This window comes from Erinaceus europaeus, chromosome 8 (genome assembly GCF_950295315.1).
Source record: "Erinaceus europaeus chromosome 8, mEriEur2.1, whole genome shotgun sequence".
In the NCBI taxonomy this organism is placed as follows: Eukaryota; Metazoa; Chordata; class Mammalia; order Eulipotyphla; family Erinaceidae; genus Erinaceus; species Erinaceus europaeus.
Window position 1 is genome coordinate 94,000,929 of NC_080169.1, and position 60,948 is coordinate 94,061,876.

At 37.6% G+C, this 60,948-nt stretch overlaps 1 protein-coding gene across 1 annotated transcript; it reads left to right on the plus strand.

The window, feature by feature from the left end:
- The first annotated feature begins 13,130 nt into the window (after window positions 1–13,130).
- On the plus strand, window positions 13,131–58,904 carry LOC103121171 (hyaluronidase PH-20-like). Its single transcript, XM_007531688.2, has 4 exons — window positions 13,131–14,081; window positions 15,768–15,857; window positions 25,654–26,134; window positions 58,546–58,904. The coding sequence occupies exons 1-4, from the start codon at window positions 13,131–13,133 to the stop codon at window positions 58,902–58,904; spliced, it is 1,881 nt and encodes a 626-aa protein (XP_007531750.2).
- The last annotated feature ends 2,044 nt before the right edge of the window (window positions 58,905–60,948 follow it).

A 60,948-nucleotide genomic window follows, 5' to 3' on the forward strand; every position in this document is an offset into this window, starting at 1 on the left:
TGGATGTACACTTATGTATGCTTACATTTATATGAAATACTTTTGTGTTCAATTTCAGCATCAGTTTATTGAGGAAATGTCAGTGTTTAGGACTGCAGTTATCACAGAGGTATATCCAAATCTGTCATTCTTATCCACTTAAGACTCTAGACACCTAAGTCTCCCATAATACTCTGCCTTTCCTCCTTCTGATTCCCTAGACCTATTTCAACACAGCACAATCCATTTGGGTTTCACCCTGCATCTTTCTTGCATTAGTACTTATGTCCCGCATGTGATTAAGGTTATCTGGAATTGGTCTTTCTCTTTCTTGTTAATACCACAACATGATTACTTCCAGTTCTGTTCATGTTGTATAAAAAAGGGAAGAATTCATCATCATTTCTTACAACTATGTAGTATTCCATTGTGCATAGACAACAATGTCCTTAGCCATTCACCTGTTGTTGGACACTTGGGTTATTTCTAAATTTTGGCTATTGCGGACAGTATTGACATGTTGAACACTGACATGGAGAAATTTCTTTGTACTTTTTTTTTTTTCTTTTTTGAATTAAAAAGGCTGTGATATATGGTAGGTCCATTTTTAAATATTCTTACCTTCCATGACCCACAATATACAGTCACAGTTTAACAGTGTCAGTGCCCACACAGGTCCCTCAAGATCCCTTTAGTTTTGTGTTGTGCCTCCTTGCCTCCATCTCAGCTTCTTTCTTACAGCCCTTTATTGCATCCCAGGTATAACCAGGCTGATTTTTCCCTCTGTAAGATTCAAGTTAAATGGCACCCTTTTGTATTTTGTCCATTTTCCAATTATTCGATATCTTGTGAATAGAAAGTATCAACAATAATAGTAGCAAGAAAACCCAACTTACCCCCCTGCTACTAGAGAACCTGAATTAAGTTTCCTTTTTCCTTCAAATAATTAGAAAAGTATAAAAAATGTTCCTTTATGTAGGGAAACAATACCATGTGGGAAAGTTAAAACACAATAGGAAGCCACATTTGGAACATATAACAAAAGTGATAATTTTCATATTGTGTTCAAAGATTTTAAGCAAAAAAAATGATAATGACCCAACCTGAAATGTACATCAAAACAATGAGTATATATATATATATATATATATATATATATATGTATATATATGGCTTTTGACATGCTGACAAGATAGCAACAGCCAGTGAAATGCCCCCAGGCTTGAGGCCTTTATTTACAAGGCAAAAGCTTAGCAGCCAGCTTCTAACTATTCTGCATAGCAAAGGTTCAGGCTCCACACCTGGCCACTGAATGGGAGGCAAGTAAATAGAAATCTGTCCCCAAGCCTGGGATCTACTGTACTGACACACTCCTTCAGCCCACTTCCCACAGAACCACTTTTCATTGAAATGTATATAGCCTAGGAGGCATTCCTGCCACTCCCCAGTTCTCTCCCATGGGGGTTCTAGACTGACTCCTCCATGGAAGAATCAAAGAGAGACAGTTATATTCCAGGGAGAAGATGAGCATTTACTGGGAGAAAGTAAGGATAGAAAAGGGGAAGAAAGTACACACACACACACACACACACACACACACACACACACACACACACACACACACACAGAAAGAGAGAGAGAGAGAGAGATTATGAGGGAACTTCCTGGTCAGCTTGGCTTTCTAGTTCCTTCAGAGGAAGGAAGGACCCTCAGGGGATGAGCTTCCAGGAAGGGTGGGAGCTGGGGCAGGATGTGCAGACACACATCCTGGGCTTCTAGACCTGATCTGTATCTTCTGGCTCCCTGTAGAGGGCAAGGTGCAGGGTGCAGGGTGCAGGGGAGGGTGCTGCTCTCCCTAAGCTGCCCACCCCCAACACTTAGCTCTCTCCTTGCCTACAAGCCTCCCTCAGGAAGCAGATGGCTCCTTTATACCATCCACCTGTACCCTTCTCTTGGTGACTATTTCTTAACCAGAATTTTCCAATAAACTTTATAAAACCTTTAAAAAAAAAGATGAAATAAGTTATGTTTGTTTGTCCATTTAGAAGTATATTTTCTACTTTCTCCCACTTAAATGAAAGCACACTGTTACAGCCCTGGTGTATCTAGTATCATCTATATCTATGTTTGGCATGTATTAAACATTTCACTTTAAATGTTTGAATAACATTAGTTTCTGGGATATGGATAGTTCATAAATATGACTACAGCATTTCCTTTATTATTATGATAAACATGAAGTAATTACTATCAAATTAAGACACATAGGTTAATTTAAATATTAGTTTACTTCTTATTATTACTTATTACTTATTATTACTTCTTATCATTCGAAGTAAATGTACAAAAAGCAACAACTATGTGAAAACATTAAGTGGTGCAACCATATATAAAATACATGGAAACCAAAGACAGGCAGATGATTTTGGACACAAGCACTGCCTTAGGGTCTAGCAAAATATGTATTTTTGAAAATATTTTAAATGAGTTTTAATTTCCTCTTTTTCACTGAAATTGATTTTAGTAGCTGACTTTGACATTTATCATACCAAACAGGAAGATTTCTTATTTATTTATTTATTTATTTATTTATGAGAAAGATAGGAGGAGAGAGAGAAAGAACCAGATATTACACTGGTACATGTGCTGCTGGGGATTGAACTCAGGGCCTCATGCTTGAGAGTACAGTGCTTTATCCACTGTGCCACCTCCCAGACCACACAAACAACAGAAAGATTTCTATTCAGTTTCACATCTATGAAAATGTTGTTTTAAAAATATATTTTAATTTCCAAGATGATGATGATTCACAAAGTAGAAGCCTTCTAATAGCAAACACTTCAATATTTGCTAGAACTGGGCTTTATTGCTTTAAGGTGGTAGAAAATTTATTGACACCCCCCCCCCCCAATGCTTAGTTCTTCATTTAGAAAATGATCAGGATGATTCTTGTCCTAGAATGTTGCTGTGGCAGCTAAATACCATACTTAACTATTTACTATTTACTAAAAAATTCTCTTCTTAAATAGCTGATGTCTGAGTTTTAGAATTTTGGTTGTAGGTATTTTCCTGTGAAAGGTAAGCCTCCCCAAGATGTCCAGAACAGGCATTTTCTAGTATTGTTTACCTGGGAATATTAATAAAGGCTGGTGGATTCCAGAGAAGTTTGTTCTCAGTCTTAATTACCTTGAAGTGAAAAGACTGGGGGTATCACCCAGATTTAAAGTTATCTCCAGAGTAGGTTCTAGGAAGATTATGCCCCTCCCCCTAGCCCACAGAGAGCCTAAAATACTCAATAGCTCTGAAGTTGTACAAACTTCAGCCCTAATGAACATTGTTGAATGTTTCGTAGCTGATTACCCCAACCTCTTAGAGTACCTGGCTTCCCTGTTTCTTCTCCTGGTTGGTGAGTTTCAAGGATACTCCCATTTTGTCATAAGCTAGTCAGCTTTTTTAGTGGGTCTTCATTCTAGGACTGACCATTTGTTTTCTTCTCTCAGGTGATTATCAGGGGCCATTTTTTCCTCTGTTCTTGGTGAGGAGACAAGCACAACACCTGTTCTCATCTATAAGGTTAAATGTGTTCAGGTTTTATGGAATATTGCAGAGGGACAGAAATAACTATAAATTTCAATGCATCTCTATAATGACATTAGAAGTTTGATATTGTAAATTGATATGTTGAGATAATATCTGTCACATGATATCTATGATGTGCTGGAATTATTGTACAATGAATCTGGAGCCTGCTCTGCCTTTTGAATTCTGATTTCGTTCATATTACAGAAAATTTTCTAGTGTATGTTTTTGGAGATAACTAAGATATATTACAGTAACCTTCAGTACATTCTGAAATGTACTAAGGTCAGGAACTATTTTTTGAATATTGCAACAGTGCCATTATCTTGCTAATATCCTGGTATTGTAGAATGTTGGAGATTCAGAAAGTACTGTGGGGAGGGCTGCTGTGGGAAATATTTCATTTTCATGTGAGATAAAGAGACAGAGACACAGTGAGAAGTCAGAGCACTACTCTCTTTTATTTTATTCAGCGCTGAATACTGAATCCAGCATTCCTATTTATAGTTCTCTCAGCCATGTTCCACCAAAGTTATAACCATGACATTATTAATATTTACCTTATTTCTTGTAGATTTATATTCATCACAAATTATATTTGACATCTTTAATAATTTAATGATACGAAGATGATCTCTAAGTTATGTTCTTGAGTCACTGAGTTGATACACTTATGTAATCATCAAAGAAATTGAGAATACCTGAAGGGTTCTGAGGACAGCATCCTGTTTAACTCATCTATATTATTGACTTTTAGATAGGCTAGTTGTAATTTTTTTTCTCCTGTTGTTTCTTATTTGTTTTTTTTTGCAACCAGGGCTATACCTCATGCCTAAAGTGATGTAGCCACTGCTTCTCATTGTCTTTTTTTCTTTTTTTGGATCGTGACAGAGATAATTCTAGGGAAGGGGGAGATAGAGAGGGAGAGAAAGAGAGACATCTGCACTATGGCTTCACCTCTTGTGAAATACCTTCCCCACCCTCTGGTCCTCCCCACACAGTCAGGGACCAGGGATTTGAATCAGGGTCCTTGCATATGTGGCACTATGTGTACTCTGCTGGGTGTGCCATCACCCTGATCTTTGATATGATTTGCTTAAAAGCAAACTTTGTTTTCCTCTGGAAATAAGACATTTATTAAGGAAAAAAAAATCAACTCAAGAAATGTTTACCCTTCTGTTTGCTTGCTTTTTAGACTCTGGGACCCTCCTTTTCTTACTTCAAAAGTCTTAAACACATCACCTCTTCTATAAAATAATTAATAACTCCAGAGAGACATCTTAGTGATTAAAAATTATGGACATAAATGCTTACTTTATATCCATCTAAAAAGGGATATATCCTAGAAAAATTCTTTTATTAATGTATTTGGCAGCCTACTTTCGTATAAGAAATGATATAAATGAATGAAAAAAAATCAGAAATAAAGTGAACTCTCAAAAAACAAGTCATTCTTTCACAGTGCTCGAGTTTCCTTAATTTGTTAAAAGTGTTTTCCCTCAAGCAGTCTATCCTAGTGGCATCATGACAAGAAGTTAATTGGGATCTGCTCATTTAGATGATAGGTAAACATCTTTATACATTATCTAATCATCTTTTTGAATAGCTCTGATATTCATAATTTTTCCTGGATCGAATATTGTATTTACTTAGGCTCCTCATCATTGGGTACTGAAGTTGATTTCACTATTCTCTCAGTCACAGGTGTCCTGTAGAGAGATGGCAGGTATAGGAAGCAGTGCATATTGGGCATATGTATCGCTAGCTACTTTTGTAATCTTTTTATCTCTTTAATGGAGGATTAGTGGTTTACAATTGACAGTAAAATACAATCATTTGTATATGCATAACATTTCCCAGTTTTACACATATCAATTCAACCCCCACTAGGTCCTTCTCTGCCATCACGATCCAGGACTTAACCAAGCCCACCTTCCCCAGAGTCTTTTACTTTGGGAAATACATCAGCTCCAGTCAAAGTTCTGTTTTGTGTTTTCACTTCTGAGCTTGTTTTTTCAACTTCTGTCTATAAGTAAGATCATCCCATATTCATCCTTTTGTTTCTGACTTATCTTAATATGATTTCTTCAAGCTCTATCCAGAATGGGGTAAAGAAGTTGAATTCAACATTTTTAATAGCTGAGTAATATATAGACCACAGCTTACTCAGCCACTCATCTGTTGTTGGACACCTGGGTTGCTTCCAGGTTTTGGCTATTACAAGTTGTGTTCTTATGAACATATACTTTTGTAATTTTAAATAAGCTTGGGTTAATATTCAGACAAGAAATTGTGGCTGACAGATTTTAACTAGATTGTGTTCCAGTGATAGAATTCCTTTCTATAAAATACTTTTTAAAAGATTGTTTATTAATTAGGAAAATAGGAGGAGAGAGAGAGAAAGAACGAGACGTCACTCTGATTCATATGTTGCCAGGGGTAAAATTCAGGCTCTTAATGCTTGAAAGTCCAGTGCTTTATCCACTCTGCCACATCCTGGATCACTAAAAATAAAGACTTAAACATCTATTTATTTACTTATCTTTTAATTTTATTTGTTATTAATAGTTTATTACAAGATTGTAAGATTACAATCTGTAGTTCCATACCACACCCACCACCAAAGTTTTTTTATCCCCACCCTTCTGTCTCCCAAAGCTAACCATCATCGTTCTTATAAGTCTTACAAATAGTTTGCTTGTATCTGTTTTGTTTGGATTTTTTTTTTTGCAAAAAAACCCCCAAATTTTTTGCAAGTTTATATAAATCAGAGCTCTAGATTCCATATATATGAATGAAACCATCTGGTAGTTGTTTTTCTTCCCTTTACTTATTTTGCTAAGTATAATCACTTCCAGTTCCATCCATGTTATACCAAAGGACACAATATTATCTTTTTTTTATTGCAGACTAGTATTCCCTGGAATATATATCCCATAACTTCTGTAGCCAGTCATCTGTTGATGGACATTTCGGCTGCTTCAACTCTTTGGCTATAGCAAATAATACAGCTATAAACATAGGGATACATATACCCCTTCTAATTAGTGTTTGAGTGTCTATTGGATAAATGTCCAAGAGTGGTATTGCTAGATCCTAAGGTACTTCCATTTTTTATTTATTTAAGGGCTCTGCATACAGTCTTCCAAATGGACTGTAGCAGTTTTCATTCCCACCAAAGATGCAGCAGAGTTCCTTTTTCTCCACAAACTTTGCAACACCTGTCATTTTCTGGTTTGTTGATGTAAGTCATTCTCTCAGGTGTGAGATGGTATCTCAGAGTAGTTCTAATCTGAATTTTTCTTATGATAAGCGAAGTAGAGTATTTCTTCATATGTTTGTGGGACATGTGTATCTATTCTTTAGACAACTAGGTGGTTAGTTCTTTGGTCTACTTTTTTATTGGGTTATTTTTTGCTTCGTTTGTAGATCTATACCAATTCTGTATAGGTGATTGATATCAGTTGATTGTCTGATGTGTGATGTGCAAATATTTTCTTCCTCTTTCCTGGTTGCCTGATTATTCTTGTGTAGTTTGCTTCTGATGTGCAGAAGCTTTTTAGTTTCATGTAATTCCATTTTACTTACTCCTGTTTCTATTTTCCATGCCCAAGGGTGTGAGTCTCCAAATACATCTTAGATGTGAAAGTCCTGCAAATTTTCACAAATTTTTTAAAAATAAATTTTAAGAGTTTCTGGTCCAATATCTAGATCTTTAATAAAATTTTATTTGACCTTGGCGTGTATGGTGTTAGGTTGTGGTCTAGTTTCACTTTTCTACATAGTTGTCCAATTTTCCCAGAACCATCTGTTGAACAGACTTTTTTTTTACCCCATTGAATGGGTTTGGCCCCTTTGTCGTATATTAGGTAATATATATGTGGCTTCATTTCTGGGCTTTCAATTCTGCTCCATTGATTCAAGTATCCATTTTTATTCCAGTAACATGCTGTTTAGATTACTATTGTTTTATAGTATAAACTGAAGTTGGGAAGGGTGATACCTCTATAGTTTTCCTTTTTTCTCAGAAGTACGTTGGCAATTCTTGGTCTTCTTAGGTTCCACACGTATTTTTGGACAAGTTGTGCAATTTGCTTGATACATGCCATTGGAATTTTAATAGGAATTGCATTGAAATTGTAGATTGCTTTTGGTACAATGGCCATTTTAATAATGTTTAGTTTTCCAATCCAGGAACAAAGAATATTCTTCCATTTCTGTGTGTCCTTCTCTATTTCTTTTAGCAATATCATAGTTTTCATCGTCAAAGTCTTTCACCTCTTTCATAAGATTCATCCCAAGGTATTTTATCTTTTTGGATTCTATTTTAAATGGGATTGAGTCTTTTATTTTCTTTTCCTCAGACTCGTTGTATACAGAAATGCCACAGATTTATGTGTATTGATTTTTAACCTGCTACTCTACTTAATTTATTAATTATTCCCAGTAGTTTTTTGGTGGACTCCTTGGGGTTCTCTAGGTATACTATCATGTCTTAAGCAAATAATGATAGCTTAATTTGTTCTTTTCCAATCTGGATGCTTTTGATATCTCTTTCTTGTATGATTGCATTATCAATAACTATGCTGAATAACGCTGGAGACAGTGGAAATCCTAGTCTGGTTCCTGATATTAGGGGGAAATCTTTGAAATTTTCCCCGTTGAGAATGATGTTAGCTGTGGATTTGTTGTAAACGTTCTTATGTTGAGGAATGGTCCTTCCAGTCCCAGTTTCTGGAAAGTCTTTGTCATAAATGTGTGTTGGATCTTGTCAAATGCTTTTTTTGGCAACAATTGATATGACCATGTGATTTTTATCTTTCTTTTTGTTGATATGATGAATTACACTGATTGATTTGTGGATGTTGAACTACCTCTGTTTTCTAGGAATTAATCTCACTTGGTCTTGAGGAGTTATTCTTTTGATATGTTGTTGGGTTTGATTTGCCAAGATCTTGTTCAAGATCTTTGCATCAATGTTCATCAGGGATTAGGTCTATAGTTTTCTTTTCTGGTAGAGACTTTTCCTGCCTTAGGCATCAAAATGATGTTTGCCTCATATAATGTTTTCAGTAGCTCTTGCCTTTTTTCAATTTTATGGAATAGCTTGAGGAATATAGGGGTTAGTTCTTCTTTGAAAGTCTTTTTGAATTTGTTAGTAAAGCCATCTGGGCCTGGGCTTTTATTCTTGGGTAATTTTTTTGATGACAGACTCATTTCTAAACTAGTGGCTTGTTTAAGCTATCTACTTCCTCTTGGGTTAGGCTTCACAGGTAGTATGATTCTAGAAATTCATCCATCTCGTCTATAATTTCCACATGATTCTTGGTATCTCCTCATCTTTGGTTGTAATTTTATCTCTTGTTCCTAATTGTTTTTATCATAGCTTTCTCTCTTCTCTCTCTCTCTCTGTGAGTCTAGACAGTGGCTTATATATTTTATCCTTTCAAATAACAAGTTCTTGGTGTTATTAAACTTTTAAATTGTTGCTCTGGATTCTATTCCATTAATTTCTTCCCTGATTTTAATTATTTGCTTCCTCCTGCTGACTTTTGGGTCTCTTTGTTGCTTCTTTTCTAGTTGGCTAAATTGTGATGTTAGGTAACTTACTTGAGATTTTCACTGTTTGTTAAAATGGAACTGTATTGCTATAAACTTCCTTCTTAGGACAACTTTTGCTGCTTCCCACAGGGTCTGATAGATATTTGGTCTCTTCATTTTCATTGTTCTCCAAGTAATTTTTAATTTCTCTTTTGATTTCTTCAATGACCTAGATATTATTCAGAAGTGTATTGTTTAGTCTTTATAGTTTGGGTGTATTTCTCTGTTTCTTTTTGTGGTTTCTAACCTTACCATCTCATGATCAGAAAGGATCCTTTTTCTTCAATGTTTCTGTATTTATTAAAGCTGGGCGGTAGAGCACCTGGTTGAGAGCACTGTTACAATGCACAAGGAGGGGGGCGGAACCAAGTGGTGATATGGAGTTAATAACTGGTGTGAGCTCCAAAAAGAAGTAGCTTTCAACCTGGGATTCTCTGGAGAGGGTAGGATATCTGGGACATCAGTGGAAAGAGAGAACAAGGGGTGGTCAGGGTGACATCAAAAAATTGTCCTATAACCCACTCTTGGGCTGGCAAACAGAGGCCAAAAAGACTAAGAAAGGAAAATATTTGCTTGACTATTTCTGAACTCACCCTTCCCCCGACCCCAGAACCAACCCCTGGTGCTGGCCAGCTGCTCTTAGTTGGCTTCCTGTGGAGCTATTTTCTTTACCAAGATTCCTGGCCCAGCAGGGGTGTCATTCCAAGCCATCCTTTTCTTTTCTTTTTGAAGGGGGCTGGTGCTCTACTTTAGTGAAAAATACCTGACAGATCAGGGTCTCAACCTTGCCTAGGAAGGACTAGCTAGAGGTTTTATTTTATTTTATTTTATTTTATTTCTTATAATTGGTTGTCTTTTCTTGGTTTAGGAAGGGAACCAGGCATTTGTGCAGCCAATCTGGAGCAGTCCAAGCTGCAGACTGACTGTTAGGGTTTTTTGCCCTATTTTATTTATTGTTACTATTATTATATCTGTGTATCCCTTTTCTCTCCTCTTCAGGTTGACCAAAATTAACTGTTGTTGCTTTTTCCACTGATAGGTAACTGGGTGTGCTATCCACTGTGGGAGGAACTTGTTTTTCTCTCCCTCTTCCCTCCATCCTCCTTTTTCTCTCCTCCTAGCTAATTAAAAGAAAATCTCTTTCCTTTCACCACTCTTTTTTTTTTTTTTCCTTCTTCTTCTTTCATTTGCTTTCTGAATTCACTGACAATCATTTGTGAATTATATTGTGGGAAAAAATCTGACTTGGAGTGGACTCTGTGTGTGTGTGTGTGTGTGTTTATGTGTCATTTCTTCTTTCCTTTCTCCTCTTGCTATCTCTAGACAGTAGATTTGCATAATTGTCTATTCTTGCATTCCCTTTTTTCCTTTCTCTTCTTTCTCTTTTCTTAGACTGGAGATGTTGTTTGGCTAAGTGGTACTGGCTGAACTGCATCAGTATTTGCTTCAGTTGCTATTGTAATTTCTTAGGTTTTTGATTGCATTTATGAAAAGACTTTAGTATAGCGTGGCTTGTACTGAAAACACAACTGAAGAATGACAGAACAGAAATATACAAACCACATCAATAAGAAAAAAAATAAAAAGGTTAAATTAAGAGCAAATAAAACTGCTACCACAATGAGTCAGGACAGGAGCTCAGAAGAAACTACAAATCAATCAGAAGTAACCATAGATAAGAAAAGTATGCAAGCAATAATAACACTAATATTAAACAGAAATGAAGACAACTATGGAGGAAAGGGCTATCAGAAATAAGGAAACAACAGATGAGAACCTCAAGGAAAATACTAGCTAACTTGAGGTAATTTGAGAACTGAAAGCTGAAATAACTGAGCTACAAGGCCAATTAGCAGAACAAACTAATACTGTAACTGAACTGTAAAGGAAACTGAGGGAAGGGAAAGCAGATTAACAGAAGCAGAAAACAGAATTAGCCAGAGGATAAGTTAGAGAAAACTAAAAAAGAGGTAAAAGAGTTAAAAAAAGAGATTGAGAGACACTGAAAACAACAACAGAGACATGGGATGATCTCAAAAGAAGCAACATTAGTATAATTAGCCTACCAAAGGAAGAAAGAGAGGAAGGGGAAATAACCATCTTAGAGGAAATAATAAAAGAAAACTTACCAGACCTAAACTACAACGCACAAGGACCCGTGTTTGAGGCCCCAGGCCCCACCTGCAAGGGGAAAGCTGCAGAAGTGATGAAGCAGTGTTGCAGGTGCCTCTTTGACTCTCTCCCTATCTATCATCTCCCTCTACTATCTTGATTTCTGGCTGTCTCTATCCAATTAATAAATAAAGATAATAATAAAAAGAATGTATATCCTTTTATTTTTTTGAGGGGGAAATGAAAGGTTCTGAATATATTTGTTTAGTTCATCTTGTCTATGACTGCATTTAAAGCCTCTATGTTATTTTTGACTTTTTGTCCTGATGATCTATCCCTTGATGTGAGTGGTGTATTGATGTCTTCAACTAATACTGTGTTGCTGTCATCATCTCCCTTAAGATCAGTAAGTAATTTCTTATATATTTGGGTTCACACATATTGGGGTCATATATTTGATGTTGGTTATGCCTTCCTGTTTGATCCTCTGACCAATATATAGTGTCCATGTCTATCATCTTTCACCTTCTTTTCCTGAAAGACTAATTTATCTGATATTAGAATAGCTCTTCCTGCCTTTTTGTTTGCATTATTGGTTTGGAATACCTTGCTCTAGCCTGGCACCCAGAGTTTGCATTTGTCTTTATTTTGAATGTGTGTTTCCTTGGGATGTAGAATAGATGGGTCTTGCTTTTTAATCCATTTAGTCACTCTGAATCTTTTGACTGGTGAATTTAAGCCACTCACATTTAGGGTTATTATTGAGAAATATTTGTTTACAGCCATTTTGAACTTTGTTTTGAGGTTGCTCTATGTTCTTGTTGACTCTTTTCCTGCTTGTTTCTTTTTATTCTCTCTCTCTTTTTTTTTTTTTTCCCTCCTCCAGGGTTATTGCTGGGCTCGGTGCCTGCACCATGAATCCACCGCTCCTGGAGGCCATTTTTTTTTCCCCCTTTTGTTGCCCTTGTTGTAGCTTCGTTGTGGTTATTATTATTGCCCTTGTTGACGCAATTCGTTGTTGGATAGGACAGAGAGAAATGGAGAGAGGAGGGGAAGACAGAGAAGGGGAGAGAAAGATAGACACCTGCAGACCTGCTTCACCGCCTGTGAAGCGACTCCCCTGCAGGTGGGGAGCCGGGGGCTCGAACCGGGATCCTTATGCCGGTCCTTGTGCTTTGCGCCACCTGCGCTTAACCCACTGCGCTACAGCCCGACTCCCTAAAGCAAATCTTTAAGGAAAATAGGAAAGCTTAAAAATTTGACCTCACACATCTTGCCTATTTCATTTATTTTTCATCCATTATGTGATTACACTTAGAACATCTAGGTAGTGTACCTACTTCTTCATTGCCAAAATTATATTTTCCTTTCACTTCCTCTAGATTTACCATATTATTTTATTTAATTCAACACTTTCAGCACAGTTGGTGTATAAAGATAAAAGTAGCTTCCTTCATCCTTCCAGATTCACTGATGATTTGAGACGATATAACAAATGTTGGCTGCTAATTTTTGTACTAATTTTGAAAGAAAATAATTTTACCAATTGAAATATGTAGGACTTTATAGCTACAGGTATGTTAAACATCATGCACTTAAAGTTGAAGTCTTTTTGTAAAGTTTTTCATCTCTGAGAGAAATGTGGTAATAGCATAAATTTATATTCTATATTCTTTTCTTTCAATTACAGATGAGCATCTGGAAAAAGATTCATGAAACATACAGCAAGACAAATAAATGATATTTAAATGAATCAAGTATATTTATATGTATATTTAGCTGTATATACAACTTGTGATTTTTGAATTCCCCAAAGCATTTAGGAAAAGAAGTGTTATTTGTAGTCTTTACTCTTTGTCATGGGAATACGAAGGTCCAAGCATATCATCTTTATGCACTTTGCTTGTGTCTGTGATACATTTAAGACAGTGTTAGTTTTTCTTCCATTTGCAATGTATCTGACTCAGGATCTCAGAGCACCTCCCATTCTCCCAAATATACCTTACCTCTGGGTCTGGAATGCCCCAACTGAATATTGTACTAAAAACCATAATGTGACAGTAGATACGAGCTACTTCTCTTTGGTAGGAAGCCCCCAGATACATGTCAAAGGACAAAGTATTAGAATATTTTATTCTGATAGACTTGGAAATTATCCTCATATAAGTAAAAACAAGATTTGGCATGGAGGAATTCCCCAGAGTGGAGACATACAAAAGCATTTGGAAAAAGCTAAGACTGACATTTACCTTTACCTTCCGGTAGATGATGTAGGTTTGGCTGTCATTGACTGGCAAGAGTGGAGACCTCTCTGGTCAAGAAACTGGGATATTAAAAATATTTACAGACAGATGTCTATTCAGTTAGTTCAGAACCAAACTTCAGGTCTTAATGCAAGAACCATCAATAATACAGCCAAAATGAATTTTGAAACAGCAGGAAAGAATTTCATGGTAGAAACTATAAAACTGGGGAAAAGGCTTAGGCCAAAACGCTATTGGGGATTTTATCTTTTTCCTGATTGCTACAACTATCATTATACTAAACCCAATTATACTGGACATTGCTTCGACATAGAAAAAAAAAGAAATGATGAACTCAACTGGTTATGGAGTGAAAGCACAGCCCTTTACCCATCCATTTATTTGAGCTCCAAGATAAAATCTTCTCCACTAGCCACTCTTTTTGTCAGAAATCGTATTCAGGAAGCCATTCGAGTTTCTAAAGTGCGTGATGTTAATGACCCATTACCTGTTTTTATATATTCCCGTCCAATTTATACTGACTCACCTGCGCAATACCTTTCTCAGGTAAGAAAAATGAGGTGTCAATGATCTCACTTATTAGTGTAAATTAGTAATTAGGAAAAGGGAGAGAGAACACAAAGTGAAATATGGACTCTGCACCAAAGCAAAGGACTCTGGAGGGGAAGGGGAAGAAAAAAAGTCGGAGGGTTGGGACGCTGGTACATAATGAAACTACGCATGGTAAAGCATTAGCCAACTCAATAAAAAACAAAAAACAAACAAACAAACAAACAAAACCCCCAGAAAAACGAAGAATGAGTGTCATGAAGTTGTGTCCATAATAATACCTAGTGAGTTTCTTTTAATCATTACGTTTAGGAGAATGAAATACCTTTTTTTTTTCCTCTAGTGTTATTGCTGCGGCTCAGTGCCTGCACTATGGAGTCACTGTTCTTAGAGGCTATTTTTCCGTTTTGTTGCCCTTGTTGTTTATGTTGTTGGATAGGACAGAGAGAAATGGAGAGAGGAGGGCAAGACAGAGATGGGGAGAGAAAGACAGACACCTGCACACCTGCTTCCCAGCTTGTGAAGCGATTCCTCTGCAGGTGCCAGGGCCTCTGAGATCCTTACTCTGATCCTTGCACTTTGCGCCATGTGCATTTAATCCACTGTGCTACCGCCCTGCTCTTGAAATATCTTTAATAATCTTTAAGACATTTTATAGGGATACAAAGTGAGAATATATTTCATACATTTTACACAGTGCCTGGATAATGAACCCAGGGATTCACACATGGTAAAGCATATACTCTACTTGTTGAGCCATCTGCTGGGCCTTCTTTTTATTTTATTTTATTTATTTTATCTTATTTATTTATTTGTTTATTGCCTCCATGGTTGAGGCTCGGTGCTTGCACCATGAATCCACTCCACTGCTCCTGGAGGCTATTTTTTCCCCTTTTGTTGCCCTTATTGTTCTATTGTGGTGGTTATTATTATTGTTGTTATTGATGTCATTGTTGTTGGATAGGACAGAGAGAAATGGAGAGCGGAGGGGAAGACGGAGAGGGGGAGAGAAAGATAGACACCTGCAGACCTGCTTCACCGCCTGTGAAGCAACCTCCCTGCAGGTGGGGAGACCCAGGCTCCAACCTGGATTCTTGCCATGTGTGTTTAACCCGCTGGCTAGCGCCGACCCCTTTCTTCCTTCCTTCCTTCCTTCCTTCCTTCCTTCCTTCCTTCCTTCCTTCCTTCCTTCCTTCCTTCCTTCCTTTTTTCTTGCTCTTTCTTTCTTTCTTCCTTTCTTCCTTTCTTTCTTTCTTTCTTTCTTTCTCTCTTCCTTCCTTCCCTCCTTTCTTCTTTCCTTCCTTCCTCTTTCTTTCTTTCCTCCTTCCTTCCTTCCTTCCTTCCTTCCTTCCTTCCTTCCTTCCTCCCTCCTTCCCCTTCTTTCTTCTTTCTTTTTCCTTTCTCTCTTTCCTTTTTTTTTTAAAATAATCATATAGTATTTTCACAACCATGGAGAGTAATTACTCAGACAATGTATTGACTCATTTCACTGTTTCATTCATAGACGTGTCTTGGAAAAAGTATTGGACATTGCATTTTTGATACAGTAGAGAGGGAGTGTATGAAAAATAGAAATAAATTGTTGGTAGATAAATGAATTATTTTTTTGTCTCAGAATAAATATCTTTTGTTTTACTCTTCTATGTACAACAATATTATTTTATTTCTGTTAACCCATTATAGATGGATCTTGTGAGTACACTTGGTGAAAGTGTTGCTCTTGGTGCCTCTGGAAGTATATTGTGGGGAAGCCTCAATTTTAGCCAAAGTAAGGTAAGTTGATTTGGCAGGTGATGAAAGCATTTTCTTTCTATTTTTTCCCCTAAGACTTTGGGGTTATTGTGGGGTTGGATTATAGTAAATACTATTTTTGGCATTTAGTAGTAGTGCTAATAAAACAGATTGAATGAGATTATCTCTCATAAGGTCATATAAGTTTGGAAATATTGTATCCATCTCTAGTGAGAAAAATGAATCAGTGAGAATAATTAAGATTCTCCAGGATAAATGACTTCTAACAGAAAAGTAGGGCCACAATATATTTTCTTAATTTCAAGATTTATTAATTTTAATAAATTAAAAATAATTAATTTATTATTTAAAAATATCTTTGTTTATTGGATAGAGACAGAAACTGAAGGGTAGGGGGACATAGAGAGGGGGAGAGAGAGAGACACCTGCAGCACTGCTTCACTGCTTGCAAAACTTTCCCCTTGAAGATGAGGATTGGGAGCTCAAACCCAGGTCCTTGCACATTGTAACATATGCACTCAACCAGGTGCGCCACAATCTGACCCGACAATCTCAATTTCAATATTAATTCACTAGCTCTGATTTTGGTGTTTTTTTCTTTCTTTCATTTTTTCTTTCTTTCTTTTTTTGTATTTTGTGCTATGTCTTTTCTGACAAGTTACAACTAGTCTAGTCACTCCATCATTTACATTTGTTTTTATTATTTGATACCATTATAACAATATAAATTTTCTGAGGAAATGTTGATTTACAGAATTTTTGTTGTCACATGGGTACATTTTCACATTTCCCAAAGATAGTTATCATTACATTTTACCCTCAATCGAACCATAGTCTTATTCCACCAGAATGACTTAGGTCTCAAACCTCTTCTTATTTATTAAAAAAGATTAAGATTATTTTTATTTATTTATTGGGTAGAGAAAGCCAGAAATTGATAGGGAAGGGGATAATAGAGAGGGAGAGAGACCTGTAGCACTATTTTGCCACTTGCAAAGCTTTCCCCCTGAAGGTGGGGGCCGGGGCACTCAGCCAGGTGTGTCACCACCTGGCCCCCTCTTATTTCTTTTTCTATCATTTTATTGAGGAATTGCTAGTGTGCAGTACAATTGTTGACACATGGATATACTTTCTCATCTCCCTGTGATAGGTGTCTGAAAACCACGCTTATCCCCAGTGCAGGTCCTTTTTCACCATTATGCACTGGAACCCAAAAGCCCCCTCAGCTCCTTCCTTGTTCTCTTTCTCCAGAGTCTTTTACTTTTGTGCAATACACCAGCCCAAGTTTTACTTTGTGTTTTCCCTTTCTGTCCTTGTTTCTTTCTTTTTTTTTTTTTTTTTTCCTCCTCCAGGGTTATTGCTGAGCTCGGTGCCTGCACCATGAATCCACCGCTCCTGGAGGCCATTTTTTTCCCCCCCTTTTGTTGCCCTTGTAGCTTCATTGTGGTTATTATCATTGCCCTTGTTGAAGCAATTCGTTGTTGGATAGGACAGAGAGAAATGGAGAGAGGAGGGGAAGACAGAGAAGGGAGAGAAAGATAGACACCTGCAGACCTGCTTCACCGCCTGTGAAGCGACTCCCCTGCAGGTGGGGAGCCGGGGGCTCGAACTGGGATCCTTAAGCCGGTCCCAGCGCTTTGCACCACATGCGCTTAACCCACTGTGTCACCGCCTGACCCCCCCTTGTTTCTTTTATATATATTTTCCCTTTTGTTGCCCATGTTGTTTTTCATTTTTGTTGTAGTTATTAATGCTATTGATGTCATCATTGTTAGATAGGACAGAGAGAAATGGAGAGAGAAGGGGAAGACAGAGAGGGGGAGAAAAAGACAGACACCTGCAGACCTACTTCACCAGTTGTGAAGTGACCCTCCTGCAGTTGTGAAGTGACCCTCCTGCAGGTAGGGAGCCGGTCTCAAACTGGGTTTCTTAAGCCCTTCCTTGTGCTTTGCGTGCCACGTGCACTTAAGCCACTATGCTACAGCGGGATCCCCTGTCCCTATTTCTTAACAAGGACATCTTGTTCATCTATAAGTGAGATAATCAGTATTCCTCCTCATTTTGGCTTACCTCAATTCTTCTTCTTCTAGCGTTTGTCCTTCTTCCGTAGCCTGTCAACAGTGTCAGGTTGAGCCTGATGTAAAGTTTCGAGACCTCCTTTGAATCTGGAGAGGTGGCAGTCGTTGACTATGTGGGTCATAGACTGTCTGGAGCCTCAGGAGCAGTTCGGGTCGTCTCTGGCTCCCCAGCGATGGAACATAGCGGCGCACCGGCCATGGCCTGTTCGATAGCAATTGAGGAGGGCCCAATCATAACGTGCTAGGTCAAAGCCGGGTTGACGCTTGCAGGGGTCTGAGATGAGGTGTTTGTTCTTTACCTCAGCTGACTGCCAACTCTGTTTCCAAGAGTCTGGAACAGAGAAGTTCAGTGTAGGCGTAGGGGACCAGATTGGGTGACGAGACGTCAAGCGTTGGACAGGGTGGGCGAAGATATCCGCGTATATTGGCAGGTCCGGTCGAGCGCAGACGTGGGAAATGAACTTAGATGATACCGCATCCCGACGAATATCTGGCGGGGCGATGTTGCTAAGAACTGGCAGCCATGGAACCGGGGTGGAACGGATGGTTCCAGAAATTATCCTCATGGAGGAATATAATTTGGAATCGACCAAGTGGACATGGGGGCTACGGAACCATACTGGGGCACAGTATTCTGCAGTGGAATAGCATAATGCCAGAGAGGATGATCGTAGTGTGGAAGCGCTCGCACCCCATGAGGAGCTGGCCAGTCTTGCAATGATGTTATTCCTCGCGCCCACCTTTGCTGCAGTTTTTATGAGATGTTTGTGAAATGACAGAGTGCGATCGAGAGTAACGCCAAGATAGACTGGCTGGGCTTCATGCCAGATTCTCGTATCGCCAAGCTGCACATTAAGCTCACGTGAGGCTGAGGCATGGTGTAGATGGAAAACAGATGATACCGTTTTTGCAGTGCTAGGGATTAGTCGCCATTTTTTACAGTAATCAGATATCAGAGACATGTCTTTCCTGAGTGTTTCCTCGAGGATGTCAAACTTGGATGCCTGAGTTGCACAGCAGATGTCATCGGCGTAGATGAACTTCCTTGAAGAAGTTTCTGGAAGGTCATTGATGTAAATATTAAATAGCGTAGGAGCCAGAACAGAGCCCTGGGGGAGGCCACTTGAGACAAGTCTCCATCTGCTAGACTTGTCACCCAGATGCACCCGGAATCTTCTGTTTTGGAGAAGAACTGATATAGTGTTGGCCACCCATGGAGGCAGGCATCTTGAGATCTTGACTAGGAGACCACGGTGCCAGACCGTGTCATAGGCTGCTGTGAGATCAACAAAGACAGCACCCGTCTTTAAATTCTTCTGGAATCCATTTTCAATGTAAGTTGAGAGGGCCAGGGCTTGTTCGCAGGTAGATCTTCCTGGGCGGAAACCAGCTTGAGCGGGTGATAGGAATTTCTCTGTAAGATGAGAAATATGTGACAGAAGCAGCCTCTCAAGGAGTTTGTAACACACGGAAAGGAGAGAAATTGATCTATAGCTGGCGGCCAGTGTTGGGTCTTTCTTTGGTTTCAATACCGCTATTATCTTCACACGACGCCAAACTTTGGGCATAGACTCAGATTCCAAGATGTGGGACAGGAATGAAGCGAGCCACTTCTTTGCCGCGGGACCCAGGTTAAGAATGAGTTCTGGGGTGATGTTATCATAGCCAGCAGCTGTTCCTGGTTTAGCCATCTTCAAAGCATCTTCCAGTTCAGACAGTGTAAAGGGAGAGAGTTTTGGAGATGGACAAGATAACCGGAAGTGGGATGACCACTCGTGGGAAATTTCTCTTTTCCAGACTGGGTCGATCTTAGCACGTCCAACTTGAGTTAGGTGACTGGCCACTGAGTTTGGAGATACGGGAGGATGGGAGACAGGAGGGGGTTGGCTACCGGCACCCAGTCTGTGAAGAAGCTTCCAGGCCTTCCTACTTGAGTGGGTGAAGTTCAGACTTTCCGTGAGTTGTTGCCAGCGGGCTTGGTGTGCTGCATCCAGGGAGGCAATGAGATGGTCAGCCACATCTGGGTCGCCCGACTCATCATACTGCTTTAGTAGTTGCTCGCATTCAGCATCAAGACAAGGCGTATAGTTAGCACGTCTCCCATGAGGATTGGCTTGGGAAGCTGCTTTGAAGATGGCTTGGCAGAAGCGCCTGTAGGAATCTTCAGAGGGGATAGAGTTAATTGGAATTGCAGGAATAGATTTGTTGGTAAGATCACTGAACAGACACCAGTTTGCTTTCCGAAAGTTCCATCTTAGTTTCTCCGAGCACAGAATCAGTGGGAGCTGGAGACCAATGTGGATGATAGCTGGGTGGTGATGACTGTGCGGGAAGATCTTGAGAATTTGTCTCGTAGCGGGAAAGGCTTGGCCGTTGACTGTGCTTACCTCAATAACATGACTCTACAAGATCCATTCAAGATAAGTGAAGTTTAAGTTTTTACTTTGTGTCTTCCCTGTCTTTTTTTTCTTAGGTTCCAAGTATGAATGAGAACTCTGGTTATACAGTTTTCTCATTCTGGTTTTTCTCATTTGTCATGATTCCTTCAAATTCCATCTAGAATGAGGCAAAGAGGTGATGTCATGTTGACAGCTAAGTAGTACCCCTTATGTATATATCACAACTTTTTTTTAGCCTCGCATACGTCATTGAACATCTATCTGTGTTGTTTCCATGCTTTGGCTGTTTTTTTTTTGTTTTTTTTTTTTGATTTTTACTTATTTTCCCTGTTGTTGCCTTTATCTTCTTATTGTTGCTGTAGTTATTGTTGTTGTTGATGTCGTTCGTTGTTGGATAGGACAGAGAGAAATAGAGAGGAGGGGAAGACAGAGAGGGGGAGAGAAAGACACCTGCAGACCCACTTCACCGACTGTGATGTGACTCCCCTGCAGGTGGGGGGTTGGGGGGCCCTCGAACTCTCATGCTTAAGCCAGTCCTTGTGCTTTGCGTCACATGCACTTAACCGGCTGCACTACCATCCCACTCCCCATGTTGTGGCTATTTTAACTAAAGCTCCTATGTATATAGGTGTGTATCTTCTTGGATAAAACCCCAGGAGAGAAACTGATGGGTCGTAGTAGATCCATTTCTAGTATTCTGAGACATCTGAAGACTGCTTTTTCACAGGAGTTGGACCAATTTACATTTTCACCACCAGTGTAGAAGTGTTACTTCCCCCAACACCCTCAATAACACTTGTGCCTGTTTTTTTCTATTGTATACTATTATCACAGGTGTAAAGTACTATCTCACTGTGGTTTTTTTCTTACTTTCTTTCTTCTCCTTCTCCTTCTCCTTCTCCTTCTCCTTCTCCTTCTTCTTCTTCTTCTTCTTCTTTTTTCCAGAGCACTGTTTAGCTCTGTCTTATGGTGGTGCAGGAGATTGAACCTGGGACCTTCCACCCAGTACTAAGTTATTTTATTTATTATTGGATAGAGATAGCCAGAAATTGAGCGGGAAGGAGGAAGTAGAGAGGGAGAGAGACAGAGAGATACCTGCAGCACTGCTTCACCACTCGTGAAGCTTTCCCCTGCAGGTGGGGACCAGGGGCTTGAACCTGGGTCCTTGCGCATTTTAATGTGCGCACTTAAGCAGGTGTGCCACCTCCTGGCCCCTGAGTGAGCAGTTTATATTTATTTATTAATTTTGTCTCTAAGGTTATCGTTCTGGCTTGGTGCTTGCACTGCAAATCCACCTGCCCCTGGCAGCTGTTTTCTCCTTTTTCTCCCCCTATTTTATTTGATAGGACAGAGAGAAACTGAGAGGGGAGCGGGTGTTAGAGAGAAAGACTAACACCTTTAGACCTGTGTCACCGCTCGTGGAACGTCTCTGCTGTGAATAGAAAGCAGAGGCTGGAACCCAGGTCCTTGCGTATAGTACTATGTGTACTTAACCAGGTGTAACACCACAGGCCTCCTGGATGGTGATTTTGATGGTGTGAATTCTTTCAATCCATGTGGATCATATGTCCTTTAATTCTTTGTATATCTCTATTTCTTTGAATAATGACCCCTGCTTTTTTCAGTACAAGCCTTTCTCCTTCATTATTAGCTTTTTCAAGATACATGATTATTTTTGCTACTATAGTAAGAGAAATTAATGCCCAGATTTTTTCTTTAGCGAAGTATTTTTATTGAGAAAAAAACACTGATTTTTGTATATTAACTTTACAGCCCATTACCTGCTATATTGTCTAATATGCTATATTGTCTAATAGTTTCTAGAATTTACCTAGTGAAGTTTTAGAATTTTCTTTTACCTTCCGTTTGTTGGTGTGATAAATTCCATTCATTGACTTATATTGATCCAACTTGCATCCCTGGGGTAAATTTCACTTACTCATAATGTATTATCTATTTGATGTTCTGCTATACTTGGTTTGCTAGACTTTTGTTCAATAACAGCACATGTGTTCACTGGGAGTATGGGTCCATTGTTTTCTTGTTGTAGCGACTTTTAGCATCAGGGTGATGCTGACTTCATAGAAGGTGATAGGGAGTATTACTTCTCTTTTCAATAGTTTTGAAAATCCTGAAAAGTATAGGTATTATCTCCACCTTAAAGGTATTGTAGAATTCTCTGATGGATGGCTATGAGTTCCTCTCAGAGTACTGCTTTAGCTGTGTCCCAAATATTCTGATAACTTGTGTTTTCATTAGTTTCCAGAAATATGTGAATTTTATATTTAATTAATTTCCTCTTTGACCTTGTAGTAGTTAAGTAGGCTGCTATTGGATTTCTATGTTTGGGAACTTTCTGTTTGTTGTAGAATGTTTAGTTTAGTTCTTGGTGGTCTGAGAGAGTGTTTGCAATGATGTCAGTGCTTTCACCTTAGGGACTGGAAGTGCTTACTCACTCTGAAAGGAGAGTCTGCCCCCTGGTGTTGCTGCAGTCAGACTGTGAGGGCTGAGTGAAAGAGGGAGCTGAGTGGGCTCTGGCTGCACTCAGTGGTGCGCCCAGTGATATAAAATAGGAAGTAAGGATGAACCATATCATGTTGTGCGTCTTTATTTTATTTTTTGTTTATTTAGGATAAAGATAGAGAGAATTTGAGAGGGAAGGAGGAGAGGGAGAAATAGAAACTTGCAGCTCTACTTCGCCACTTGTGAAGCCTCCAACCTGAGAGTGGGGACTGGGAGCCTGAACCTGGGTTCTTGTACACTATAAGGCGTGTACTCCACCAGGTGATCCATGCCTGGCCCCTGGATTAGGTAGTATGTAAGTTAAGAGAAGTGCTTGAAGTTCATTCTAAGTGCTATGCAAAGCTTTTAGAAGGTTCAGAAATCTCTTGCTGCCACAAAAATCCCAATAAACCATAATGGTTTACACCACAGAAATTTACTATTTTAGAGTTTTCTAGATCAACATATTCAATATAGGTCTCAAACAGCTACAATCAAGGTATTGGGTGCAGGCTGTGTTGAATGCACAGGTTACCATGTGCAAGGACCCAGGTTAGAGCCCTCACTGTCCACCTGCAGGCAGGATACTTTAGGAGTAGGTCAGCAGATTTCTATCTTTCTCTCTTCTCTGGAACTTCCCAAATTTTCTCTGACCTATTAAATAAAATAGAAAGAAAATAAAAGTAAAAATAAAAGAGAAAATGGCTGCTAGGATCAGTGGATTCGTAGTGCTTGTGCTGAGTCCCAGTAATAATCATGGAGGCAATAAAATCAATAAGTAAAATAAAATAAATCAAGATAGCCACAGGAATGCACTCCTATTTAAGGGAGGGTATTGACTTACTCCTTTGGACTGTTAGCAGAATTAATCTCATGGTTGTGACATAGAGGTCTCTATTTCTCACTGTCTAATGCCGTCCAGATCTTCTTACATGCTTCAACTCATGAGCATTCCTAATACCTTTAGCATACTCCTTTATTTGAATTTCTTCTCCTTCTCTATTGTTTTTAAAAATTTTAAACCTCAGCTAGAGAAATATCTATATTTTTAAGTACTCATATGATGAGAAATTGTAACTATGTGGCAAGAATTATATTGTAAAGCATTAGTCCCCTAATAAGGTGATTTGTAAAAAAAAAAAAAAAGGAACCCATCAAGATATATCATTATACTCTCCCTATGTCAAGAATCAGATCCTTAACTATATCTATAGAATCCCGTTTGTCAAACAAGATAATACAGTCACAGTTTCCAAAGTAAAAACATATTTTTTATTGTATTTATTGTTGGATAGACACAGAGATAAATTGAGTGGGGAGAGAGACAGAGAGATACCTACAGCTCTACTTCACCACTCATGAAGCTTTGCCCCTGCAGGTGGGGACCAGGGGCTTGAGCGTGGGTCCTTGCTCACAGTAATGTGTGTGCTTAACCAGGTGTACCACCACCTGGCCCAGAACATAATTTTTTTAAAGTCAGTAATTCTGGTTACCACTGATGGCATCAACTTTAGGAAGGTCGCATAAAATAGATTCAAATGGAAGTGGCCAGGACTTCATGTTTGCTGACCTACTATCATCACATTATTTAGTTTGCTGAGGGCCAACATTAACCGTTCACACAATAGAATGGCTGTTGATGAAAGAAAGGAATTGTCGTTTATGTTTTTTAAAAATACAGTGTCTGGTGCTGAGTGGTGGCACACCTCATTGAGTGCACATATTACAATGTACAAGGACCCAGGTTTGAGCCCCTGGTCCACACCTGCAGGGAGAACTCCCAGAGGGTTAAATAGGAAATCTATCAAGGTATGGGATGGGATATGGAATTCTGGTGGTGGGAATTGTGTGGAGTTGTACCCCTCTTATCCTATAGTTTTGTCAGTGTTTCCTTTTTATAAATAAATAATAATAATAAAAAAGTGGTAAATCAGTGCTGCAGGTATCTATTTGTCTCTTTTCTTCTTAAATTTCCCCTTTCCTGTGAATTTCTATTTCTATCCAATAAATAAATTAAAATAATAGAAATATTAAAAAATCAAAAAATAATGTCCTGTTTTTAGAACACACTAGTCACAGACTGAATTATTTACATACTCATAACATAAATATTCTGTAAATTATTCACACTCTGAGCTATACATATACTTAATGTAAATTACACTCGGTTGTACATGTCTGATTATTTTGAGCTGATAATTTGATAATTTGAAAAAACTCTTTGCAGGACTGTTTAAACTTATATGACAAGCATGATACTTCTTGTAACACTTTTTAATTTCTTGGTTTATCGATGAAATCTATTAGATGGGTCATGAAGCAAGAACCTTTGTGTATCTATGAGCTATTAATCTTCAAAATAACCCTTTGAGGCAGGTGTTATAATTGTTCTTTCTTTGCAGGTGATGTAGACTATTCATAGCCTGGTAAACTAATTTTCCTAGACTGCAAGTTTAGGAAAATAAGAATTTGAAAGCTTGAGAGATTTTGAAAACCAACACAACTGTTTATTAATTCAGTTTAGACTCCTGATAGAACTCTGACTCAAAACTTTACCAAAGACATCATCTCTTCCCCTCCTATTATAGTAGTGTACCAATTGTTAAGGTAGAATGAAAATACGATAGGTTAAAATTCAACCAATCAATAATTCAATGTGATAGTCACCTACATATGTTATTGGAAATAACCTTTAATATCACTTGAAAAAGTAAACTATTTTGTATATTTACTGGGGTATGTTGTTGGTGTTCCATTAGAAATTGCTTGTTGTAATGAATTATTTTATGTATAACCTAATGTATAACTTGGTATTCAGGTCTCTTTATAATTTTATAGCAATCTTGCATGGACCTGGACAATTATATGAAGACTACACTTATACCATACATGATCAATGTTACCCTAGCAGCCAAAATGTGTAGCCAAGTGCTTTGCTACAGTCAAGGACTATGTGTAAGGAAAAACTGGGATGCAGATCATTACCTTCACTTGAGCTCAGATCGTTTTTACATTGAATATGGGCACTGTGAACGATACTCTGTAAGTGGGGAACCCAGATTTGTAGATCTGAAATACTTCTATGAAAAGTTCAGTTGTAGCTGTTTTGCTAATGTCACTTGTCATACAAGAAAAGATATCAATGATATTGATCATATTAACGTATGTGTTGGTGACAATGTTTGTATAAGTTCCACTCAAATAAATAGAGCTAAAAAGATTTCTAGACGGAAAGGGAGACTTTATAAGAATCTCAAGAATGTTTTGTCTTCCATGCCACCTGGCTTAATATCTCCATGTGTTCCTGGAAAAGACGTCAGTGAGTGTCTCAAAGTCAGGTGTTCAGTGGAAGCCATTTTCAGTGATGCCCCAAAAGACTGTCAGAGTGTTAACTGGAAAAATGCTTCCACTCATTTATATCTTCAGAACAATATATATGAAGCAAACTATTCTAGTAAAGATACAGTGTTAATTATGCTTCCCATCCTTTATATTTTGATATCTTTTACACTGTTATATTGAATAAGATAAATAGCTTGTATTGTTCAATCTTGTGATATTTCCTTTACACTGTAGGGTTTATATTTGGAATTTGAATCAAAACATATGGCAAACAAAGATGTTTGCCTTTTAAAACAGACTATCTTCTTGGGAACAAATTTAACTTGCATTATTTTTTACTGAAAACTAACAAATATACAGAGGACATTTATTGACACCTTTAATTATAATAATTATAGCAATGATGATGTTACTACTAAAACTATTGATCTTATAGTCTTGATGGAATCAGTATTTGCTTTCAATCTTGACTATTAACATAGTGTTCTAATTTTTATTTAAAATATATATTTTTCATCTCCAGAGCATCACTGCTCCAGGGTGGTTTTTGTACATGAAGACAGAGACAGAAATAGAGTTTAAGAGATACCAGAGTAAAAAAATTTCCTCCAGTGAGACAGGAGCCACATTGAAAACTAGTCCCAGATATGCAAAGCAGGTATACCGTACAAGTGAGCTATATTGTCAGTCCATCATTAGGTTTTTGAAGTTATTTTAAATTTTATATATTGATTGGACAAATTCTCAGAAAATAGCTTATGTAATGTGAATATGTACTTAGAATTTAGAGGCAACTATTATCTCCTTGTTCTTGTCAAAAGTGAATTATAGAACTTTAATAACTGAGTTCAGTTTCTTCTGAGAAAACAAGAACTGGCTATTACCAATTTATTGAAAACAAATGTCCTCATATTTTCTTTCTAATTAATAATAAAAATGCCAACATAAGAAATTCTGTGTTTTATTGAGTGCTTTTGTTATCTTACCATTTTATTGAGGGAAATAACTATAGGATAGTTGTTGACACTTGTCCTGCACAATCTCTAACCTACCTGAATACTTCATACTTCTCTGAACACCAAGTTCCTGCATGGCTCAGTGTTTAGTGTAAGAGATTCAAAACGGAGAATCTTCCTTCTTGCCACTAGTGAATTCATTACATATTTGACGAAAACTAATACTAAGATTGGAAAACTATGGAGTAATGTATGATAAATGCTGTGATAGTCCAGCATGCTATGACATATACAAGTAATTGTGGATGACAGAATTTAAGCAAGTCATTAATAAAATAGTATATCAAATGTTGGCAGGACTCCCAGAGGTGTGGCTATAGAGTAACAGCAGCCCTACTTAGCTCTACTTAGCTCTCCCCAATAAACTAGAAAAAGCAACCAAAATCACTTTGAAAACTCAACGAAATACAATCAGGATTTCTTCAGGATCTGATTAATTCACAGGTAACTGCTAAATGTGGCTCGTGGATGGCAAAATGGTGAGGAAAGAGTCCCAGGATTCAAAAAGCTATATCCCATTACCTCTTCTCAATTTGTCCCCAGATTTATATCTGTAGTTAGTACTTAACCTTAGGCTTATTGAGAAATCTTTCCAGGAAGTTTGTCACCATCAGGCTTGACTGTGAAAATCCAATAAAAGGTACAGGAAAGGAAAGCCCACATTATACACGAATAATACTTAGTGGCTAAGCCAGGGTGAAATAAATTTTCCTTGACTGTTGATTATTATAGTCTCTAGTCTCATAATCAGTTACAATTAAACAATAACTTATTTCTACATTAAATCATAAGTGTGAACTTTTAATGTAAACCTGTATATTCTTACCTTTCATAATACATATAAATACACATAATGTTAACAGTCTGTGTTTACATAGGTCCCTTATGGTCCCTCATATTGGGTGTTGTGTATCACACCTTCAAATTCACTGTGAATTGGTTTATCCCTTATTGGTTGCCAGCAATGAACAGGGTAATTTTACTTTGTTTGAAATTTTTGTGAATTTGCACATGCTTTTGATTTTATCTTCTTTCTTTTTTTATGTCATTCTCTACAATTTTTTTCAAGATATCAACAATAAAACAGTTTCAGGTAAAATGTCATCTTACTCAGTGCTACAAGACAACCTGAATATTTTTTATATTTAGATAAATGTGAATAAAGAAATTTGGCTTTTGGGGGCTAGGAGGTAGTGCAGTGGGTTAAGCGCACAAATGGTGAAGCTCTCTGCAGTTATCTTTCTCCCCTCTCTATCTTCCCCTCCTCTCTCAATTTCTCTTAGTTCTTCCAATAAAAAAATGGAAAAAATGGCCTGCAGGAGCCTTGGATGAGTAGTGCAGGCACAGAACCATCATTGATAGGCAAAAATAAAGAAAAGGAAGGAAGGAAGAAAGAAAGTTTAGCTTTTGATTGAAACTATACCATGTAGACAAACCAATAAACAAATTCTAAAGCACATTTGGAAGACATAACAGTGTGCTAGTTCCATATGTTAAGAAATTTTGAGTATGTAAGTTCATAAAGATGCAATCCTAAAATTTAAATAAAAACAATGTGTTAAGGAGCAAGTGTTGAAAGGATTAAAGCTGACATATTTTTGGCTAACCAGAAGGAAATATAATTGCCTACTAGTTACATAACTTTCACAAATGGGCTCTTAAGAGAGCATTATATCACTTCCCAATGATATTTCTTATGAGACTGGTGACATGCAGTAGCCTCCTAAAATAAAAATCAATATATTTTTTTTAAAAAAGAACAAAATGATTAACTCTTATAAAATTTGCATTTGTTGGCATATCTAACCTATAACTAAGAAAGATTTATTTAATTTTTTTGTTTTATAGGCTTCTGTGCTAAATATGAATAGATATAGGCCCTAGGTCAGATCAATAGGGTTTACAGTTAACAGTATTTATATACATTTCCCATATTCAGGAGCTACTCTTTGTCGTGATCCAGCTTTCTAGTTCTATTCTCCACTCTGGCACCAGCTTTCCAGATAACACCTTTAGCCCACTTGCATGTTATCTATTGGGCTCAGGCAAAAATAAGTAGTCATGGGCCCCTTGGAATATACCGAAAATAGACCTACTAACTTTTTCCAACATGAAGACCCCAAAACTCACCTGCCATATGCTTGCATTTAGGTTTATGATTCTAAAACAATTTGTCCTGCTTTATATCTTAATGATTTTTCACCCACCAAGTTGCAGATACTACCATAATGCTAATCTCTCACTTCCCTAGGCAGATAATCTGTCCTGGAAACCAATTTGTCCTGGAAACACACCTACTCAGAGACCTACCCCACCAGAGAGAAACAGGCTGGGAGTATGGATTGACCTGTCAAAGCCCATGTACAGCAGAGAAGCAATTATAGAAACTAGACTTCCCACCTTCTGCACCCCATAGAGATATTTGGTCCATACTCCCAGAGGGATAAAGAATAGGGAAACTTCTCAATTGGTGGCATTACTCTCTAAGACTCAACTATATACAAATAATGTCAAAGGACATAAATTATGGTGATGTTGTGTATGATACAGCAAATCCTAACAAGGATTTTCAAAGTTAACCCAATTGCCAAATAATTTGATTACAGTAATAACTATCTATTGCCTTCTTAAACCCTAAGACAGCAGAAAATTCCTGCTTCCTCTATAGAGCCTATATTTCCCCCAGTCCTGGAACCTCTAGAGTGGGGCTCAATTTCCTGCATGCATCTCTCAATTCAAACCAAATGATATTGCATCTGCTGATCCAAACCTAATCAGCACAATGAGCACCTGCTCAGTGAACTTCATGTTAGACTGTGTCCAGAGATCTCAGGAGTGGAATGTCAACCCTTTGGCCTCATTATTTTGGTGAGACCTTTCCTTTCATAGGATTCTCTAATTCCATTCCAGGTGGTTTACTTCCTAACAAAGTCCCCAAAAATAGATATATACCAGGTCCCATGAGATAGGGCATATGTTCACATGCATCTATCTATCTCAATATATATTAGGGCAAAATTAGGGTATATACCTGAAAGCAAAAGGGCAGAATAGTCTGCAGTGAGTCAGTATATGCAGGAAGCAAGTAGAAAGACCTAAAAAGACACCATAAAGTTCCTAATGAAATAGTGTCTACTTAGACTTATATACCCTCCTAACCTACTCCCTGTTATACTTTTTTCAGTCACTCCAAAACTAACCTTATCAAAGTAAGGACTACAAAAGCTGAATAAGGGTAAGGGACTGGCATACTTTAATGATGACTCTTTAGTCACTATCAGGCCACCCCATCAGCTGGGGCACTATTCAAGGAGTCCTGAGATTCCCAAACAGATATGATGGGCCTAGATCTTGAATAAATCCCTCTCTCCATTGTTACTGTTCATCTCTATCATGAATAGACCCCTTTGTGGGCCCCCATTGGACCTTGCTCCCAATGTGTATCAACATGGTCGAGAAAGTTCCATCTTCCGAAGGGAAGCTGGACAACATGCTTTACCTTCCACCTGAAGAAGATGGGTTTTAAAATTGGGGCATCTTGGAAAGTTCCTAGTCATGACAACAGAATGTGAGCTCAAATCTACAGGGATGCAGAGGTCACATAGGCTTCTAAGCTGAATATGGGCCCCAGATCACATCAAATCATAGGGTTTACAGTCCACAGTTCACTTCAGATGGTTGCCCATGTTACTAAATGCAATCTAGAGAATAGCTTGATTATATGCTGTAAAACAAAACAAAACAGAGAATTCAAACTTTGCCAGGTTAGCATCTCGGGCGGGAGAGAAAGATGATTCAGGACCCAAGCTCATGGCGGTAGCAATACAAACCTTTATTCATGCGGGAGCCCCAGAGTCTGGCGTGAGTGCAGCAGGTTAGGCCACGTGGAGCCAAAAACTGCCACATGGAGCGAAAAACTGCAATGGCTGGCACATCTGCCTCCTCCTGCGCCTGCCCTCCACTACATCTGGACAAGGAAGAGAGAGAAACCAGAAACAGAAGTGGCTTTTAAAGGATAAAACTGGAAGTGGCAAGTTGGAAATGGAAATGGCTAGGAAAGGGGGGGGGGCAAAAGCATGCTGGGAAGGTAGAAGCCTCCTTACCAACTGTTTCCAGGGATTTAGCCAGTGGGATTACTGTTACCCTGCAGGCAGGGCGGGTCTCCAGGTAGAAAGAAGATAGATCAGGCAAAAAACAATGATTTATGTAAACAGGCCATACTATCAGCAATGCAGGATGGGGGGGGTGCTGGTTTAATGTCCGACAATACTTTTGTATATAAATATATTTTTCAACAAATAATATTCTCTATGGTAACACAAACAGGAATTTATCAGTGGTGTTTTGGCTCCCCATAGTAAACAACTTGTGTGTATTTAATGGGGTCAGATCAGGAACTGAACACCATCTGCAACTTTAGTTTGCATTGAGGAACATAGTAGAGCAGGACATCTCTACACTATATTTAATGTGGGAAATGTCTTACTAGTGGTTGTCTTTTTTGCTCTTTACTTTACTTTCATGTGACATCAACCCTGTGATTTACTCTTTCAGGTGGATCCAATATTTTCCCAAAGACAACTAACTTGTGTCTCCCCTAACTGTTCTTACCTAGGTAACAGTGTATTGATTTGATTTACTTTGCATTAGTATCTTTTAATTTTTTTAAAATCTTTATTTATTTGATAGAGACAGTAAGAAATTGAGAGGGAAGGGAGGCATAGAGAGGGAGAAAGACAGAGAGACACCTGCAGCACACCTTCACCACTTTGAAGCTTTCCCCCTGCAGGTGGGGACCAGGGGCTCTAACCTGGGTCCTTGAGAACTGTAACATGTGTGCTCAACCAGGTGTGCCATCACCTGGCTCCATTTGTTTTCATCATCTCCTCTACCACAGTCTGTGCTTGAAACTTGTCCTTTTATTGGTATTGAATCAATAGCGATAAACTATCCTGACAAGGTAGACACATTACTAAGAAATGAATATTCCCTCCTGATACCAAGAAGTCAATTCCATACAAATATCAATAGCTTCCTTCTTTATTGCATATGGATCAATAAACTATAAGCAAAAAAAATTTAAAGATATCTGCCCTTCTATGGACAATGCTTTAACTCAAAGAAACTCATAGTAGACTTGTAGTTTCTAGTCTGGGATATAACATACACAGAAGTTGCCAAAAATCAACTTCAGAGAAGTAAGCAATTATATTTTAAATACTAAGTGGCTAGGCAGTGTTGCACTTTGTTAGCACACATGTTAACATATAAGGGTTAACATGGGTTTAAGCCACTGTTCCCCACCCACAGGAATGAAGCCTCACAAGCAATAAAGACATGCTGCAGATGCCTTATTCCCCCTCCTCTCTCTCCTCCTTCCTCTCAATTTCTCTCAGTCTCTATCCAAGAATAAATAAATAAATAAATAAAATAAAAGAGGTTTAAACCAAGTGAAGAGACAAACCAAAACACTGCAATAAAATTTGGAAGACAAGTGAATACAGAATTACAACTTATCAGAATAGAAACTTCTGCCAGACTACTGATGGAGGGAAAATTCTGAATGTCAATATCAAACTGCTTAAACTAGATATAAGCAAATACCCAGAGGAACACAGGCAAGAAAGGACACAAACCTTTACATTTCTGTGCATTTTAACATTTTAATATTTAAAACATAAGTTTTAATGTTTGGATGAAATCTTCATCTAGCAGAAGGAGGTGAAAAGAGCTTTTTTGAATATATAGAGCACTTGGTTTTTAATAAGATTTGCTTTCAGAAAAAGGTATTTTCTGAGTCAAATGCACTGTAGTCTTATCAGAAACTAGTAAGTGGTGGTCTGGGAGGTGGCGAAGTGGATAAAGCATCGGCCTCTCAAGCATGAGGTCTTGAGTTCAATCCCCGGCAGCACATGTACCAGAGTGATGTCTGGTTCTTTCTCTCTCTCCTCCTATCTTTCTCATTAATAAATAAATAAAATATTAAAAAAAAAAAAAGAAACTAGTAAGTGACCCCGCCCTTTCTCTCTCTTAGGAGATTTCAAATACTCAACCAAATTGGCTCTATTCTTCATGTGGAAGAAGGGCAAACAATATAAGCCCCTTCTATCTAGTTTACCTTTTATTTAGTTTGTATGATCCATGATAGCTAAAGGACCAGCATAAGGATCCGGGTTCCAGCCCCGGTTCCCCACCTGCAGGGGAGTTGCTTCACAGGCAGTGAAGCAGGTCTTCAGGTGTCTATCTTTCTTTCCCCCCTCTGTCTTCCCCTCCTCTATCCATTTCTCTCTGTCCTATCCATCCAACTACAATGACATCAATAACAACAACAATAACTATAACAATGCAACAAGGGCAACAAAAGGTTAAATAAATAAATATTTAAAAAAATAGAATGACTGATGGAATTAATAATTGACTCACTATGACTGTGAAAGTTATCTCTGAGTTTAAGATATCTCAATAGAAACTTCCAAAACTGAAGAGCAAAGGGAAACAAACTGAATAGAATATCAAATAACTGTGGTATATATAAAAAATATAGCATACATGTGACAGGAATTGATGGGTGACTACTGGGGACTTCAGGAATTCAGATTGTACCCTGTGAATATATCTGTACTCAGAGATGCACAAAGTGAGCAGATAGAGTAGTATACTGTTCCTTAATGTCTTCTCATGGGAACAGGCAACGGGCAAGGGACGAGTAGAGTCTTCATCTGGATACAACATGACTTTTCTCCTCTCATGTGTAATCATATTGCCAAGAATAACTATATATATATATATATTATAAGGGTTATCTTTAGGAGTTGGTATCTGTGTGACAAATTCAATTCTGGTGGTAATTTTCTTTCTTTTATTTGATAGGACAGAAATAAATTGAGAGCAAGAAGAGGGAGATAGAGAGGAAGAGATAAATAGAAACACCTGCAGTAATGCTTCAGCATTCATGAAGCTTACCTTCTCTAGGTCAGGACCCAAGATTTGAACCCCATCCTTTCAACCACCACTTGGGCTTCTTCTTGGAAAACTTTAAAAATCTTTAATGCACTATTCTTGCTGACTTCTGTCATGGCAGCATTTATATTTTAGTGTTTGGCCATCTAAATTAGAATTTACAGATTTTGATCATAATTTGTGGAATTTCATGAAACACTCTGGATTAAAGAATAGTCTATCATTGCTCTACTAGTGAAGGATAGAAACAGGCTGGGACACCCATGTCCAGCAGAGAATTAATTACAGAAGCCAGACCTTCCAACTTGCACCCTAGAACGATCCTGGGTCAATACTCCCAGAGGGATAAAGAATAGGAAAGCTTTCATTGGAGGGGATGGGATGCAGAACTCTGGTGGTGGGAATTGTACCCCACTTATCTTATGGTCTAGTCAATCATTATTAAATCAAGAAATCAATAAAAAGTCATGATTTAAATATGCTCAGCTCTTACATATTTTACAAGATAAAATTTTTACTTCACAAGAAGATTAAGGAGATGAATGAGTCTGAAAGTGAGCTTACTTGGAGAGTTTGCTTACTTTGTCATGCATACAACCTAGGTTCAATCCTAGCCCCCGCTGTACTGAACACACACACACACACACACACACACACACACACACACACACACACACACACACACACACACCGCTTAAGTCTCTTTCCCTCTGTCTCTGTATATCTGAAGACTTCAGCCTGGAGTAGTAAAACCACAATTATGACAAAGAGAAAAAAAGGGATGTATGTACCAGGGATAATATATGTGCATGAAAAAGTTCAAGGTTCTGATTAGATCAAAATGAGGAGCTATTTTTCAGTTACTAAAGAAATATAACAAGATGACCTTGATTAGTCATGGTGCAAGACTAAATTGTGTGTTCTTTAACCAAAGCAAGATGTCCCTGCTTCAATTCATAACCTCTTTTTCACGGTGTTCTCAGATCTATATCTACAGTAACTTTCAGCTTACTGAGAAATTATGCTTCCGGTAACATTACCATTGACAAACCTGAATATAAAAAGCCAGAGAAAGCTGAGAGGAGAAAATGAATTATACATGGGTAACCATGAACAACTAGTTCAGGATGAATTAATTTGTCTTGGCTTGATCAGCCCTTCTATCACCTACTTTAATAATTAATCAGAAATAAATCATGAGAATTATCTACATTAATATCAAATGTTTTATGTACACTTATCTATTCTTACATTTATTTTAGGAGATTTTCTCAGTATCACTTAATTGAGGAAATGTTAAGTTGTAGGACTGCAGATATCACAGGGGTACATTTTCATATTTCCTCGAGATAGGTTCAATAGGCCTCATCCTATACAAAACTGTCATTCTTATCCACTCAAGACTCTAGACTCCTAAGTTCCCCATACAACTCAGCCTTTCACCCTTCTGATTCTTTAAATCTGTTTCAAGAGGGCAAAGTCTATTGAGGTTTCACCCTGCATCTTTCTTGGCATTAGTTATTAAGTCCCACATATAAATAAGGTAATCTGCATTGGTCCTTCTCTTTTTTGTTAATATTGCAACATGATTACTTCCAGTTCTGTTCATGTTGTATAAAAAAGGGAAGAATTCATCATCATTTCTTACAACTATGTAGTATTCCATTGTGCATAGACCACAATGTTCTAAACCATTCACCTGTTGTTGGACACTTGTGTTGTTTCTAAATTTTGGCTATTGCAGACAGTGTTGACATGAACTATTGACATGGAGAAATCTCTTTGTATAAGTTTTTTTTGAATAAAAAATGCTGTGATATATGGTAAGTCCATTTTTTAATATTCTTACCTTCCATGACCCACAATATATAGTCACAGTTTAACAATGTCAGTGCCCACACAGGTCCCTCAAGATTCCTTTGGTTTTGTGTTGTGCCTCCTTGCTTTCATCTCAGCTTCCTTCTTACAGCCTTTTATTGCATCTCAGGTATAACCAAGCTAATTTTGCCTTGTGCAGGATTCATGTGAAATTGCACCCTCTTGTATTTCGTCCATCTTCCAATTATTGGATATTTTGTGGATAGAAAATATCAACAATCGGGGGGGCCAGGTGGTAGCTCAGCAGATTAAGAGCACATGGTGCAAAGCGCAAGAACCAGCATAAGGATCCTGTTGGAGTCCCCGGCTCACCCCACCTGCAGAGGCTTTGCTTCACAAGCGGTGAAGTAGGTCTGCAGTTATCTTTCTCTCCCCCCTCAGTCTTCCCCTCCTCTCTCGATTTCTCTCTGTCTTATCCAACAACAACGACAGCAATAATAACAACAAAGATAAGCAACAAAAATGGGAAAAAATGTCCTCTAGGAGCAGACACCATAACTCTGGAGGCAAAAAAAAAAAAAAAAAGGAAATATCAACAATAATAATTGAAAGAAAAACCCAACTTACCCCCCTGCTACTAGAGAACCTGAATTAGGTTTCATTTTTCCTTCAAATAATTAAAAATTATAAAAATGTTTATTTAGAGAAACAATACCATGTGGAAAACTCAATTGGGAACCCTATTGGAACACACAGTCAAATGATAGTTTTCATATTATGTTAAAAGATTTTGAGCAAAAAATTTTAATAATGACCATATGTGAAATGTATGTCAAAACAATATGATATCACATCATTAATTTGAGAATGAACACTTCCCAAAGACAAAAAAATAAATGTGTTTAGAGGACAGGGAATAGAGGGATTTTTATACACTCTGGTAGGAATGTTAGCAGTGCAGTTAATATAGAAAGTTGCATTCTCTAAAAAAAAAAAAAAAGGAAATTTAAAGATCAGTTTGAAAAAAATGAAGATAAGTTACTTCTGTTTGTCCACTTACAAGACTATTTTCTTTCTCCCACTGAAATGAAAATCTAATATAATAGAACTAGTGTATGTGGTGTCATCTATACCTCTGTTTGGAATATAGTAAACATTACAGTTTAAATGTTTGAGTAAATAAAATAAGGGTATGGCATGATTTGAAATGCTCCTGGCTCTTAAACATCTCTACACTGCCAATCTGTATCAACAAAATCAATGAAGACTAATGGAATCAATTTAACAGTTACATAATGAAAATCTAAACAGAAGTAAATTAGCATTCAATCAAGAATAAAGTACATTTTAACTGAAGGTATAGGCCTGATAAAATTAGAGTCATGAAAAGAATTTTGACATATTTCAAACAAATATGGAAGACTTTGACTGCAGTGTTGGAAGTCTTACTTTGACTATAGAGATATAATTAAGATAGTTCTAAAGACTGAATACAGAGGAAGAACTAAGATCATAACAAGAGTACTGACTGCAGTTTTCATCACTAAATCAATTAGAATGTTCTAGAGGAGAGAGTAAGTTTGTGAGGAAAACTCAAAGCAATGGGCAGGTGAGAAAAAAAAGTGTGTTATAACCATTGTAATGAGTGGGTATTATCTGGGGCCTATACAGATAGGAAGATCTTGGGTAGTATGGGAACACACATAATTATTTCTGAATGAAGAGGTAGGCAATTCAGGTGAATTGTGATTAAAAAAATAATAAAGAATACTTAATTTTGCCAATAGTAGAAACATGGCATAGGGCAGGGTTGAGGTGTGAAATGCTTATTTCTTGCGGTAGTCCTGGGGGTTACGGATTCATTACTGGGCAATATATTTTTGAGAGCTAACATCAAATGCTCCAAAAGACTGAAATTCCTGGCTACAATAGCTTTTTCAAATAGATTTTTAAAAGTTTATTGATTTATTTTTTAATTATTTATTTTTTAATTTATTTTTTAATTATTTTTAATTATTATTTTTTATTATGATTTTATTTTTAATTATTATTTATTTTTTAATTATTATTTTATATTTTAATTTTTTAAAGTTTATTGATTTATTTTTTAATTATTTTTTAATTAATTTAAAAGTTTATTTATTCATTTTTAATTATTTTATTATTTTAATTATTTTTTAATTATATTTATTTTTTAATTATTTATTTATTTTTAAATTATTTTTAAAGAATGTTTTATTATCTTTATTTATTTATTGGATAGAGACAACAGAAATCTAGAGGGAAGGGGTGATAGAGAAGGGAGAGAGACAGAGAAACACCTGCCATACTGCTTCACCACTGCAAAGCTTTCCCCTTGCAGGTGGAAATCAGGGGCTTGAACCCGGGTCCTTGAGCATTGTAACATGTGTGCTCAATCAGGTGCACCACCACCCCAGGTCCCTAACATTTATTTATTAATGCATAGAGGGAGAGAGAAATTGAGAAAAGGGGGTGACAGAAAGGAAAAGAGACAGAGAGACACCTGCAGCACTTCTTCACTGGCTGTGAAGTTTCCCCTCTGCAGGTGGGGACCAGGGTCTCGAACCCAGGTCCTTGTGTACTGTAATGTGTGTGCTTAACCAGGTGTGCCACCAGCTAACCCCTTGCTATAATCTCTAGTCTCAGAACACTGGGTTGGGCCCTTGGTTCTTCCTAAATTCCTTTTAACATTATTTAGAATTTGTTCTTCAGGTTTAAATTTTTATCCTAAAATTTTAAAGACAATCAGAAATACCTTCACACTATTGCCAAGCTTTTGATGAACCAGATCTCTGGGGCTAGAGAACCTACACCGACTCACTGCAGCTTGTTTATTTTCCTCATCTGAATCCCCAAAGTAAAACCTATTTGGACTTTCTAACAGAGTAGCAATGATTCTGAAATCTGAATTTGAAAGATTAGACTAAATTTTGATTGTTTGTCGGCTAAAAATATTGAATGACATCTGTACTATACTAAGAACCAGCCCTGTAACTACTTGTAGTGTTGTTACTAGGATATATGAGATTAAGGGAAAGATAATGAGTAGTTGAGCAAAAGAAAGTTACAAAGTTTTTGACTACTCTAACATCTTTTCAGATTGGTGGTTAATGCTAGAATCAGGATTGATCTTTTTCTTTGTTTTCTTATTTGGTTGTAAGAATCATACAGGCTTGGTACTGTGAGCCCAGACCTTCTTCATTGTGGTTTTCTGATATGCCATATATATTATATCCAGGCTGTACTTCATGTAGTCATTATGTGCAAAGTCAGATGGTAATTTATATCAACAAGGAGATAGATTATTTATTTAAATAACTCAGATTTACCTCATATTTAGGAAAGTGCTAGTCTCTTAATTTAAAATGTTTATAGTTTCCTAGCTTCTTAGATATGGATAGTTAGTAAACATCACTACATAATTTCCTTTTTTCCTGATAGAGTAATCAATATCAAATCAAATGCATATCCTAGTTTAAATATTACTATCTCATCATTTGGAGAAAATGAATAAAGGGGAACAACTATGTGAAAACATTAAATGATACAATCATATATAAAAGTCATGGAAACCAAAAATGGGGAGATGATTTAGGTCATGAGCAGTACCCTAGGGCCTAACAAAATATATATCTTTGAAGATATTTTAGGATGACAGAGGACCTAGTGGGTTTGTATTGTTATATGGGAAACTGGAGAATGTTATGCATGTACAGACTATTGTATTTACTGTTGAATGTAAAACATTAATTCCCCAATAAAGAAATTAAAAAAAGATATTTTAAATAAACTTTAATTCCTTCTTTTTCACTGAAATTAATTCTATGACACTTTATTACACAAATGGAAGGATCTTCATTCAACTTCACTTCTATGAAAATCTTTCTCTTTTTTTCTCTCTCCTTTATCTCTCTCTATGTATACACACGTATATACATATATATATATATATCCTATATATATTCATTTCCAAAATGATAGTGACTTATAGAGTAAAAAGTCTTCTAAAAGAAAGCACTTCAGTATTGCCAGAACTAGGCTTTATAGCTGTAAGAGAGTAGCAAAGCTATTTGATTTTGATTTTTTTTCCCTAATAGTTAGTTCCTTATTTAGAAAGTGATCAGGATGATCCCCCCTCCAGGATGTTGCTGTGGCATTTGAATACTATAATTAACTACTTACTAAAATATTTATAAATGACCCTAAATATCTGATGCTTGACTTTTTAGAAATTAGATTGTAGGTGTTTTCCTGTGAAAGATAAGCCTCCCCAAGATGTCCAGAACAGGCATTTTCTAGTATTGTTTATCTTGGAATATTAATAAAGGCTGGTGGATTCCAGAGAAGTTTGTTCTCAGTCTTAATTACCTTGAAGTGAAAAGACTGGGGGTATCACCCAGATTTAAAGTTATCTCCAGAGTAGGTTCTAGGAAGATTATGCCCCCTCCCCCTAGCCCACAGAGAGCCTAAAATACTCAATAGCTCTGAAGTTGTACAAACTTCAGCCCTAATGAACATTGCTGAATGTTTCATAGCTGATTACCCCGACCTCTTAGAGTACCTGGCTTTCTTGTTTCTTCTTATGGTTGGTGAGTTTCAAGGATACTCCCATTTTGTCATAAGATAGTCAGCTTTTTAGTGGGTCTTCATTCTAGGACTGACCATTTGTTTTCTTCTCTCAGGTGATTATCAGGGGCCATTTTTTCCTCTGTTCTTGGTGAGGAGACAAGCACAACACCTGTTCTCATCTATAAGGGAAAATGTGTTCAGGTTTTATGGAATATTGCAGAGGGACAGAAATAACTATAAATTTCAATGCATCTCTATAATGACATTAGAAGTTTGATATTGTAAATTATTGTAAATTATTGTAAATTAAATCTCTGTTGAGATAATATTTGTTACATGACAATGTAAGATGCACTGGAATGGTTGTGCAATGAAATCTGGATCCTGCTCTGCCCTTTGAATATACTGATTTATTTCATGCTGAAAAAAGATCTCCAATGTATTTATGGAGATAATTTGGATATATTACAGTAACCTTTAGCATATTCTGAAGTATATCAATAGTCCCAAGATTAAGACTATTGGTATTGTGGCATACTGGAGATTCAGCACTGTGAGGGGATCTTGTAGGAAGTATTCCATTTTCATGAGAGAGAAAGAGACAGAGACACAGTGAGAGATCAGAGCACTGATCAGCCATTTTATTCAGTCTTGAACATTGAACCCAGGATTCCTACTTAAAGTTCTCTCAGACACTTTTCACCAAAATTATAACCATGACATTATTAATATTTATAACAAATTATATTTGAAATCTTTAAGAATTTAATGATATGTAGAATGTATAATTTATCTTAAGTCCATTGTGATGAGACACTTAAGGAATCATCAAAGAAATATATAATACCAGAGAAGTAGATTCTGCTGATTGGATCTTGATTAGCTCATCTATATTGCTGACTTTCCCATAGATTAGTAGCAATCTTCTTTTTCTTCCTAATTTTGTTTTATTGCCACCAGAGTTATCACCTGGACATGGTGCCTGCAATGTTGTAGCCACTGCTCCTCATGACCCTATTTGTTTGTTTGTTTAGTTATTTATGTGTGTAACATCAGAGATACGTTAAACTATGGGGAGATAGAAAGGATGAGAAAGAAAGACACCTATAGCACAACTTTATCTCTTAGACCACCTCACCTCCGACACAGATAAGGACCAGGGATCAGGGCCCTTGCAATTGGTAATGTGTGTGTACTCTATTGAGTATGTTACTACCCTGCTCCTTGATTTAATTTTCTTTTTAAAAAACTTTTATTTATTTATTTATTGTATAGGGACAGAGAGAAATTGAGAGAGGAGGGGGAGATAGTGAGGGAGAGAGACAGAGAGACACCTGCAGCCCTGTTTCACCACTTGTGAAGCTTTCCTCCTGCAGGTGGGGAGCAGGGGCTTGAACCTGTGTCCTTGTGCACTGTAATGTGTGCACTTAACCAAGTGTGCCACTGCCTGGCCCCATGATTTAATTTTCTTAAAATAAAACTTTTTTTTTTTTTGGGGGGGGATAAGGCATTTGTTAAGAAAAAAAAAAGAAAAAAATTCATTCAAGAAAACTTTACTCTTTCGCTTTTTTGTATTTAGTTTCTGACCCTCTTCTTCCTACTTCAAAAGACCTAATCACATTACACCTTCTATAAAATAATTAAGAACTCTGGGTTCAGGTGGTGGGGCACCTGGTAAAGCACACACATTACAGTGCACAAATACCGAGATTCAAGCCCTTGGTTGAAGTAGAGCTACAGGTGTCTCTTTGTCTCTCTCCTTTTCTATCTCTTCATCACCTTTTAATTTCTCTCTGTCTCTATCCAATAACAAGTAAAAACCATTTGAATAAATAAAATAATTAAGAACTTTTAGGCAGACATCTCAGTGATTAAACAGTAAGAAGGCCACTCTCTTTATCCCACTAAAAAGATATTGTAGCAAAATTCTTATATTTATTATATGAGAATCTATATAATATGTGAATGAAAGAAAAACAGACATGATTGACATAAAGTGAACTCTCAAAAAACACAGGGATTCTTTCCTAGTTCTGGAGCTTCCTTAATTTGTTAAAAATGTTTCCCCCTCAAACAGTATGTTTTAGTGGCATCATGACAAGAAGTTAATTGGTACCTGCTCCATTAAATTATAGGCAAGCATCTTTATATATTGTCTGGCCATCTTTTTAATTATCTCTGACATTTTTTTACTTCATAATTTATTTTTATTTTATTTATTTATTTATTTTTAATTTATTTTTAATTTAAGAAAGGATAAATTAACAAAACCATAGGGTAGGAGCGGTACAACTGCACACAATTCCCAGTACCCAATCTCCATATCCCACTCCCTCCCCTGATAGCTTTCCCATTCTCTATCCCTCTGGGAGCATGGACCCAGGGTCATTGTGGGTTGCAGAAGGTGGAAGGTCTGGCTTCTGTAATTGCTTCCCCGCTGAACATGGACGTTGACTGGTCGGTCCATACTCCCAGTCTGCCTCTCTCTTTCCCTAGTAGGGTGTGTCTCTGGGGAAGCTGAGCTCCAGGACACATTGGTGGGGTCTTCAGTCCAGGGAAGCCTGGCCAGCATCCTGATGGCATCTGGAACCTGGTGGCTGAAAAGAGAGTTAACACACAAAGCCAAACAAATTGTTGAGCAATCATGGACCCAAAGCTTGGAATAGTGGAGAGGAAGTGTTAGGGGGGGTACTTGCTGCAAACTCTAGTGTACCTCTGCTTTCAGGTATATATTTTGCAGTAGTTTATGGATACGTGTGAACATATGCTCTCTCTTACAGAACCTGCTGTATATCTAGGTTTTGGGTCTTTGTTAGAAAGTGAACCACCTGGGATGTAATTAGAGAATATTATGTAAGGAAAGGTCTCACCTGAGTAATGAAGCTGAAGGGTTGTCATTCCATATGTGAAGTCTCTGGACACGGTCTGAGCTGAAGCATGTTGAGGTGGCAATCGTTGCACTCATTAGGTTGTGATCGGCAGATGCAATATTATTTGATATCGATTGGAAGAGGCATACGGGAAAGTGGGCCCTATCCAAAGTTTCAAGGACTGGGGGAAGTAGAGGCTCTATAGTGGAGATGTGAGATTCCTGCCGTCTTAGGGCACCAAAGTAAAAGCCCTGTGGTGAGGGGTAGACATGCAGCTTCCTGGGACAGTGGGGAGTGGGAGTGGGTGGGAGGGATGGGTCACTGTCTTTTGGTGGTGGGAATGGTGTTTATGTACACTCCTAGTAAAGTGTAGTCATATAAATCACTAGTTAATTAATATGAGAGGGGAAAAATTAATTGTATGTCTTGAAGTTTTTAAAACACAGACTGAGTCTTTTTAATATATAGGATGTGTATTTCATGTGCGGACTCTCTCAAAAGCCTAGACCAAGTAGATCAGAAGCAACCAATAGCACAACTATATACAAGATACTGGGTACTGTACAGCAAACCATAACAAAAGGACTTTTCAAAGTTAACCCAATTACCAAATAATATGATGATAACATTAACTATCAATTGTCTTTTTGAATCTCTGACATTTTTAAATTCCTAGATATTGTATTTACTTGGGCATCTCATCAATGGTTTTTGAAGTTGATTTTACAGTTCCCTCATATAACAGTTGCACTGTAGATAGATGACAGTTGTAATAGGGAGTACATACTACATATATACACCTATCTACTTCTATAATTTTTAATTAGCTTGGATAATCCTTATACAAGAAATTGTGGTTTACAGAATTTAATTAACAAGTATTCCATAGAAAATTCCTTTGTATAAAAAATAAAAAATTTAAACAAATCTTCAGATGTATTCAAACATTGAGAATTTAAAAACACTTTAAAATTTTATTGGGGGAGAATTAAGGGTTTAGATTAAACAGTAAATATGGTTTTTGGTAACTGTGTAAGATTTCTCGGTTTTCTGCAAAACACTCTGACCCTGTCTAGGTCCTCTTCCACCTACATGCACCAGAACCTGTAAGCTCCTTTCCCTACAGTGCTTTACTTTGGTGCAATACATCAAAAATACTCCAAGTTCTGCTTTGTGTTTCCCTTTTCAGTTCTTATTACTCACCTCTTTCTATGAGTGAGATCACTCCATATTTATCCTTCTGTTTCTAGATTATCTCACTTCACAAGGCTCCTTCAAGCTCCATTCAGGGTGAGGTGAAGAAGGTGAATTCATTATTCTTAATAACTGAGGAGTATTCTGCTGTGTATATATACCACAACTTACTCAGCCACTCATCTGTTGTTGCATACCTAGTTGCTTCTAGGTTTTGACTAATACAAAGTATGTTAATATGAACATTAGGCATACACAGATCTTTTTGGATAGGTGTGTCTGCTTCCTTAGGATATATTCTCAGGAAAGGGTTTGCTGTGTCACTGAGTACATTCATTTCTAGCCTGAGAGTTCTCCAGACTGCTTTCCATGGGTGCAGGACCAATTTACATTCTCACTAGCAGTACAGAAGTGTTCCTTTGCTACAACAACCTCTCCAGCTTTTGTTTCTATTTTTTCTGATGTATGAATTTCTCATAGGAGTGAAATGATATCTTGTTGCTTTTATTTGCATTTGACTGACAGTCAGTGGCTTAGAGCATTTGTTCATGTCTGTTGGCCTTTTGGATCTCTTCTTTGGTGAATATTCATATCCTCTCTGCATATTTATTTATTTATTTTTAATTTTGTTTATAAAATGGAAATATTTTTTTAAATTTATTTTTTATTTAAGAAAGGATAAATTAACAAAACCATAGAGTAGGAGGGGTACAACTGCACACAATTCCCACCACCCAATCTCCATATCCCACCCCCTCCCTGATAGCTTTCCCACTCTCTATCCCTCTAGGAGCATGGACCCAGGGTCATTGAGGGTTGCAGAAGGTAGAAGGTCTGGCTTCTGTAATTGCTTCCCCGCTGAACATGGACGTTGACTGGTCGTACATACTCCCAGTCTGCCTCTCTCTTTCCCTAGTAGCGTGGGTCTCTGGGGAAGCTGAGTTCCAGGACACTTTGATGGGGTCTTCAGTCCAGGGAAGCCTGGCCGGCATCCTGATGGCATCTGGCACCTGGTGGCTGAAAAGAGAGTTAACATACAAAGCCAAACAAATTGTTGAGCAATCATGGACCCAAAGCTTGGAATAGTGGAGAGGAAGTGTTAGGGGGTTACTCACTACCAACTCTAGTGTACTTTTGTGCCGCGGACCACCACAGCGGATGAGCTACAGTAGAGTCGGGTCTCGAAGGCAACCTCCCCGGTGGGTCAGGAGTCGGCACGAGGGAGACACCACACTCTATTGGAGGGTGAATCTGGACTCATTTTAATAGTGAAACTGCATTGGCTTTTATACTTTTTTCAGGTTACATTCAGGTTGCCTAAACAACTAGCTCATATGGAAGTAGCAATAAGCATCATAGTCTTTGGCAGGATACATGTTACTCCCCTATTACTGTAAAGAATGGCACAATACTTAGTATTGCCCTGTTTTCATGGGAGGTTATACCCAGAATTGTTTTTGACTTTTGTTGAGGGCTATTTCTATCATTAATCTTCTATGGGAGGCATAGGGATATTTGCCTAGTTGTGGACCACTGCTCATCTAGGTCTGGTACAGTTTAACTATTAATCTTTCTTTGTTTCAATACGTCAACTTGTACCTGGGAGGCCTCAATCTCTGCATTGTTTCTTTGAGGGGCAGGTCATAACATGACTTCTTTTGTCTGTTTATGTTGACCCACCTTCTCCACTTTCATAATGTAACTTTCAAATATGCCCCTGTGTAAGGGAGAGGGGGTGATTCTGACTCTCCATTCCCACCAGGCACTGCCAAAGCACTATTAATCAATTGTGACAGTATAGTTATTTGTAACAATAATGGGGGGAGAATGCGTCGACCCATTCTCGTCCTCCTGCCCAGCTTCCTTGAAGTCTGAATGCAGGTCCAGAGGAGATGACCCTGTCAGGATCCCTGGCATTCATGATGGGGCGCCGCACTTTTGCATTCAGGTATATATTTTATAGTAGCTTATCGATGCGTGTGAACATATGCTCTCTCTCACAGAACCTGGTCTATATCTAGGTTTTGGGACTTTGTTAGAAAGTGAACCACCAGACACAGACTTCACGTGTGAAATGACAACCCTTCAGCTTCATTACTCGGGTGAGACCTTTCCTTTTATAGTACACTCTAATTTCATCTCAGGTGGTTCACCTTCTAACAAAGTCCCAAAACCTAGATATACACCAGTTTCTGTGAGAGAGAGCTTATGTTCACACGTATCCATAAACTACTGCAAAATATATACCTGAAAGCAGAAGTACACTAGAGTTAGCAGTGATTACCTCCCTAACACTTCCTCTCCACTATTCCAAGCTTTGGGTCCATGATTGCTCAACAATTTGTTTGGCTTTGTATGTTAACTCTCTTTTCAATCACCAGGTTCCAGATGCCATCAGGATGCTGGCCAGGCTTCCCTGGACTGAAGACCCCACCAACATGTCCTGGAGCTCAGCATCCCCAGAGACACACCCTACTAGGGAAAGAGAGAGGCAGACTGGGAATATGGACTGACCAGTCAATGCCTATGTTCAGCGGGGAAGCAATTACAGAAGCCAGACCTTCTACCTTCTGCAACCCTCAACGACCCAGGGTCCATGCTCCCAGAGGGATAGAGAACGGGAAAGCTATCGGGAGGGGGTGGGATATGGAGATTGGGTGGTGGGAATTGTGTGGAGTTGTACCAACCTACGCTATTGTTTTGTTAATTAACCCTTTCTTAAATAAAAAAAATTAAAAAAAAAGAAAGTGAACCACCTAGGATGGAATTAGAGAATATTATGAAAGGAAAGGTCTCACCTGAGTAACGAAGCTGAAGGGTTGTCATTCCACATGTGAAGTTTCTGGACACGGTCTGAGCTGAAGCATGTTGAGGTGGCAATCCTTGCGTTGATTAGGTTGTGATTGGCAGATGCAATATTATTTGATATGGATAGGGAGAGGCATGCGGAAAAGTGGGACCTATCCTAAGGTTCCAGGACTGGGGGAAATATAGGCTCTATAGTGGAGATGTGAGGTTCCTGCTGTCTTAGGGTACAAAAAGACAATGGATAGTTAATGTTATCATCACATTATTTGGTAATTAGGTTAACATTGAAAAGTTCTATTGTTAGGGTTTGCTGTATAGTACTCAGTATCTTGTATGTAGCTGTGCCATTGGTTGCTTCTGATCTACTTGGTCTAGGCTTTTGAGAGAGTCTGCATATCAAATACACAGCCTATTTATTAAAAAGACTCAGTATTTGTTTTAAACACTTCAAGACATACAATTAATTTTACCCCTCTCATATTAATTAACTAGTGATTTATATGACTACCCTTTACTAGGAGTTTACATAAACACCATTCCCACCACCAAAAGACTGTGTCCCATCCCATCCACCCACCAGCCCAGGAAGCCACATGTCTACCCTCCCCTCAACACAGGGTTTTTACTTTGGTGCCCTACTTTCAATTTAGTCAGATCCTGCTTTTATTTTCCCTTTCAGATCTTCTTTCTCAACTTCTGTTGATGAGTGGGATCATCCCATACTCATCTTTATCTTTCTGACTTAGCTCACTTAACATAATTCCTTCTAGCATTGTCCAAGATGGGTCAGAGAAGGTGGGTTCATTGTTCTTGATAGCTGTATAGTATTCCATTGTGTATACATACCACAGCTTTCTCAGCCACTCTTCTGTTGTTGGGCAGGGTTGCTTCCAAGTTTTAGCTATTATGAATTGTGCTGCTATGAACATAGGAGTACACACCTCTTTTTGGTTGGGTGTTATGGAGTCCTTGTGGTATAACCCCAGGAGAGGAATTACTGGATCATATGGAAGGTCCATGTCTAGCCTTCTGAGAGTTTTCCAGACTGCTCTCCACAGAGGGTGGACCAATTTACTTTCCCAGCAGCAATGCAAAAAGGTTCCTCTGTCCCCACAGCCTCTCCAGCATTTGTTGCTGCTGTCCTTTTTGATATATGCCATTCTTACAGGAGTGAGGTGGTATCTCAATGTTGTCTTTATTTGCATTTCTCTGACAATAAGTGTCCTAGAGCAGTTTTTCATGTGTTTGTTAGCCTTTTGGATCTCCTCTGTAGTGAATGTTTTGTTCATATCCTCTGCCCATTTTTGGATGGGGTCATTTGCTTTTTTGGTGCTAAGTTTGCTGAGCTCTTTATATATTTTGGTGATTAGTTTCTTGTCTGATGTCTGGCATGTGAAGATCTTCTCCCATTCTGTGAGGGGTCTCTCTGTTTGTTTAATGGTTTCTTTGCATGTGCAGAAGCTTTTCAATTTGATGTAGTCCCATTGGTTTGTTTCTGCTTTAGTCTTTCTTGCAGTTGGCTTTATTTCATCAAAGATGTCCTTGAGGTGTAGGTGGGAAAGTGTTTTACCTATGTTTTCCTCTAAGTATTTGATTGTTTCTGGTCTAACATCCAATTCTTTGATCCATTTGGAGTTGATTTTTGTTTCTGGTGAGGTATAGTGGTTCAATTTCATTCTTCTGCATGTTTCAACCCAGTTTTCCCAGCACCATTTATTGAAGAGAGCCTCCTTCTTCCATTTAATGCTTTGGGCCCCCTTATCAAAGAGTAGATGTCCATAGGTGTGGGGATTTATTTCTGGGCTTTCAATTCTATTCCACTGGTCTGTGTACCTATTTTTGTTCCAGTACCATGCTGTTTTGATGATGATGACTTTATAATATAGTTTAAGGTCTGGGAGTGTGATGCCTCCATTTCTGTTTCTTTTCCTCAAGATGGTTTTGGCTATTCTATGTGTTTTCAGGTTCCATTTAAATGATTGTAGTGTTTGTTCTATTCTCTTAAAGAAGTTTGGTGGAACTTTGATGGGTATTGCATTAAATTTGTATGTGGCTCTGGGGAGAATATTCATTTTGATGATATTTATTCTTCCAATCCATGAGCATGGGTTATCTTTCCATTTCTTGGTATCAGTTTCTATTTCCTTGAGTAGTGACTCATAGTTTTCAGTATACAAGTCTTTCACTTCTTTGGTCAACTGTATTCCTAGGTATTTGATTGATTTTGCAGTAAATGGGAGTGATTTCTGTATGTCTTCTTCTTCAGATTTAGTGTTTGCATAAAGAAATGCCACTGATTTTTTGTACATTGATTTTGTAGTCTGACACCTTGCTATATTGCCTAATAACTTCCAGTAATTTTCTACTGGATTCTTTTTCTATGTATACTATATATACTATAATGTCATCTGCAAATAGAGAGAGTTTGACTTCTTCCCTTCCAATCTGTATTCCTTTGATTTCTTTCTCTTGCCTAATGCTATGGCAAGAACTTCCAATACTATGTTGAAGAGCAATGGTGACAGTGGACAGCCCTGTCTAGTCCCCGATCTGAGGGGGAATACTTTCAGCTTTGGTCCATTGAGTATGATGTTGGCTGTAGGTTTGCTATATATAGACTCCACTATCTTGAGGAATTTCCCATCTATTCCCTTTTTTCGTAGAGTTTTGAGCATGAATGGGTATTGGATTTTGTCAAAGGCTTTCTCTGCATCTATTGAGATAATCATGTGGGTTTTGGCTTTGCTTATATTGATGTGGTGAATGACATTGATTGACTTATGGATGTTGAACCAGCCTTGCATTCCTGGGATGAATCCCACTTGGTCGTGATGAACAATCTTTTTGATGTGCTGTTGTATTCAGTTGGCCAAGATCTTGTTTAATATTTTGGCATCTATGTTCATCAGAGATATTGGTCTGTAGTTTTCCTTTTTTGTTGTGTCCCTGTCATCTTTTGGTATCAGGGTGATTTTGGCTTCATAGAAGGTAGAAGGGAGTATTCTTGTTTCTTCAATTTTATGGAAATGCTTAAGAAGTATGGGTACGAACTGTTTCCTGAAAGTTTTGTAGAATTCATTTGTGAAGCCTTCTGGTCCAGGACTTTTGTTGTTGTGGAGATTCTTAATAAGAGTTTCAATTTCTTTGTCTGTGATTGGTGCATGTAGGTTTTGTAGTTCTTCTTGGTTCAGTTTTGGAAGGGTATATATTTCTAGGAATTCTTCCATTTCTTCCAGATTCTCTAGCTTGGTGGCGTATAGTTCTTCATAGAAGTTTTGCTTGATTTTCTGGATTTCTGTGGTGTCAGTTGTGATATCTCCTCCATCGTTTACAATTCTATTAATTTAGTCCTCTCTCTCTTTTTTTTTTTTTTTTGGTGAGTCTAGCTAGGGATTTGTCAATTTTGTTTAATCTTTCAAAGAACCAACATTTGGCTTCATTGATCTTTTGTTTGGTTCTCTTATTTTCAATGTTGTTTATTTCTGCTCTAATTTTAGTGATTCCGTCCTTCTGGTTGCTTTAGGGTTCCTTTGTTCCTCTTCCTCTAAGTCCTTGAGGTGTGCAGTAAGGTTGTTTATTTGAGCTTTTTCTTTTTGTTTAATATGTGATTGTATGGCTATAAGTTTCCCTCTCAGTACTGCTTTAGCTGTGTCCCACATATTTTGATAGGTTGTGTCTTCATTTTCATTTGTTTCCAGGAACAATTGAATTTCCTGCTTGAATGACTCTCTGACCCAGTGGTTCTTAAGGAGTATGTTGTTTAGTTCCCAAATTCTGTGACTTTTAATAATTTTCTGTTTGTTGTTAAATGTTAGTTTTACTCCACTGTGGTCTGAGAATATACTTGGGATGATTTCAATGTTCTTGAATTTATTGATGCTGTCTTTGTGGTTTAACATGTGGTCTATCCTTGAGTATGTGTTATGTGGATTTGAAAAGAGGGTGTATTCCAGTTTTTTGGGGTGAAGGAGTCTGAAAATGTTCAAGAGGTCTAGTCTGTCAATCTCTTCATTTAATTCTCCTGTATCTTTGTTGATTCTCTCCTTTGTTGATCTGTCTAAGTGTGAGAGTGGGGTATTGAAGTCTCCCACTGTTATTGTATTACTATTTATGTATTTTTGAAATTCTTTCAGTAGGTGCTTGATGTATTTAGATGGTCCATCATTGGGTGCATAGATGTTAATAATTGTTAAGTCTTCTCAGCTGATTGATCCTTGAATAATTATGTAACGTCCTTGCCTATCTTTTATTACTTTATTTAATTTAAAATATATTGTGTCTGAGATGAGAATGGCTGTTCCTGCCTTTTTTTATGGTCCGTTAGCCTGTAGGATATTTTTCAATCCTTTCACTTTAAGTCTGTGTTTATCTTGTTGTGTCAGTTGGGATTCTTGCAAGCAGCATATGGTTGGGTTATGCTTTTTGTTCCATCCTCCCACTCTGTGCCTTTTGATGGGTGAGTTTAAGCCATTGACATTTACTTATATTATGTATTTAATGTATTGTAGTGCCATTGTACAACAAATTTTTGTTTGCTCTGATATATTGCCAGTATTATAGTGATGTTCTTGTTTATAAGAGGTCTTTTAGAACCTCTTTCAGGGCCTGTTCAGTGATGGTTGCCTCCTTTAACCGTTGTTTGTCTAAGAAGGTTTTGATCCCTCCATCTAGTTTGAATGAAAGTCTAGCGAGATATATTATCCTTGGTTGAAACCCTTTTTCATTCATGGCTCAATAGATATCTTTCCATTCTCTTCTGGCTTTTAGAGTTTGAGTGGAGAAGTCTGCTAATAGTCGTATTGGTTTTCCCCTGTATGTGACTTTTTGTTTCTCTCTTGCAGCCTTTATGATACTTTATCCTTACTTCTTCTCATTGTGACTATGATGTGTCTTGATGTCTTCAGGTCTGGGTTGATTCTTTTTGGAACTCTCTCGGCCTCTTGAATCTTGATGTCCTTTCTGTTATTCAGGTCTGGGAAGTTTTTTTTCTATTATTTCCTCTAGAATGTTTCCTTCCCCTTCCTCTCTTTTTTCCTCTAGCAGGCCAATTATACGAATGTTACTTCTTTTGAGATCATCCCATATGTCCCTGTTGTTGTTTTCAGTGTCTCTCAATCTCTTTTTGAGCTTTTTCACCTTTCTTAGTTTTCTCTAACTCATCCTCTGTCTGACTAATTCTGTTTTCTGCTTCTGTTAGTCTGCTTTCCCTTCCCTCAGCTTCTTTCCTCAGTTCAGCCATTTCAGCTTTCAGTTCTCTGATTGCCTCAAGATAATCAGTATTTTCCTTGGGGGTCTCAACTGTTGTTTCCCTAATATTGCCATTCCTTTCCTCCAAAGTTGTTTTCATTTCTGTGATTAATAAGTTTATTATTGCTTGCATACTTTTCTTATCTGTGGTTACTTCTGATTGATTTATAGTTTCTTCTGGGCTCGTGTCTTCATTCATTGTAGTAGCAGTTTTATTTGTTCTTGATCTACCCATTTTTTTGATTTATGTGTTTCTTATTTTTATGTTCTGTTGTTCCTCAGTTGTTGTGTTTTGAGTACAGGCAACACTGTACTAAATACCTTTATGACAAATGCAATCACAAACCTCAGAAATTACAATAGCAACTGAAGCAAGGATTGAAGCAGTTTAATCACTACCAGTTAGCCAAACAATGTCTCCAGTCCATGAAAAAATGGCAATAAAATTGCTTTTATTTGCATTTGACTGACAGTCAGTGGCTTGGAGCATTTGTTCATGTCTGTTGGCCTTTTGGATCTCTTTTTTGGTGAATATTCATATCCTCTCTGCATATTTATTTATTTATTTTATGAAATGGAAATATTGACAAGACTATAGTATAAGAGGTGCATTCCCACACAATGCCCACCCCTAGAGCTCCATATCCAATCCCCTCCCTTTATAGCTTCCCTATTCCTTATATCTCTGAGAGTATGGACCCAGGATCATTGTGGGGTGCAGAACGTGGAAGATCTGGCTGCTGTAATTGCTTCTCCACTGTACATGGGCATTGGCAGGTTGATCCATACTCCCAGCCTGTCTCTCTGTTTCTCTAGTGGGGCAGGGACCTGGGGAGGAAGGGCTCCAAGACACATGGTGGGGTCATCTGCTCAGGGAAGTCAGGTTGGCATCCTGGTATCATCTGGAACCTGATACAGCTGAAAAAGCTACAGCTGAAAAATAGTCTAGATACCAAGCAGAACAAATTGTTGACTAATCATGAACCTAAAGGCAAGGATATTGCAGATGAAGATTTGGGGGTCTCCATTTTGGAAAAAGCTAGTCGGTCTATTAGGTATATTCCAGAGGGTGCTGGAGAGTGTGGTCCACTGTCCCAGAAAGTCCAGGCCACTGTTTCCATGAGGTCCAAGCAGGTTGACCTACAACTTTCCCTCTGGACTGAGTCAACAGCAGGTTCCCCTGGTCTCTGGAATTTATGATGGCTGCATCCCCGGACATGGCTGCCTTTATGCACATGCCCCCCCACCCCCCAGTTTTCTTCTTTAATTAAAAACCATGGATTACTGTGTGCGGTTAACCTTAAAACTGTCAGCAAATATCCTGATTTCTCAGCTGCCTCCCTTTTCCCCTCCCCTGCTGCCCTAAAGTGCCTGCAATTTACCTCCGGAAAAGTGTACATTGTAAAGCTTATGATCAAACTGTCTGTTGGTCAAAATGTGACTATGCATTGTGGCTCTGTGTTTGGGTTAATGGTTACCCTAAATTTCCCCTGAGTTATGGATATAATTACCTGCTTTTTTTTTCTTTCTTTTTCTTTTCCCTTTTGTTGCCCTTGTTGTTTTTCACTGTTGTTGTAGTTATTATTGTTGTTATTGATGTCATTGTTGTTGGATAGGACAGAGAGAAATGGAGAAAGGAAGGGAAGACAGAGAGGGTGAGAGAAAGATAGACACCTGCAGACCTGCTTCACCACTTGTGAAGCAACTCCCCTGCAGGTGGGGAGCCGGGGGCTTGAACCAGGATACCTGCTTTTTCTTTCAATAAATGAATTGTCCCACTGAGCTTTTCCCAGAGCTGATTGCCCTGTCTCTCTGTGCACTCTGCCCTTGCCGGGGAGCTACTCCAGGACTCCCAAGGGGCTGCTCTGACCCTCTCCTTGGCTCGTCAAGGGGGAGGGGAACTATAGTGAGCCCGCAAGAGGGTCTATAACTTTACTAGTTTTTGCCTAAGCCTGTCATCTTAGGCGGACCCAGGTTATTGTCTGGGGAGATGGTGTCATAGTTGGAAAAAGGACCAGAAAGCTGGATCAGGGAAGAGAATATAGCTCCCAAATATGGAGAAAGTTAACAATATTTTATAGTTATAAGTTATAAGTTAACAATAAGTATAAGTATACATTATTTAAAGTATAGCTCCCAAATATGGGGAAAGTAGACAATATTTATAAGTATACTTATATTTATAAGTTAACAATATTTATAAGTATACGATATTTGTTAACTGAAACCCCATCGATTTGATCTGGGGCCCATATTCAGCACAAGAGCCTATGTAGCCTCTGCATCCCTGTAGGTCTGAGCTTACATTCTGTGGTCACAGCTAGGAACATTCCAGGCTGCACTAATTTCATGACTCATCTTCCTCTGGTAGCCTGTAGAATATGTTGTCCAAGCTCCCTTTGGAGAATGGAACAGACCCTACCATTGTTGATCCACACTGAGGACAAGGTCCTATGGGGCCCACAAAGGGATCTATTTTTTTTTTAAGTGAGTTTGGCCAAGTGTTTGTCAATTTTGTTTACCCTTTTGAAGAACCAGCATTTAACTTTATTAATCTTCTTTTTATGTTATTTATTTATGCTCTAATTTTAGTTATTTCAGCCCTTGTGGTTGCTTTAGGGTTCCTTCGATCTTCTTTTCCTAAGTTTTCATGGTGTATAGTCAGGTTGTTAATTTGAGTTTTTTTCTTATTTCCTAATGTGTGCCTGTATTGCTATGCATTTCTCTCTTAGCACTGCTTTAGATGTGTCCCAAATATTTTATTTTCATTTGATTATAGAAACATTTTAACTCATTCCTTAATTTATTATTTGACCCAGTAACTGTTAAGTCGTGTACTGCTGAGTTTACATATTTTAGTACTGTTAGTACTGTTACTAACTTTTTGTTTGTTATTAAGTGCTAATATAATTCCACTGTGGTTTGAGAAGACACTTGGAATAATTTCAATGCTCTTGAATTTGCTGACATTTGCTGGGATAGCCTGAGGGTACTTCTTCCCGAGCTAGTGCTCTCTGGGTTGGAGAGAACTCAACTGGAGCTGATCTAGGCTGCTGTGTGGGAGAGGGATCAGGAACGCGTGCTGCACCAACTTCCGCAGGAGATACACTCTGGAACTCTCGGAGCCGGAAAGCAATTTCCAAGTGTCTTTAATCAGAAGAGCAGCTGTTTTTATACTCTCCAAGTAGGGTGGAAACAGGATGTGATATAGAGAGGGTGGAGAGAAAAGTGACTGGTGAAAATCAGAGTGTGACAAGGAGGGGGCGGAACAGGCGAGAATCCTATAACTGAACCACCAATGCCCTGGAGTGCTTTATGTAAAAGTGATTTATGTAAATAGACCAAACCTTTGGATCAGTAAATCCCTATATAGCCATATGGATAAGAAGAAGCCAGGGGGAGATGGCAACTACCCAACAGACATTGTCTTTTTTGTCCTAACATATATATATAGTCTATCCTGAAGAATGCCCCATGTGAACTTGAATAGAATGTGTACACCAGTTTCTTGCAGTGAGTGACTCTGAAAATGTCCAATAGTTATAGTCTATCTGTTTATTTAATTTCCTTGTTTCTTTATTAGTTCTCTGCCTAGATGATTTGTCAAGCTGAGAAAGTGGGGTGTTGAAGTGTCCTACTATTACTGAGTTGCTGTTGATCTATCTTTGTAGCTTTTTTCAATAGGTATTTGTTGTATTTAGATGGTCCCTCATTTGGTGCATAGATATTAATAATTGTTAAGTTCTCTTAGTTAACTTATCCTCTGAGTATTAAGTGCTGCTGATATCTCTCTGTGTCTCCTTTTCTACCCACCACTTCCCTCTCTATTTCTATCTGTCTCTATGGAAAAATAAAATGGAAAGCAAGGAGAAAAGACTGAAATTTCAGAACGCTTCATGCATCTACTGTTCTTTTGTATTATTTTATTGAATGTATTTTGTCAAAGTATCATGTTTTAGATAGTACCTTAAAATTTCCATTTCAATCCTATAATGAGATAAAAACAAAACAAAACAAAAAGCAAAAAAAATTGACTTCCAAGTAGATATTATTCATTAAAATGGGTGATAAAATTTAAACTATTATTTACCTATAGTCCATTTTCACTTAAATTCAAATTTTACCCATCATCTAAGTTATTTTGAAGCAAATCTGTGTAGTATATGTGTTCACTATCTCAAAGTATGTTTTTAAAATCATTTGTTCCTAGGAAATTTTAATATTATAAGAAGCTTCACTTTAATTAACTTTATCATCTTTGTTATAGCTACCTTTGTAACTTTAAATACATTTATTAATAGAGATGAGAGATTTTGAGATAAGAAATTGAGTGATGGGAGTCGGGCTGTAGCGCAGCGGGTTAAGCGCAGGTGGCACAAAGCACAAGGACCGGCATAAGGATCCCGGTTCGAACCCCGGCTCCCCACCTGCAGGGGAGTCGCTTCACAGGCGGTGAAGCAGGTCTGCAGGTGTCTGTCTTTCTCTCCTCCTCTCTGTCTTCCCCTCCTCTCTCCATTTCTCTCTGTCCTATCCAACAACAACAACAATAATAACTACAACAATAAAACAACAAGGGCAACAAAAGGGAATAAATAAATAAAATAAATATTTAAAAAAAAAAGAAATTGAGTGATAACTTTTTATTCAGTCAGCTTTGACTTAGCTGTTTTAGCCAGAGTATCAAATTAACCACCTTCTTTCTACTCTTTCATATAATTTGGTGATCAACAACTAATAAATCTTCTATTCTTCTTGCACCTACCATTATTCTATTCTACTTATATACAGTATTTTAATGATCATTCTGAAACATGTCTAATCCTATCAGGGTCCTATCAATAGGCTTATTAGTACCTGATAGCTCAAACACTGTTGACTGACATTGCAATTCATTTTCCTCCTCACAGTGTTTGAATGCTACTAACGTGTAAAAGTACAGAGGACTTGCCATATTTAAAGTTTAAATTTTCACTTAGGTAAATTCACAAAATATTAGCTCCATTAGACAACATCCAGTCATGCAAGTCAAATAACAGATCTTTGAGAAAAACATAATAGCTTAAAAGTTTGACCTCACATTTCTTGCCTTTTAATTTATTTTTTCATTTATTCAAGTGTTTCAATCAGAACATCTGGGTAGTGCATATGCTGTCTTATTGTTAAAATTATATATATGTATACATATATATATATATATATACTACTTCCTCTGGATTTACCATATTAGTTTATTTAATTCAATACCTTCAGTACAACTGGGATACAAAAATAAAAATAACTTCCTTCACTGTTTTCAGAGTCACTGATTCAGAACAAATGTTGACTGTTAATAGAATTTGTACTAATTTTGAAAAAAAATAATTTTACTCATTCAAATATGTGTGTAGGGTCTTCTTTACATCTACAGTTATGTTAAGCATCATGAACTTAATGTTGAAGTCTTTGTAATCTCTGAATAAATGCAATAATAACATAAATATATATTCTATACCCCTTTCAGCTACAGATGAGTATCTGGAAGAAGATTCATGAAATATACAGCAAGACAAATAAATGATATTTAAATAATTCAGATCATTATTTTTTTTCTGTAGAATTTTGAATACTCCAAAGCTTTTAGGAAAAAAAAAGTGGTATTTGTAGTCTTTACTTTTTTGTCATGGGAGTGCAAAGGACTAAACATATCTTTATGCGCTTTGTTTGTGTTTATGATACATTTCAGATAGTGTTAGTTTTTCTTTCATTTGCAATGTGTCTGACTCAGGATCTCAGAGTACCTCCCATTCTCCCAAATATACCTTACCTCTGGGTCTGGAATGCCCCAACTGAATATTGTACTACAAACTATAATGTGAAATTAGATCTGAGTTTATTCTCTTTGGTAGGAACCCCCCAGGAAAATGCCAGAGGACAAAGTATTAGAATATTTTATTCTGATAAACTTGGCTATTATCCTTATGTAAATAGTAAAAACAAAGTTGAAAATGGAAGAATTCCACAGAGTGGATACTTAGAAGATCATCTGAACAAAATTGAAGATGATCTTGCCCTTTATCTTCCAGTGGAAGATGTGGGATTGGTTGTCATTGACTGGCAAGAATGTAGACCTCTCTGGGCAAGAAACTGGGATTCTAAAGAAATTTACAGACAAATGTCTATTCAGTTGGTTCAGAAACAAACTCCAGGTCTTGATGCAAGAACCATCAATAATAATACAGCCAAAATGAATTTTGAAACAGCATGAAAGAATTTCATGGTAGAGACTATGAAAAAGGTAAAAAATGTTAGGCCAAAACGTTATTGGGGTTTTTATCTTTTTCCTGATTGCTACAAACATCAATAAACTAAACCCAATTATATTGAACGTTGCTTCGATATAGAAAAAAAAAAAAAGAAATGATGAACTCAGCTGGTTATGGAGTGAAAGCACAGCCCTTTACCCATCCATTTATTTGAGAACCATTTTACAATCTTCTCCAAAAGCCACTATTTTTGCCAGAAATCGTATTCAGGAAGCCATTCGACTTTCTAAAGTGCGTAATATTAATGACCCATTACCTGTTTTTATATATGCCTGTCCAGTTTATACTGACTCAACTGAGCAATACCTATCTCAGGTAAGACAAAATGAGGTTTAAATGTCTCACCTGTTAGTGGGACTTAACAAATAGGAATGGGGAGGGAGAAAAAAAAGTAAAATATGGACTAGACATGGTGTATTTCTCCAAAGCGAAGGACTCTGGGAAGGGAGGTGGAAGGCAGGAAGGAAGAATATGTTTGGGGCCTGGTACATAATGAAATTGTACGCATATGTCAGTGACTGCTCTGTAAGACATAAATGCACTCAATAAAAATAAGTGAGGTATGTAAGCCATGTAGTTGTGTCCATAATGGTTTTAGTGGGGTTTTGCCATTACTTTTATGAGAACGAAATTTCTTTCTTAGTTGACTTTGAGAATTCTGCAACTTTTAAGGGTACAAAGTAAAAACACATTTCATATTTTGTACACAGTTCCTGAATAATGAATCTAGGGCTTCATACGTGGCAAAAATATGTACTCTACTTGTTGAGCCACCTTCTTTTTCTTAAATTTCTTTCTTTCTTTTTAAGTAAACATGTAGTATTTTTACAACCATGACAATAAATATTATGGACAGTGTACTGACTCATTTCACTCTTTTTCATCAAACAAAAACCTGTACCTGAAAAGTATTGGAAATTGTGTTTTTGATATAGCAGAGAGGTAGGGCATGAAAGACAGAAGTAAATGTTTGTAAACAAATGAATTATTATTAATTTGTCTCAGAATGAATATCTTTTGTGTTACTGTTCTATGTACAACATCATTTTATTTCTGTTAACTGTAACATTTGCAGGTTGATCTTGTGAGTACAATTGGTGAAAGTGTTGCTCTAGGTGCCTCTGGAAATATATTTTGGGGAAGCACGAGCTTCAGTTAAAGTAAAGTAAGTTGATTTGGCAGGAGATTAAAACATTTCCTTTTTTAACAGAACATTTTAGGATTGTTGTGGAGTTGAATGATAATATACATATTATGTTTGCCACCCAGTAGAGGTAATAAAAAAAAAACACATTGAATCATACTATCTCTCATAATAAGTTTCGGATATTTACCTAATTCTAGTGAGAAAGTGAATCAGTGAGAATAATTGAAATTCTCCAGGATACATGAATACTAATGACAAATCAGGACCATAATCTCAGTCTTAATTCACTAGCTCTGATTTTGGTGTGTATGTGTGTGTTTTTTTTTTTAAACATTTTTTTCTTTTTATTTATTTGTTTATTTATTGGATAGGGACAGAGAGAAATTGAGAGAGGAGGGGGGAGATAGTGAGAGAGAGAGAGAGACAGAGAGACACCTGCAGCCCTGATTCACCACTTGTGAAGCTTTCCCCTGCAGGTGGGGACCAGGGGCTTGAACCTTGAACACATTGTAACGTGTGCACTTAACCAGGTGCGCCACCGCCTGGCCCCATATGTGTGTGTTTTAAGACAGTTACAACTAGTCTTAGTCTATACTCATCTATTTCCTTCCTCTCTTACAGTTTTTTTAAATTTGATAACATTATAGCACTATCAATTTACTGAGGAACTGTTGATTTACAGAATTTCTATTGTCATAGGGTACGTTTAAAAATTTCCCAAAGATAGGTATTGTTACATTTCTCCCTCAATGAAACCATAGTCTTATTCCACCATTATGATGTAGGTCACCAAATTCCCTTATTTTTCTATCATTTTATTGGGGCTTAATAGTTTACAG

Bases quoted from the DNA above. Each gene is read 5' to 3' on its own strand.
- LOC103121171 (XM_007531688.2), top strand. From the start codon at position 13,131: ATGGGAATACGAAGGTCCAAGCATATCATCTTTATGCACTTTGCTTGT. The intron at 14,082-15,767 runs GTAAGAAAAATG...AACCCATTATAG, and splicing joins CTGCGCAATACCTTTCTCAG to ATGGATCTTGTGAGTACACT. The intron at 26,135-58,545 runs GTGAGTGTCTCA...TCTCTTTGGTAG, and splicing joins TGTTCCTGGAAAAGACGTCA to GAACCCCCCAGGAAAATGCC.